Source organism: Salvelinus namaycush, chromosome 26, assembly GCF_016432855.1.
Source record: "Salvelinus namaycush isolate Seneca chromosome 26, SaNama_1.0, whole genome shotgun sequence".
In the NCBI taxonomy this organism is placed as follows: Eukaryota; Metazoa; Chordata; class Actinopteri; order Salmoniformes; family Salmonidae; genus Salvelinus; species Salvelinus namaycush.
The window spans coordinates 15014664-15086752 of NC_052332.1; the positions used below are offsets into that span (position 1 = coordinate 15014664).

The 72089-nt window shown below is 43.7% G+C and overlaps 2 protein-coding genes across 2 annotated transcripts in view; both read left to right on the top strand.

Moving 5' to 3' along the window:
- The first annotated feature begins 13991 nt into the window (after window positions 1-13991).
- Window positions 13992-52982, top strand: si:ch211-196i2.1 (collagen alpha-2(I) chain). The gene is made up of 44 exons (XM_038965728.1): window positions 13992-14054; window positions 15858-16556; window positions 20986-21030; window positions 21391-21510; window positions 22478-22516; window positions 22773-22826; window positions 27048-27155; window positions 30596-30649; window positions 32828-32881; window positions 32998-33042; window positions 33198-33251; window positions 34153-34206; window positions 36660-36713; window positions 36850-36957; window positions 37051-37104; window positions 37347-37400; window positions 38873-38917; window positions 40521-40574; window positions 41171-41224; window positions 41367-41420; window positions 42920-42964; window positions 43137-43244; window positions 43545-43598; window positions 43975-44028; window positions 44126-44233; window positions 44412-44465; window positions 44885-44992; window positions 45165-45218; window positions 45635-45688; window positions 45843-45896; window positions 46006-46059; window positions 46160-46267; window positions 46471-46524; window positions 46704-46757; window positions 47015-47068; window positions 47248-47301; window positions 47971-48024; window positions 48113-48166; window positions 50311-50364; window positions 50682-50744; window positions 50852-51017; window positions 51452-51561; window positions 52441-52623; window positions 52830-52982. The coding sequence occupies exons 1-44, from the start codon at window positions 13992-13994 to the stop codon at window positions 52980-52982; spliced, it is 3774 nt and encodes a 1257-aa protein (XP_038821656.1).
- A 12570-nt stretch (window positions 52983-65552) lies between these two features.
- Window positions 65553-72089, top strand: part of man1b1a (mannosidase, alpha, class 1B, member 1a) — a 10756-nt gene continuing 4219 nt past the window's right edge. The window contains exons 1-9 of the mRNA XM_038965584.1: window positions 65553-66049; window positions 66993-67136; window positions 68998-69106; window positions 69202-69437; window positions 69628-69809; window positions 69957-70078; window positions 70227-70418; window positions 70565-70713; window positions 71771-71959. Of these exons, the coding sequence (XP_038821512.1) occupies window positions 67035-67136; window positions 68998-69106; window positions 69202-69437; window positions 69628-69809; window positions 69957-70078; window positions 70227-70418; window positions 70565-70713; window positions 71771-71959 (1281 nt within the window). The 5' untranslated portion in view covers window positions 65553-66049; window positions 66993-67034. The remainder of the gene's footprint in view (window positions 66050-66992; window positions 67137-68997; window positions 69107-69201; window positions 69438-69627; window positions 69810-69956; window positions 70079-70226; window positions 70419-70564; window positions 70714-71770; window positions 71960-72089) is intronic.

The following is a 72089-nucleotide window of genomic DNA, read 5'->3' on the forward strand; positions in this document are numbered from 1 at the left end:
GTGTCGTGCCCACCTCCATGGGCTCAGTCTGGCTGGAGGTTCCTGGGAGAGACCCGAACCCCCAGGCGATGAGCTGGTCCAGTGTGAGGTCCTCATCACGACAGGCCAGCGCGCTCTGGACGTCTGCCTGTAGCCCGCTGCGGAAAACCGTCAACAGGGCCTGGTCATTCCAGCCAGTGGACGCAGCTACCGTCCGGAAATCCAGAGCGCACTCAAACGCTGTCCTTGACCACTAGCGTAGACGGAGGAGACGCTCACTTCCCTCTCGGCCCTCTGTAGGGTGGTCGAAAATGGCACAGAAGAGTTGGGTGAAGCGCTCATTGGACTGCACTTCTGGACCATCCCTCTCCGAGACGGCGTGCGCCCACTCCAGAGTCCGGCCTGTCAGCACCGAGAACATCAAGGCCACCTTGTCCCTATCGGAGGCCGTGCTGGCATGACGGGCAAGGTGGAGGTCACACTGCAGGAGAAATCCCCTTCAGTGAGCTGGGGTGCCGTCAAACCGCTCCGGGAGGGGCAGGTAGATGTTGCTGATTGCACCGGGTGATGTAAATGGTGGTGGGGTGGCTGGAACGACCGCAGGGAGCTGGGAAGGTGGTGGTGTAGCCTGCAGCTGGCGTACGGTCCGGAGCACCTCGTCCATGGCAGTCCGAGGTGCTCAAGGCGGAAAGGTCGGAATGTCCTGCTGCTTCCTGTTCTCTTGGGTTGGTCATTCTGTCAAGTGTAGAGAGGAGTAGGCAGGAGGCAGTCACAGCTTTAGAACTACTGAGTTTATTAAAGCATTATATAATTTATATAAATCAAATTTTATTTGTCACATACACATGGTTAGCAGATGTTAATGCGAGTGTAGTGAAATGCTTGTGCTTCTAGTTCCGACAATGCAGTAATAACCAACGAGTAATCTAACATAACAATTCCACAACTACTACCTTATACACACAAGTGTAAAGGGATAAAGAATATGTACATAAAGATATATGAATGAGTGATGGTACAGAACGGCATAGGCAAGATGCAGTAGATGGTATAGAGTACAGTATATACATATGAGATGAGTAATGTAGGGTATATAAACATAAAGTGGCATAGTTTAAAGTGGCTAGTGATACATGTATTACATAAAGATGGCAAGATGCAGTAGATGATATAGAGTACAGTATATACATATACATATGAGATGAGTAATGTAGGGTATGTAAACATTATATTAAGTGGCATTGTTTAAAGTGGCTAGTGATACATTTTTACATACATTTCCATCAATTCCCATTATTAAAGTGGCTGGAGTTGAGTCAGTATGTTGGCAGCAGCCACTAAATGTTAGTGGTGGCTGTTTAACAGTCTGATGGCCTTGAGATAGAAGCTGTTTTTCAGTCTCTCGGTCCCTGCTTTGATGCACCTGTACTGACCTCGCCTTCTGGATGATAGCGGGGTGGACAGGCAGTGGCTCGGGTGGTTGTTGTCCTTGTTGATCTTTATGGCCTTCCTGTGACATCGGGTGGACACCACACTCCGAGGGCCCTCACCTCCTCCCTGTAGGCCGTCTCGTCGTTGTTGGTAATCAAGCCTACCACTGTAGTATCGTCCGCAAACTTGATGATTGAGTTGGAGGCGTGCATGGCCACGCAGTCGTGGGTGAACAGGGAGTACAGGAGAGGGCTCAGAACGCACCCTTGTGGGGCCCCAGTGTTGAGGATCAGCGGGGTGGAGATGTTGTTACCTACCCTCACCACCTGGGGGCGGCCCGTCGGGAAGTCCAGTACCCAGTTGCAAAGGGCGGGGTCGAGACCCAGGGTCTCGAGCTTGATGACGAGTTTGGAGGGTACTATGGTGTTAAATGCTGAGCTGTAGTCGATGAACAGCATTCTCACATAGGTATTCCTCTTGTCCAGATGGGTTAGGGCAGTGTGGTTGCGATTGCGTCGTCTGTGGCTGCACCGACTCCGTTAGCGTCTCTCGAGTGAGCCATGTTTCCGTGAAGCAAAGAACGTTACAGTCTCTGATGTCTCTCTGGAATGCTACCCTTGCTCGGATTTCATCAACCTTGTTGTCAAGAGACTGGACATTGGCGAGTAGTATGCTAGGGAGTGGAGCGCGATGTGCCCGTCTCCGGAGCCTGACCAGAAGACCGCTTCGTTTGCCCCTTTTACAGCGTCGTTGTTTAGGGTCGCCGGCTGGGATCCGATCCATTGTCCTGGGTGGAAGGCAAAACACAGGATCCGCTTCGGGAGAGTCATATTCCTGGTTGTACTGATGGTGAGTTGACGTTCCTCTTATATTCAGTAGTTCCTCCCGACTGTATGTAATGAAACCTAAGATTACCTGGGGTACCAATGTAAGAAATAACACGTAAAAAAACAAAATACTGCATAGTTTCCTAGGAACACGAAGTGAGGCGGCCATCTCTGTCGGCGCCTCGCTTCGCGGGTCGAAACCGAAAGTGCAAAATAATAAGTACTGAGGAAATAGTAGGAGAGATTCCTCTCAAGAAAACAAGCAACATATACAATGACCGACAAAGACGAATGACAGAGTATTTATACAGTGATAGAGTGGGGATTGGAACCAGGTGTGTGTAATGGTGACGAGTGTAAGGGGTGCGTAACTGGTGGCAATTCCACACAAGGACATGGGGGGAACAGAGGGTTAAATATACAACAATTAATGAGGGAAATGAAAACCAGGTGTGTAGGAAAACAAGACAAAACAAATGGAAAATGAAAAGTTGATTGACGATGGCTAGAAATACCAGTGACGCCGACCGCCGAACGCCGCCCAAACAAGGAGAGGGACCGACTTCGGTGGAAGTCGTGACAGTACCCCCCCCCCCCTTGACGCACGGCTCCAGCAGCGCGCCAACACCGGCCTTGGGGACGACCCAGAGGGCGAGGTGCAAGGCGATCCGGACGATGACGGTGGAACTCCCGCAGCATTGAAGGGTCCAACACGTCCTCCCCCGGAACCCAGCATCTCTCCTCCGGACCGTACCCCTCCCAGTCCACGAGGTACTTAAGGCCCCTCGCCCAATGCCTCAAATCCAGTATGGATCGAACAGAGTACGCCGGAGCCCCCTCGATGTCGAGGGGGCGGATGAACCTCCTGCACCTCACACTCCTGGAGCAGGCCAGCCACCACCGGCCTGAGGAGAGACACATGGAACGAGGGGTTAATACGGTAATTGGGGGGAAGCTGTAACCTGTACCTCACCTCGATCACTCTCCTCAGGACTTTAAATGGCCCCAGAAACCGCGGACCCAGCTTCCGGCAGGGCAGACGGAGGGGCAGGTTTCGGGTCGAGAGCCGGTGCGAACACCGGGGCCTCACTGCGGTGACGGTCTGCGCTGGCTTTCTGGCGCAGCACGGCGCGCTGAAGGTGAACATGAGCAGCGTCCCATGTCTCCTCCGCGCGCCAGAACCAGTCGTCCACCGCAGAAGCCTCAGTCTGACTCTGATGCCAAGGAGCCAGAACCGGCTGATACCCTAGTACGCAGTGGAAGGGGGAGAGGTTAGTGGAGGAGTGGCGGAAGGAAGTTCTGGGCAATCTCTGCCCAGGGCACGAACGCCACCCACTCCCCCGGCCGGTCCTGGCAATAAAAATCCTTGAAATGGTCAGGCGTTGCATCTCCTTCTCCCCACACGGCGTTGGCCCACTCCAGGGCTTTCCCTGAGAGGCACGAGACGAGGGTGGACACCCTCTCATGGCCCGAAGGAGCCGGGTGGACGGTTGCCAGGTAGAGATCTAGCTGCAATAGGAAACCCTGGCAGCGTGCAGCCGTCCTGTCGTACTCCCGGGGAAGGGTGAGACAAAACCCACTGGGACCGGGTGAAGAGGAGGAGAGTAGTGGAGGCCCTGGTTGTGCTGGTGGAGGCGCTGGAGGAACTCCCTGTCTCTCCCAGCGGTCCATGGTTTGGACGACGCGCTCCATGGTGGCGCCGAGATGGTGGATCATCGCCGCTTGCTCCTGGACGCACTCCTCGACCCCTATACCAGCGGCACCTGCTCCTACTGACACCATATGTTTGGGTATGGAATTCTTTAAGGGGTGCGTAACTGGTGGCAGGGAAGTCAGACGCAGGAGAGCAGAACTAGGTAATAGCCGGAGCAGTTTAATTGCAAAACCAATGGCATAAAGAAATAACCAACATGGGTACAAAAACCCGACGCGCACCAGTAAACATGTGCACAAGCACTTACAACAAACAAAGACATGGGGGGAACAGAGGGTTAAATACACAACAATTAATGAGGGAAATGAAAACCAGATGTAAAGGAAATCAAGACAAAACAAATGGAAAATGAAAAGTGGATCGACGATGGCTAGAAGACCGGTGACGCCGACCGCCGAACGGCGCCCGAACAAGGAGAGGAACCGACTTCGGTGGAAGTCGTGACAACGACCCAAGGCCGGGATTGATGAGTGAAGTTTGCCAGCAGCAGGTTCGGCAGCAGCTAGAAGGCCGGCGACGCCGAATGCCTGAGCTGGACAGGAGGAGGAGGAGCCAAAGCGAAGGCTGGTGTGACAGTCGCTCTGACCTGTGTATGCTTTCATTCTCGTGTTACTTTTATTGTACTTTGTGTGTTTTTTTAAATTCAATTTTCTATTATTATCTGTATTATCGTCACTGCATTGTTGGGAAAAAGCTCTCAAGAAAGATTTCACTGTAGTCTTTTACACCTGTTGTATCCTGTGCACGTTGCTAGTAAACTTTGAAACTTGAAATATACATACACACACATCCAGCTCTTCTGTACTTTCCCCCAAGCCCAACACCCTCTCCTGGGCTAGATATGTGCACAGGAAGGGAGGGAAGCCAATGTAACTTCAGGTTGTTGTGGGCGTGTTCTGTTGTAGGAGTTTTCACTTTTACCTCGGAAGGCAGTTCGTTGCTAATGGTATTGTATGTGTTAAAATGGGAAGGGAAGTACACAGTTCTTAAGAGGTGATGTTTTTACTGAGGTTGTTGAATGCGAAAGGTGTAGAAAGATAGGAGAGTCAATGGGGCATGATGGTAGTCTACAGGTAGCACTGCAGTTCAGGATGCTGTCAACTCTAACTTTATGAATGTTTTACAGTTTGCTTGGTTCCCTGTTGATAAGGACCAAGACCAATTCAACCAGCATGATTGATAGATGGGTCAATGTTGTTTATTGTCTTGTGAGAAATATTTTGTGGTTTTGTAAAACCAAATTCCACAGTTCACCACAAGTTATGTATACACAACAAGAAATAAACAGATTTTACCCAAAAGACATACAAAACAATAAACAGACAAATAGCTTGTGTCTCTGAGAAATATGTTTGTCATCCAACTATAAGAATATTTTGAAGATAAATACACAATGCAGAGGATGAGAGGACAAGAGTACTAAACTAAATAGAGTACTAATGGTAGGGTTGCACATTTTGGGAAATATTCAGAGGTGGAAATTTCCCGTGGGAAAATATGGGAATTAACGGACATATATGCAAATTAATACCATTTAAATGTAGATGTTTTTTGCATTGGATATATTTACCATATCATATGGAGACAGAAACATAAATGTTTTACCTTATCATAAGTAGACATAATTGCAAATGATTAAATCCTTCCAATCAATATTTTTTTTAACGATTTAGTTACTAATTGAACTTTAATTAAATGAGTTGACTCTTCACATGGGATGATTTCACTGAACCACAAAAGAAAGGGAATTTTGACTGATCCATTGCATCTCCCAAAAACGTTTTCAACATACATCTGTAAAATGATAGTCTAGAATCTAAAGCTTTGGTTGTCTTCTGCTCAGGCTTCCATGTCCACCTCTTGAACATCACTGTCACTTTCCAACCTCGTTGAGGATGGCTCGTTGTCAGGCTCAAAAAACTCAAATTTGTCCGGATGGCCACCAATTTTTCAACCTTTGTATTGTTCAGCCTGTTGCGTGCTTTGGTGTGTGTGTTCCCAAACAAGGACCAGTTGCGCTCTGAGGCGGCTGATGTTGGTGGGATTTGGAGGATGATGGAGGCAATAGGGGAAAGAGCCTCAGATCCACAAAGTCCCTTCCACCAGGTGGCTGATTAGATATGTTGGCACGACTGCCATATTGCATCTCCATCCCAAAGCCCTTGCTTGGAAGTGTACTTCGCCAGACTGCCAAGAACCTTGCCCTCATCCAGGCCAAGGTGGCAAGACACAATAATGATTACACCATAGGCCTTGTTGATCTCTGCACCAGACAGAATGCTCTTGCCAGCATACTTGGGGTCCAACATGTACGCTGCTGTGTATATGGGCTTCAGGCAGAAGTCTGCGCTTTTTGATGTATTTCAGAACTGCAGTTTCCTCTGCTTGGAGCAACATTGAAGTGGGCAGGACAGTACAGATATCTTCTCTTACATCTGCAAGCAGAGTCCGAAAATCAGACAGGATGGCATTGTCTCCCTCAATCCGTGCAATGGCTACTGCTATAGGTTTCAGGAGTTTCAGGCTGCTTACCACTCTCTCCCAAAATACATCATCCAGGAGGATCCTCTTGATGGGGCTGTACTTATCGGCAGACTGTGGTATGGCCATTTCTTGGAGAGACTCCTTCCCCTCCAGGAGACTGTCAAACATGATAACAACACCACCCCAACGGGTGTTGCTGGGCAGCTTCAATGTGGTGCTCTTATTCTTCTCACTTTGCTTGGTGAGGTAGATTGCAGTTATAACTTGATGACCCTTCACATACCTAACCATTTCCTTGGCTCTCTTGTAGTGTATCCATTGTTTTCAGTGCCATGATGTCCTTGAGGAGCAGATTCAATGCATGAGCAGCACAGCCGATGGGTGTGTCGTGAGGGTAGGACCCCTCCACTTTAGACCAAGCAGCCTTCATGTTTGCAGCATTGTCTGTTACCAGTGCAAATACTTTCTATGGTCCAAGGTCATTGATGACTGCCTTCAGCTGATCTACTATGTAGAGACCGGTGTGTCTGTTGTCCCTTGTGTCTGTGCTCTTGTAGAATACTGATTGAGGGGTGGAGATGTAGTTAATTATTCCTTTCCCACAAACATTCGACCACCCATCAGAGATGATTGCAATACAGTCTGCTTTCTCTATGATTTGGTTGACCTTCACATGAACTCTGTTGAACTCTGCATCCAGCAAATCAATCAATCAATCAATCAAGTTTATTTTATATAGCCCTTCGTACATCAGCTAATATCTCGAAGTGCTGTACAGAAACCCAGCCTAAAACCCCAAACAGCAAGCAATGCAGGTGTAGAAGCACGGTGGCTAGGAAAAACTCCCTAGAAAGGCCAAAACCTAGGAAGAAACCGAGAGAGGAACCAGGCTATGAGGGGTGGCCAGTCCTCTTCTGGCTGTGCCGGGTGGAGATTATAACAGAACTATGCCAAGATGTTCAAAATGTTCATAAGTGACAAGCGTGGTCAAATAATAATCATGAATAATTTTCAGTTGGCTTTTCATAGCCGATCATTAAGAGTTGAAAACAGCAGGTCTGGGACAAGTGGCGGTTCCATAACCGCAGGCAGAACAGTTGAAACTGGAATAGCAGCAAGGCCAGGCGGACTGGGGACAGCAAGGAGTCATCATGCCCGGTAGTCCTGACGTATGGTCCTAGGGCTCAGGTCCTCCGAGAGAGAGAAAGAAAGAGAGAAGGAGAAAATTAGAGAGAGCCAAGATTTTCAAAATGTTCATAAATGACAAGCATGGTCAAATAATAATCAGGAATAAATGTCAGTTGGCTTTTCATAGCCGATCATTAAGAGTTGAAAACAGCAGGTCTGGGACAGGTAGGGGTTCCATAACCGCAGGCAGAGCAGTTGAAACTGGAACAGCAGCAAGGCCAGGTGGACTGGGGACAGCAAGGAGTCATCATGCCTGGTTTGCCGTGACGTATGGTCCTAGGGCTCAGGTTCTCAGAGAGAAAGAAAGAGAGAACGAGAGAATTAGAGAGAGCATACTTAAATTCACACAGGACACTGGATAAGACAGGAGAAGTACTCCAGGTGTAACCAACTGACCCTAGCCCCCCGACACATAAACTACTGTAGCATAAATACTGGAGGCTGAGACAGGAGCGGTCAGGAGACACTGTGGCCCCATCCGAAGATACCCCCGGACAGGGCCAAACAGGAAGGATATAACCCCACCCACTTTGCCAAAGCACAGCCCCCGCACCACTAGAGGGATATCTTCAACCACCAACTTACAATCCTGAGACAAGGCCGAGTATAGCCCATAAAGATCTCCACCACAGCACAAACCAAGGGGGGGCGCCAACCCAGACAGGAAGATCACATCAGTAACTCAACCCACTCAAGTGACGCACCCCTCCTAGGGACGGCATGAAAGAGCACCAGTAAGCCAGTGACTCAGCCCCTGTAATAGGGTTAGAGGCAGAGAATCCCAGAGAATGAGCAGAGAATGAGTAGATAAAGCATGTCTGGTTGGAGGGGGGTATACTGGGTGAAGAACATTCAGAAATCTCTTCCAATACACGTTTCCTGTGAGAATCAGAGGTGAACCAGTTGCATACACAGCTCAAGCAAGACATTCATCAGCATTTCTCTGACTACATTCCTCCATTGAGTTTAAAAAAACTTTGGATTCCAGGAGAACCATGAGCTGTCGATAAGGTGTCTGATTCATCATTTTCACCTCGAATAGAAGTAGAGGTACTTTTGTCAGAGGTTGCTTGCTGTGAGCGCTGAGGGAACGTTATGCACTTGGCCAGATGATTCTGCATCTTTGTTGCATTCTTCACATATGATTTGGCACAGTATTTGCAAATGTGCACAGCTTTTGCTTCTACATTAGCTGCAGTGAAATGTCTCCACACAGATAGTGCCCATGGCATTTTCCTGTAAAGATTAGAAAAAATGAGTAAACAAATTCCAAACACAATTCCATGTACAGATACATAGTTAAACAGTTAGATTAAACGACTCCTTTGTAAGATTTTTTTTTTTAAATGAGACATGTATGGAAACAGGTGAATTAACACTCCTCAGTTAGCAGGCTCAAGCAAGCTAAAACCCACATGGTAGCAAAAACTAACTAGCAGAAATGGTTAACAAGCTAGAAATGATTTAAACACTTTGCTGTAGGCTACTATTTACTTGTTAACAAAAAATCATGTATGTCATAAAATATATTCACCCCGCCCAGTATTGTAATCAAAACTTACCAGAAAGCATGTACTCCTTGGCTCAGACAGTGTAGTAGTGTAGGCTCAATAGCATCTCATTAGTGTGCAAGATCTTGAGAATCAGCTGTACATGTGATGGAATAGTGCACTGCACATGTGATGGAAGAATGCACTTTGCATGCAGAGGGTTGCAATTCCATTGAATTGGGGATAGTTTAACCAAAATATGCCACAATACCTAGAATTGCCTTGTGTATCCCACAAAAAAAAGGTTCACTGTTATAAGCGAACTTTTTTTAATGAATTTAAGCAAAATTCCCCAAATTCCCAGGCTTAACTTCCCATGAAAAGCTTCCGGGAAAATTACGGAAATTTACCAGAAAGTTTCCAACACTTTGCAACCCTAACTAATGGTCAATATGGAATTGTAAATAGGAGTTGGGTTTCAGTTCAACAGCTGTTTAGAATCTATGGAATGTCAGTCCTGAACTCAGAGCTACGTGTCCTACGTTCTGTACATTGAGTCGGGAGCAGGATACTTGTTATTTGGCCATTGGCCCAGTTGTACTGCAAGGACTTCTGATAGGTCAACCCCAGGCTATGGTGGGGGATTATAATTGGCATCTTGTTCCTTTGTTCGGTGGAGAAAAGCTGAGGACAGGGGAGACAGAACATCTACCTCCCAGCATAACATGTTACGTACGCCTCATGGAGGAGGGAACGCAATACCCTGCTACAACTCAACTCCCCGTGGAGTGAAAAGAGGTATGTGATTGTAGGTACGGGTAAGGATGACAGAGGCAGAGAATATTACCATTTACAGGGAATTTATTCTTCCTTCACACGGTAAGGTGGGGAAAAGGGGCTGGACGGAACCAAAACAAAGAAAGTTAAAGTTCCCCCTCTCCCACCTTACCTGCCTACCCATTGGTTACCTATTCTTAGCACCACCTGGCGCGCTAACCAAAATACACAGGGTGGTCCGCCCAGGTCTTACCTTGTGTGCATAGACAGAGTAAATACAACGGGTATATGTTTTGTTAACTCGAAATGACACAACGACAAGGTTCCAGCTTAACAAAGTTTACTATACTATATGAACACACTACAAGGTAGCCATTACACTCAAGGCTAGGTCCATCAACCAACCGACTCCCTGCGCAGGCGCACTCTTGACCGAGTGATAGCCCCTTAATAACAGAAGTATAGGGATACTTAAAACATGAACTTAACATGTATGCCTGCAGGCCTCTTGCCTAAACACTCCCAAGATGCCTTCCCCTTCCCCCCTGGGAACAAATTAAACAGAATTATTCAAACTTAGGGAACAATTTAAATAAACCAAAAACACTAGGTACTATGGTATACACTTACCTCTTCAGGAGCAGCTACAAAAACACTTTCAACAAATTTACCAGACCAACAATCAACACAGGACATACGAAGAAGCTCTCTCTCCTAACAAAGGAACACTGCCTTTTCAAGCTGCTGAAGGAGTCCGTAATTGCAGATAGCTATATCCGCTGACGAGAGGGCGGTGTCAGAGCTCCAACTAGTGATGGGCCGACCAATCAGCTGCTTTGGAATCCAGGAAGCCATCCTGAAATACACACACATACAAACACATACAAACCCACAACAACACAGAAACTGGGGTATGTAACAATCTATGATTTGTTCTTCTCGAATAAACATATTTTTCTCCTCCTGATTTGCTTTGGAGTTTGTGTTATTGAATAACATCAATTGCTAATACTTGGTGCCGTGACCCGGATGAATTGGTCTGAACAACAAGAACAAGAAAAACGTATTAACTGTGTGTTGATCCAGATTAAAGAGAGAAGGCTGTGCACAACCCACTTTGGGGAGTCAACTCTTAATCTCCTGATTGATGGCAGAATTGCTGGGTGAGTCTAGCCCAATATAATTTTAAAATAACCAAATCTGGTTAAAATAGTGCATGCAATGAGTGATATGTATCTGTGATGTATAAGTCCTTTGTTTTATTACAGAGTTTAGTCCTGTGTTACTCTATTAAAAGGTCGGAGTCCTTACTCTATTTAAAGGTTGGTGCCTTTAAACAGCTTGGAATATTCCAGAAAATTATGTCATGGCTTTAGAAGCTTCTGATAGGCTAATTGACATCATTTGAGTCAATTGGAGGTGTACCTGTGGATGTATTTCAAGGCCTACCTTCAAACTCAGTGCCTCTTTGCTTGACATCATGGGAAAATCCAAAGAAATCAGCCAAGACCTCAGAATTTTTTTTGTAGACCTCTACAAGTCTGTTTCATCCTTGGGAACAATTTCCAAATACCTGAAGGTACCACGTTCATCTGTACAAACAATAGTATGCAAGTATAAACACCATGGGACCACGCAGCCGTCACACCGCTCAGGAAGGAGACGCGTTCTGTCTCCTAGACATTAGCGTACTTTGGTGCGAAAAGTGCAAATCTATCCCGGAAAACAGCAAAGGACCTTGTGAAGATGCTGGAGGAAACAGGTACAAAAGTATCTATATCCACAGTAAAACGAGTCCTATATCAACATAACCCGAAAGGCCGCTCAGCAAGGAAGAAGCCACTGCCCAAAACCGCCATAAAAAAGCCAGACTATGGTTTGCAACTGCACATGGGGACAAAGATCGTACTGTCCTCTGGTCTGATGAAACAAAAATAGAACTGTTTGGCCATAATGACCATCGTTATGTTTGGAGGAAAAAGGAGGAGGCTTGCAAGCCGAAGAACACCATCCCAAACGTGAAGCACGGTGGTGGCAGCATCATGTTGTGGGGGTGCTTTGCTGCAGGAGGGACTGGTGCATTCACAAAATAGATGGCATCATGAGGGAGGAAAATGATGTGGATATATTGAAGCAACATCTCAAGATATCAGTCAGGAAGTTAAAGCTTGGTCACAAATGGGTCTTCCAAATGTACAATGACCCCAAGCATACTTCCAAAGTTGTGGCAAAATGGCTTAAGGACAACAAAGTCAAGGTATTGGAGTGGCCATCACAAAGCCCTGACCTCAATCTTATAGAAAAGTTGTGGGCAGAACTGAAAAAGCGTTTGCGAGCAAGGAGGCCTACAAACCTGACTCAGTTACAACAGCTCTGTCAGGAGGAGTGGGCCAAAATTCACCCAACTTATTGTGGGCAGCTTGTGGAAGGCTACCTGAAACCTTTGACCCAAGTTAAACAATTTAAAGGCAATGTCACCAAAGACAAATTGACTATATGTAAACTTCTGACCCACTGGGAATGTGATGAAAGAAATTAAAGCTGAATTAAATCATTCTCTCTACTATTATTCTGACATTTCACATTCTTAAAATGAAGTGGTGATCCTAACTGACCTAAGACAGGGAATTTTTACTAGGATTAAATGTCAGGAATTGTGAAAAACTGAGTTTAAATGTATTTGGCTAAGGTGTATGTAAACTTCCGAACGTCAACTGTATATATTGGGGATAAATAATAATATGATGACATTGCAGAGAGATAAGGATAGTTTGAAAGCCTTAAAAGGAGAAATTCTGTTCTCCAATCTATCTATTCTCACACTGAGTTGTGCAAGGCAGATCAGGTTTCAAGCATCTGGTCAGCACTGCCTGGCTTTGAGTCAACAGATTCTGACAGCAGTGACAAACGATGTCTTAGGCCAACCAGAACACAGGCTGTAAAAGGAAGTAAAGATAAACTTCTAGAGACCGTAATCACACATAAATCAGCATCTGGATGAATGGTCAAAAACGTTTAAGCATCCAACAGACGTGGGTATCAGAGTTGTGCCGGTTCCAAGTGAAACCAACAACATTATCGTTCAGTAAAAGAGAAACCTGGTGTATGTCATTATTGTGGAATTTCTGGTCACTGGCAATGAGAATGTCGGAAAAGAAAACGTGCTTTTATGAGAAGTGGCCAGGAGAAGAAGGGTCTGTCTAAGGGAAAATGGAATCAAGACAACAGCCCCAACGACACAATGCTTGGGCAGAAATTAAAAAGCTCTCTCCGACTCGGCAGCAGAGTTGGCTGGATGCTGTGGAGGTAAACTAACAGACTCCCTCTTACGTCCCATCTCAGCTGGTGTACATATGAATTCGGATGGAATATATGTAAACATTATGGTTAACAATTTTGCAGTAATGCCTCCCGGGTGGAGCAGTGGTCTAAGGCACTGCATCGCAGTGCTAGCTGTGCCACCAGAGATTCTGGGTTCGAGCCCAGGCTCTGTCGCAGCCGGCCGCGACCGGGAGGCCCATTGGGCTGCGCACAATTGGCCCAGCGTCGTCCGGGTTAGGGAGGGTTTGGCCGGCAGGGATATCCTTGTCTCATCGCGCACTAGCGACTCGGGCCGGGCGCAGTGCACGCTGACCAGGTTGCCAGGTGTACGGTGTTTCCTCTGACACATTGGTGCGGCTGGCTTCCGGGTTGGATGTGCATTGTGTCAAGAAGCAGTGCGGCTTGGTTGAGTTGTGTTTCGGAGGATGCATGGCTCTCGACCTTCGCCTCTCCCGAGTCCGTACGGGAGTTGCAGCGATGAGACAAGACTGTAACTACTACCAATTGGATACCACGAAATTGGGGAGAAAAAAGGGCAAAAAATGTTAAATTATTATTTAAAAAAAATATATGTATTTTGCAGTAGATTTTTTTTTACTAGATATGGGTGCTGAAGTCACTGTATTTCACATATCTTATGCAAAACATATATGTCCATCATTATTACGAACAACTTGACAGAATATCCCATCTACAAAGGACCAAGCAGACCGGGAGGTAATGGCATCCTGGTCTTTGGAGGAGATTAGGGAGAGAACATCCTGGACTTGGGACGACATAATGGCAGGAGAGAAGAGCCTGCCATGGAAGCAGGCGGAGCAGCGAAGGAGGGACAGCGACAAAGTTGGGGAGGAAGGCCACAGAAACCCCAATAAAAATAATTGCGGGGGGCACATGGAGCAGTCGGTGGAGCCGAGGAGTGAACCAGAGCCAGTCTGGGAGAAGAAGGAGAATTTGGAGGAGAGAGAAATGAGAGAGTTGTTAAGTTGGTGGAGGATGCACGGATTTTGCCTAAAGGAACGTGTTGTCAGTTTGGTGCCACCTGAGTCAGCTCCCCGTACTCGTCCTGAGAAGTGTGTTAAAGTTCCGGAATAATTGATGCCGGCTATACGCACCAGGTCTCCAGTGCACCTTCACAGCCCAGTACGTCCTGTGCCAGCTCACCTTCACAGCCCAGTACGTCCTGTGCCAGCTCCTCGCACTTGCCGTGCGAAGTGTGTTAAAGTTCCGGTACCATTGATGCCGGCTATATGCACCAGGTCTCCAGTACGTCTCCACAGCCCGGTACGTCCTGTGCCTGCTCCTCGCACTCTCCCTCAAGTGCGCTTTCCCAGTCAGGTGCGTCCTGATCCTGCTCCTCGCACTCTCCCTCAAGTGCGTGTCCCCAGTCCGGTACGTCCTGTGCCTGCTCCTCGCACTCTCCCTCAAGTGCGCTTTCCCAGTCAGGTGTGTCCTGTTCCTGCTCCTCGCACTCTCCCTCAAGTGCGTGTCCCCAGTCCGGTACGTCCTGTGCCTGCTCCTCGCACTCTCCCTCAAGTGCGCTTTCCCAGTCAGGTGCGTCCTGTTCCTGCTCCTCGCACTCGCCCTGAAGTGCGTGTCACTAGTCCGGTGCCACCTGTACCGGCCCCACGCATTAGGCCTCCAGTGCGCCTCCCCAGTCCAGTACATCATGTACCTGCTCCTCGCACTCGCCCTGAGGTGCGTGTCACCAGCCTGGTACCACCAGTGCCGGCCCCACGCACCAGGCTTCCTGCGACGATCCCCAGTACAGAGCTTCCGGCGACAGTTCCCAGTCCAGAGCTTCCGGCAACAGTTCCCAGTCCAGAGCTTCCAGCGACAGTTCCCAGTCCAGAGCTTCTGGCGACAGTTCCCAGTCCAGAGCTTCCGGCGACAGTTCCCAATCCAGAGCTTCCGGCGACGTTTCACAGTCCGGAACCTCCTGAGACGGTCTACAGTCCGGAACCTCCTGAGACGGTCCGCGGTCCGGAACCTCCTGAGACGGTCCACGGTCTGCTACTTAAGTAGCATTTTTTCCACTTTTGGGTTATGGGATATTGTTTATGTTTAGTTGCCTGTTAGCACTGCATTGTCGTCATGGTTAGTTTATTCTTTATTTGTTTTGTATTTGCTTAAGTTTCACTTCATTCATTAGAAGTATGTGGAACTCTACGTACGCTGCGCCTTGGTCCGACCATCATTATTACGAACAACGTGACAGATGTCACCTGCTAAATCCACTCCAATCAGTGTAGATGAAGGGGAGGAGACAGGTAAAAAAAAAACATTTTATGCCTTGATACAATTGAGGCATGGATTGTGTATGTGTGTCATTCAGAGGGTAAATGGACAAGAAAGACAAAATATTTAAGTGCCTTTGAACGGGGTATGGTAGTAGGTGCCAGTTGCACCGGTTTGAGTATGTCAAGATCTGCAATGCTGGTGGGCTTTTCACGGTCAACAGTTTCCCATGTGTATCAAGAATGGTCCACCAGCCAAAGGACACCAAGTGCAAAAGGGGGTCCAAAAGGGGGGCAAAAGTGGGTGCAACTCAATATTACGAAGGTGTACCTACTGTTTTGTACTCTCAGTGTATATTCCTATTCAGCACCAGAATTCATAAATTGTGTTTGTGTTGTGTCTCCATAGGATGTGTTTGGGCAGACTGGGAGTCAGCGTGGGGACGGGACATGGGGTCCCCACCAGAAAGGTATGGTGGGACGAGGAGACGTCTTTGTGGTGGATGAAGACACAGATCTGGCTGATCCAAATCTCCACGGGGGGCACCTTAATCCTCAGTGGAAACCCAGCAGGCAGGGCCCTAAGGGCAGCCATGAGGGCAAGCCTGAGCCCTCCTCCAAACTCCTGGACGAGAACATCACCATGGACAAGAAGACGGCAGACTCTGGAGGGAGGGGCATCGGCCTGTTTCCCGGGAAACCCTCGGATGACAGCATTATTGATTTGGATCCTGAGTTTTCCTCGAAGAAGCCTTCCATTGTTAAGACTCCAATAAAGACCCCCCTGGACCCGGAGCACCCAGACTTTAACCTGTTGAGGCAGGAGGTGGAGGGGCCCCAGACCCCCTTACGGACCGCCCTCGCCCCCACCTCAGTGCCCCCTGCCCCCCCTCTAGAAGCTGTGACTGAGGAGAGGAGACCCACCACACACATCCCCACCCAGCCTGACCCAAACCCTGACTGTGCTATCACTGTGGAACGAGGACCAGAACGCCCAGGCACTGTGACCATCGTATCCAGAGCAGGGGACCTGGTTCTGGGCTCTGATGGCCAGATGTATAGGGTCCAGAGAGGGCCCCCAGGCAGAATGGGGCCCCCAGGAAAGGAGGTAAGAGTCTTCTGATATTTTTCATATTCCTCTCTTCACATTAGCAACTCCACAGCTCCAAATGGCACCAAGTGTCAATGCCTTCATTACCGCATTAGTCACAGCAATCACATCAACAAGCCTCTTTAATTGGTGGAGGGGGCATGAAGCTCTGCTATCCGGCCCAATCAGAGGTTTGCCTGGTTTACAAGACCGGGCCGGACCACTTAGATCCTTCAGAACCAGACCCAGATGGAGCAACATCTGGCCCAGTCTGGCTTGGTCCTGGAGCTTCAGCCTGGCTATCTGTCTGTTATAAAGGCCTGGGATCACTCGACACCATTACTGTGATTAATCCCGGCTGTAGAGAACATGAATGAAGAGTAAAAGGCTCTGCAGTGGGGAAGACTACAGTAATGAAGCACCTTCTCCTGGAAAGCAAGAATACATTATGGTCTCATGGGCTCCTGGCCATGGTGATATAGAGTTTAGAGTTTGAACAATGATACGATAATACGAAATACAATTTTTTTGTACACATACACTCAAATTGAGTGGTCATCTATAATAGTACAGACATACAGTACCAGTCAAAAGTTTGGAAACACGTACTCATTCCAGGGGTTTTATTTATTTGTACTATTTTCTAAACTATGAAATAACACATATGGAATCATGTAGAAACCAAAAAAGTGTTAAACAAATCAAAAAATATTTTATATTTGAAATTTTTTCAAAGTAGCCACCCTTTGCCTTGTTGACAGCTTTGCACACTCTGCCTTGATGACAGCTAAAATATAATTAGATTTGTTAAAAAAAATGTTGGTTACTACATGGTTCCATATGTGTTATTTCATAGTTTTGATGTCTTCACTATTATTCTACAATATAGAAAATAGTACAAATTAAGAAAAACCCTGGAATGAGTAGATGTGTTCAAACTTTTGACTGGTACTGTAATCTATATACATGTATGCATAAACCCCCCAAAATACAGTGGATTAAAGGACAATAGCACTAATAATTAGGCACTAAAAATGTCTCCGTTGGAGGATAAGATGACAGGCTTTGGCACAGGCATTTACATTATAGTTACCTGATAACATTTCACATAGTTTATTATGTTCATCAAGACCGTTAAAATTTTAATTTTGGCTGGACAGCTGACAAAAAAGGTAATCCCTAATTTCATTGTATAACCCACAGTAAGGCATGAGCTTAAGTATCAATGGAACCAGAGTTACAAAAAGTACATACACATTTATCTATGAGAGTGTTTGTGTATCGCCCAGTCTCGATAGCGAGAGGGGCCATTTGACATCTAACGCCATTTGACATCAAACGCGCTTCTATATTGCTTGGATTAAACAGTACGTACATAAGGTTATATCCCAAAAGTGCATTTAAAAAGGCAGTAGTTGCACAGTTTTACTTTCAGGTTTGTTTATCCGTTAGTAACATTTTAGTTCATTGCTCTCTAAAAGTTCTGATTCAAAAGTACTACGTTCATTTCTAGAGGACACTTTGTCTGTATCGGTGTCGAGTCATATGGATGAAGTAATAAAAGGCTTTGAAATGGTATATGAACAAAAAATATTTGCAGTAGCAGCATCGCAAGCCGTAAAAAAAATACACTTTTACATAGATGTTCATTTGACGTTCATCTGCCAATTTAAAAATATATATATAGCGACTGGTGATGCCATATAGTTTTCCAGCCCATATCGCCTTGAATAGCAGCATTTGTCATGTATTTACCTACACCAAGTTCAAATCTGCAGGCATGGTTAAAACAGCATTAACACAAGTATAATTTCGGTGCCCCCATATTGTTGCAGCACAAGTACCGTAATAATAGGTAGCACCAATGAATGGAACAGTTTAATGAAACATTTAAATGGTAGGCCACCCATGGCTTTAGACTTTGCAATGATGGGGCCAAGGGCACGATTCATATGGTTAGCTATTTACTTAACAGACACATTGTAATAAAACAAACATTAGTAATCAACCCCAGATACTTGTACTCACTGACAACATGCTGTGTGTGTGTGTGTGTGTGTGTGTGTGTGTGTGCGTGCGTGCGTGCGTGCGTGCGTGCGTGCGTGCGTGCGTGCGTGCGTGCGTGCGTGCGTGTGACAATGATAGGTCTGGCTATAGCCCCTGACGTAGATGGCATTCCATGGAATTTTTATATCCTTGTTGCATGTAAATCTTATGTGTTATCTAAGCTTTACGGACTCATGCTGACATGACGTGACGTACAGTGCCTTCGGAAAGTATTCAGACCCCTTGACTTTTCCACATTTTGTTACATTACAGCCTTATTCTAAAATGAATTTAAAAAATAAAATAAAAATCTCTTCAATCTGAGCAGAATACACCATAATGACGAAGTTAAAACAGGTTTTTAGAAAGTTTAGCTAATTTATATAAAAATATATATTTCATATTTACATATTATTATTCAGACCCTTTACTCAGTACTTTGTTGAAGCAACTTTGGCATCAATTAAAGCCTTGAGTCTTCTTAGGTATGACACTACCAGCTTAGCACACCTGTATTTGGGGAGTTTCTCTCAATCTTCTCTGCAGATCCTCTCAAGCTCTGTCAGGTTGGATGGGGAGCGTTGCTGCACAACTATTTTCAGTCGAAGGTCCTGAGCACTCTGGAGCAGGTTTTCATCAATGATCTCTCTGTACTTTGCTCCATTCATCTTTGCCTCAATCCTGACTAGTCTCCCAGTCCTTGCCACTGAAAAACACCCCCACAGCATGATGCTGCCACCACCATGCTTCACCGTAGGGATGGTGCCAGGTTTCCTCCAGACGTGACGTTTGGCATTCAGGCCAAAGAGTTGAATCTTGGTTTCATCAGACCAGAGAATCTTGTTTTTCGTGATCTAACAGTCTTTAGGTGCCTTTTGGAAAAAGCAATGCGGGTTGTCATGCGCCTTTTACTGAGGAGTGGCTTCCGTCTGGCCACTTTACCATAAAGGCCTGATTGTTGGAGTGCTGCAGAGATGGGTGTCCTTCTGGAAGGTTCTCCCATCTCCACAGAGGAACTCTAGAGCTCTGTCAGAGTGACCATTGGGTTCTTGGTCACCTCCCCCGATTGCTCAGTTTGGCCGGGCGGCCAGCTCTAGGAAGAGTCTTGGTGGTTCCAAACTTCTTCCATTTAAGAATGATGGAGGCCACTGTGTTCTTGGGGACCTTCAATGCGGCAGAAATGTTTTGGTGCCCTTCCCCAGATCTGTGCCTCAACACAATCCTGTCTCGGATCTCTACGGACAATTCCTTCAACCTCATGGCTTGGTTTTTGCTCTGACATGCACATTCAACTGTGGGACCTTATATAGACAGGTGTGTGCCTTTCCAAATCATGTCCAATCAATTGAATTTACCATAGGTGGACTCCAATCAAGTTGTAGAAACATCTCAAGGATGATCATTGGAAACAGGATGCACCTAAGATGAATTTTCAAGTCTCATAGCAAAGGGTCTGAATGCTTATGTAAATAAGGTATTTCTGTATTTTATTTGTAATAAATTAGCAAAAATCTCGAAAACCCTTTTTTCACTTTGTCATTATGGGGTATTGTGTGTAGATTGCTGAGCATTTTTTTTTTTTAATTATCCCTTTTAGAAAAAAAATTGGAAAAAGTCAAGGGGTCTGAATACTTTCCGAGGGCACTGCATATGATAGCTGACTAAAAAGACCAGAAACATTAATCTCCTTTTTTTTGTGTTGAATGTACTGGACCATATTCCTTGTGGTTGATTGGTGATGGTTGATGTTGCTGGATTGTTATTTCTCCCCACTAAGAGGAAGCCATTTTGTTGGTTGCGGTGGTATGCTTTGCTGCTTCCACAGTTTCCACAGGGCAGCGGGGCCAAGGTTAAATGCATGGCCATATTGCTGTGCTCTTTAGGCTTCTGAAAGCTTGTCTTTTTAGCTGGCTTAATGAGTATCTAAACTGTGGGCAGGAAGAACTCTAAAAGGTACTGACTTTTGGCTTTCATAGGAGGCGGGCTGCAGTGGAAACCCTGGTAAAGGGAATGTTTACTGGGGTCAGCTGCTCTCCTCTGACTGGCAGCCTGTCTCAGTCTGTTAATAGTGGACAGGGCGGATGTTGTAACCTATTTGGTAGTTAATGTTTATTACAGTACTATTAAGCTGTAGATGGATATGATGCCTCGGGGGCTCTTTGTCGACACTCATTTGGATTTTAGGATTCATCTGTTAGTCAATGAGTTGTTTGTTGTTGTGCTTGAGCTTACTAGGGCATCGGTTACATCACATTTGATTGTATGATACAGGAGCTATATGAGAAGTTGAGAGGGCTGTCCCTCTGCACCCCACTGCATCCCTGAATTAACTTGAATGAATGTCTCACATGTTCTGTGATCTCTCTCTCTCTTTCTCTCTGTTGTTGTTTACGTTCTCCAGGGTTTTGCTGGTCACGCTGGCTTGCGTGGGTTCAAAGGTGACAAGGTAAGAGGAGTTGACGTTTTGGAATGGCTTGAGGTGGTTTTAATTGATGGCATCATGGCCTATGATTATATGTTGGGTTAGTCTGCTTGACCTACTCACATTTCAATGCACCTTTACTGTGTCCTACTAAATTATGGAATTGCAATAGGATCAGAGCGTGAGCAGATTTTGTTTTACGACTGAAGTACAGATAATAATGAATGTGTTTACAGTTGTAAACCCCTAGCCTCTGCAGCCTCTCTTTGACTCCAAGTCCTCCTGTACATTTGTTTTCTCTCACAGTCCAATAGGACTGACTGTATCATTTCAGTTTATTCTAGGTGTAGATATTGTAACTAATACCTATTATATTTCTTACAGGGCCAGCTGGGGTCTGAGGGGCGTGCAGGGCGACAGGGGGATCCAGGCCCCCCCGGCCCACCTGGCCTGCCCTCTTTCTACCTGTGGAAGAACACTGTTGAGGAGTGGGCTACTTTTCAGGTGAGTTGACAACCCTCATTTCACCCCGAATCCTACCCCAACGTCACCCTATCTCGCTTAACCTGAACCTGAACCTCACGCCAAACCCAACTGAAATCTGTTACACCTCAACTCCACCCCTAAATCCCAACCCCCAGCTGTAACACAACCTCTCCCCAACTCCCACCTTAGCCTTACCCCAACTCCAGGGGGACATTCAGTCTAATGCTATGAACCTATAGACTGCCTGTGTAGGTTTGCAAAATACGGGTAACTTTCCCTAAATTGACAGTTATTTCTGGAAAATGTTTTAGATTTCTGGAAATCCTGGGAATTTGGGGAACGTTACCTGAATTTTGCAACCCTATTTTCCCCCAGAGGTTTTCCCAGATTAGCTGTACAGTCTTTGACCCCACACTGTTGGTGCGTGTGAGCTCGTGCTCCAGCCATCCCTCATCAGTTTGATCTTCCTGCCTGCTCTGAGTCTGAACACAGCTGCAGGCTGTGTAATACGGCATGATGATCAGCGTGATGAAAAACTGCATGGACATTATTGAATAAAGATGCGGTGTAAGAGTAAAGTAGTGATGGGCGATTTGTTACACTGGGCTTTGAACTGATACTGTGCTGCAGTATCTATTGAGTGAGGATGATGAAAATATGTTTTATTTTAGCACCAGTGCTTTGTTTTGAGAGGATATGGCACTGAATAAAAGCAGGAAAACCAAGAAATTTGACATTTGGGATTGAGGCGTATAGCTGGATCTGCAGTTCACAACCAATGTTGTGAAAGCATCTGAAAACATAGGCACTTTAATTTATGAGTGAAATGTCCCTTTAAGATGGCAATGATATGAACGATGGAACATAGGCATTAATAAAATTGTTATGTAAATCCATATACATTTCCTTTATTTTTATTTTTTTTAAAGGAATTCTGACTTTGTGAAACTTGAAATAATCTGCCATGTCTCTATGTTTCTTCCAGAAAACCTCTTTCTACCAGTTGCTCAGCGCTGGCTGGCCTGTAAGTAATGGACATCGCTCCCATGACTGGGACTAGACTGGCTGGGAATGCATCCCAAATGGCCCCCTATTCCCTATATATAGTGCATTACTTTCGACCAGAGTCATATGGGTCCTGGCCAAAAATACTGCACTATAACATGAATAGGGTGCCATTTGGGACACAATTAGGGTCTTATAGAGTATACCGGTCATAGAATACAGCAGGGTGCATTATGGTTTTTCCTGACACTGTTCTGTTCTCTGTTTGCTTGCAGAGGGAGCAGGGACCCCCAGGACCAGCTGGGGAGATGGGGAAGCCAGGCCCACAGGTGAGTGAGACCCCTTCCCTGCATATTTGGTCCTACATTAGGTGTGGTGAAGAGTCTCATCATCTGGGTAGTATACCCAGATGATGAATACTGGTTTACATGACATGAATACTGGTTTACATGACATAATGTAGTTGAGATGAACGCCTGATAATTCTCTCTCTCTCTAGTCTACACACTCAGCAAAAGTGTTGATTTATACTGTTTGACCTCTTTGTTGTGAGTTACACGTTTGTCTGATCTGTTGCTAACTGTCTGTCTCTATCTCTCTATCTATTCATCTCTTCTGACATCTCACCCAGGGGCCAACAGGTGATCCTGGTCAACGAGGGCCTCCAGGAGTAATGGGAGAAATGGTAAGTACTAATGACAGGATACATAAAGGATACATGAAAAATACAGAAAAGTCTGCACACTGTATTTGGAACGAAGGTGACCTGACGAAAAACTTCTGGATCTAAACGTTGTCGTTAAAGTGGTAATTAGGATCATATTGAGTATGCGGGCCATTCTGTTATCAAATCAAGGCTGCATCCTACAGTGCATTCGGAAAGTATTCAGACCCCATTACTTTTTCCAAAAATGTTTACGTTACAGCCTTATTCTAAAAAATTAATAAATACGAAATGTTTTTCCCTCATCAATCTACAACAAATACCCCATAATGACAAAGCAAAACTAGTTTTTAGACATTTTGAAATATCACATTTATATAAGTATTCAGACCCTTTCCTCAGTACTTTGTTGATGCGTCTTTGGCAGTGATTACAGCCTTTAGTCTTCTTGGGTATGACGCTACAAGCTTGGCACACCTGTATTTGGAGAGTTTTTCCCATTCTTCTCTGCAGATCCTCTCGAGCTCTGTCAGGTTGGATGGGTTTTTCATCTGTACTTTGCTCCGTTCACCTTTGCCTCGATCCTAACTAGTCTCCCAGTCCCTGCCGCTGAAAAACACTCCCACAGCATGATGCTGTCACCACCATGCTTCACCGCAGGGATGGTGCCAGGTTTCCTCCAGATGTGACGCTTGGCATTCAGGCCAAAGAGTTCAAACTTGGTTTCATCAGACCAGATAATGTTGTTTCTCATGGTCTGAGAGTCCTTCAGGGGCCTTTTGGCAAACACCAAACTCCACTGAGGAGTGGCTTCAATCTGGCCACTCTACCAGAAAGCGAATGATTGGTGGAGTGCTGCAGAGATGGTTGTCCTTCTGGAAGGTTCTCCCATCTCCACAGAGGAACTCTGGAGCTTTGTCAGAGTGACCATCGGGTTCTTGGTCATGTCCCTGACCAAGGCCCTTCTCCCCCGATTGCTCAGTTTGGCCGGGTGGTTCAAAACTTCTTCCATTTAAGAATGATGCAGGCCACTGTGTTCTTGGGGACCTTCAATGCTGCAGAAATGTTTTGGTACCCTTCCACAGGTCTGTGCCTTGACACAAACCTGTCTCTTCAGATAATTCCTTTGACCTCATGGCTCTGACATGCACTTTCAATCATGTCCAATCAATTGAATGTACCACAGGTGGACTCCAATGAAGTTGTAGAAACATCTCAAGGATGATCAGTGGAAACAGGATACACCTGAACTACATTTTTGAGTCTCATAGCAAAGGGTCTGAATGGTTGAATATTTGTAAATAAGGTATTTCTGTTTTTATTTTTAATACATTTGCTAACATTTCTTAGAAACTGTTTTTGCTTTGTCATTATGGGGTATTGTGTGTAGACTGCTGATGGGTATTGCGTGTAGACTGCATTGTGTGTAGACTGTATTTATTTCATCAATTTTAGAATTAGATTGTAACGTAACAAAATGTGGCAAAAGTCAAGGGGTCTGAATACTTTCTGAAGGCACTGTAAAATGTAGTTCACTAAATAGGGAATAGGGTGCCATTTTGGGTGCAGAGAGTCTTTGCCGTGTTGCGTCTTAGCCTGTCAGAGACCTTAGCTGACTGAGCAATAAAGTAAAGCACAGACGCTATGGCCTAACAAGATGGCCCACATCAAAGACTGCTGAGGTTTTGGGTACAGCTGTAAACACTTCCTCTCCCTCCCCAATACAAGACAATACGGTGTCTGGACTGTGTGGCACACACGTGGCGTGGAGAATGGCTGTGTTGTGTGTGTGTGAATGACCATCGTGGCAAGTCTTTCTCACTATTACAATTAGAACATCAAGGAGTTAGAAATCTTGGGGATAATAACTAAAGTGTCAATGTATGCCGATGACTGAAGTTTTTTCATAAGTCCGCAATCTAGATCCCTGTACTGTCTCAGTGAAGATCTTGATCACTTTTCTAGCGTCTATGGACTAAAAACCTAATTATGACAAGTGTACCATATTAAGTATTGGATCGTTAAAAGACACAGTGTTTACACTACCTTGGAGTTTACCAATAAAATGGGCGGATGGTGAAGTAGACGTACTTGGTATTCACATCTCAAACAATATAAAGGAACTTACCACAATAAATTTCGATAGAAAGTTAGCAAAATAGATATGATTCTGCAACCATGGAGAGGTAAGTACCTGATTGCAACACTACCACAAAAAATGGAGGCAAGTGGAAAAAGCGAGAAAGTAGGGAACTTGTTCACCTGCTGTATATTAAAGATACAAATTGGCTGAAAGGAATTGGCATAAATAGAAATATATACCAGTTTCATTTGAGGACAAAAATGTTGATAGCTGCGCTATATAAATAACATAATAATACTCATAGGAAAGGTTTCATTATTAGCTCACAATCTGTGGATACTATACGATTAGAAAGGTTCAACATTTATGTAAAACATCACAGCACAATTGACAAATATATGGCACATGGAAACCAAACCAGGGTGGTCTATGGTGATAGGTGGGATGGGCTGAGAGTGGCTGAGCGGCGGGATTAAAGAGTTTATGTTTGGTAATGAATTATTGTTATGTAATTGCTTTATATGCGCCACCCGGCGCCACCCGGCCTCCCGGGTGGCGCAGTGGTCTAGGGCACTGCATCGCAGTGCTAGCTGCGCCACCAGAGTCTCTGGGTTCACGCCCAGGCTCTGTCGCAGCCGGCCGCAACCGGGAGGTCCGTGGGGCGACGCACAATTGGCATAGCGTCGTCCGGGTTAGGGAGGGTTTGGCCGGTAGGGATATCCTTGTCTCAGTATGTAAATGTAATAAAAATGTATGCACTCTACTGTAAGTCGCTCTGGATAAGAGCGTCTGCTAAATGACTAAAATGTAATGTAAAATGTATATAAAAGTACCATGTATGTAAAATGTGTATGCAAAATGTGTATGTAAAATGTATATGTAAAAATGCATTACGTTGGTGGCTTACCTCTGAAGCTAAGCTGGGTTGGTCCTGGATGGGAGACCTGATGCCGCTGGAAGTGGTGTTGGAGGGCCGGTAGGACGCACTCTTTCCTCTGGTTTAAAAAAAATATCCCAATACCTCATGGTAGTGATTGGGGACATTGACCTGTGTAGGGTGCCACCTTTCGGATGGGATATTAAACGGGTGTCCTGACTCTCTGTGGTCACTAAAGATTCCATACCACTTATAGTAAGAGTAGGGGTGTTAACCCCGGTGTCCTGGCTAAATTCCCAATCTGGCCCTCATACCATCATGGCTACCTAATCCTCCCCAGCTTCCAATTGGTTCTTTCCTCTCCCCTGTAACTATTCCCCAGGTTGTTGCTGTAAATGCGAATGTGTTCTCAGTCAACTTTCCTGGTAAAATAAGGGTTAAATACAATAAATAAATGTACAATATCAATCACTGTTCAGGCCCAGAAATATAACAGTTCACAGACTCCACACTGCTAACAGGTGTTTAAGCTTTCAGATTTGTACATGGTCTCCACCTGTTTGCAGAGCAGTGTTATTGATGACAAGGAGGTCTGAAGTCTAGCTTCTCATCCTCTTGATAAGCTCTCAGTGCCACCCTGTTGGGCAGGAATAGTGCCAGGGGGTTCGTCAAATGGCACCCTATTCCTTATATAGTGCACCACTTTTGACCAGTGCCCTATAGAAATAGGGTGCCATTTGGGATGCTTCTTCACTGTCACAGGTCCACACAGCCTCTGATTGGGTGGTGGTGTCTCTGTCACTGATCCACAGCCTCTGATTGGGTGATGTTGTCTCTTTCACAGATCCACAGCCTCTGATTGGGTGGTGGCGTTTCTGTCACAGTCCACAGCCTCTGATTGGGTGATGGTATCTATTGTATTGCAGGGTGAGCCGGGGCCAAATGGCGTGGCGGGCAGAGCAGGGCTCCATGGGAAAGATGGAGCGAATGGGCAGGACGGTCAGCCTGGGACGCTGGGTGATCCCGGGCGACAGGTGAGGGCACCACTCAGTGACTTATTACGTGATAACTTTCTGTTCTCAGAAACAACCATTCTAGCCTCCAACAGCACCATATTCCCTATTTAGTGCACTAATTTTAACCAGGGCCTAGGGCTGTTACTCGACCATATTACCGCCACACCGGTGGTCACGAGTCATGAAGGCAGTCAAACCGTTTAGTCACGGTAATTAGGCTTCTCCAAGCTCTGATGCTGCTGATGGTCATTTGTACAAACTTGCTAACTGCCTGGTATTCAGCACTCTATTGTCCCTCTAATCACTCTGACATCAATGCAAATGTAATTGAAAATCTAATCAAACACTTCATGAGAACCCATGACCTCATGTTGCGCAACATTTCTAAAACAGAGTGATGGCCTCTATTAAAAAGAGGAGGATCCCATCGTCTGTCTATAGGATAAGCCTACTATATACTGTATCTCAACTTTCCTACTATTAAGCACATTGCTTCTCTTTACAACAGGAGTAAAGCCTACCTGGCTGGCATGAAAATGAACCATGGGACAAGTGTCCTCCATTCACTATTTAAGTGCATAGATGACATCTATTTTCTCCCCTGTTTCGAGACAGGTGCATATTAATGGTCCATTCTAAATCAAAACAAATTTCACACATACAGTGCATTCGGGAAATATTCAGACCTTTGACTTTTTCCACATTTTGTTACGTTACAACCTAATTCTAAAATGTATTAAATCATTGTTTTTCCTCATCATTCTACACACAGTACCCCTTAATGACAAAGCGAAAACAGGTTTTAGAATTTTTTTCAAATGTATAAAAAAACAAAACTTAAATAACTTATTTACATAAGTATTCAGACCCAGGTGCTATGAGACTCAAAATTGAGCTCAGGTGCATACTGTTTCCATTGATCCTCCTTGAGATTTTTCTACAACTTGATTGGAGTTCACCTGTAGTACATTCAATTGATTGGACATGATTTGGAAAAACACACACCTGTCTATATAAGGTCCCACAGTTGACAGTGCATGTCAGAGCAAAAACCAAGCCATGAGGTCGAAATAATCATTCGTAGAGCTCCGAGAGAAGATTGTGTCGAGGCATAGATCTGGCAAAGGGTACCAAAAAATGTATGCAGCATTGAAGGTCCCCAAGAACACAATGGCCTCCATTATTCTCAAATGGAATACGTTTGGAACCACCAATACTTTTTCTAGAGCTTTTCCTAAGCATCTTTGGAGAGACCATCCAACCTGACAGAGCTTGAGATGATCTGCAGAGAAGAATGGGATAAACTCCCCAAATACAGGTGTGCCAAGCTGATAGCGTCATACCCAAGAAGACTCGAGGCTGTAATCGCTGCCAGTGGTGCTTCAACAAAGTACTGAGTAAAGGGTCTGAATACTTATGTACATTTGATATTTTCGATTTTTGCAAAAATTTCGGAAAACTTGTTTTTGCTTTGTTTGCTTTTTTTATGTGTAGATTGATGATGAAAATATTTGATTTAATCCATTTTGGAATAAGGCTGTAATCTAAGACAATGTGGGAAGAGTCAAGGGGTCTGAATACTTTCCGAATGCACTGTATATTATTTAGTATATGTAAAGACAAGGTTAAATTAACAATAGTCTGATAGGTGACAATATTAGCCTATCACTTGTGAAGTATATATTATCACTTGTGAATGATGCCCAGCGTAAGGCAAGAAACAATGCCTTTTTTGTTGTTGACCTTTTCTAATCATAGTCACACACCTCATGTAGCCTAGCCCATAGGCCTATATGTTTTGATAAGGTTTGTAAAGTGGCAAAATAACTTCTTAAATTTAAGCACATGAATCTGCTTTACAAGGGGTGTAGAGAATAACTGGCATTCATAAGCAGCGCGTAAGTTTAACGTTTGGGGAAGATAATTTTCACCATAACAATGCAACTTTATAATCAAAGTATTACATGCGTAATTACATTTGCGGTCACTTTTGATAATGGTGTTTTCCCGCTAATGGAACATTCACGCTTATAGCCTACTGCCGTGTGCACATTGCTGTGCTTATAATGTGAAGAAATATCCTGATAGTTTATCAACATTTTAAGCTAAACGTTCTGATCTGTTGTTTCAGCCTCAATGCTTAAAAAAGTTTTTGGATGCTAGTGGTTGTATTATTCCAAACATTGTCCCACACTATGTTTGGAATATTTATTTCTCGCACAGAATAGAATAGGTAAACTTTTGTACTATCGGGGATAGTAGATTGACGTAGGCTAGTGCTTTCGCTGTTCGTAATGCCTACTAATCTTGTTGGCTGACAAAAAGTAAATGTGGACAGTTCTTCCAATATCTTCAATATGTACCACGGAATTGGGTAAGGACCCGCGCAGTTGTGTCCCCAATGTTTCTGTCTTCCCTTGTAGCCTGTGAGAAAGACGCGATCACGTGATGGAGAGCCATGTGAGTGAGAGGTGCTTCGGAGCACACAGCACTCTGGGAGAAGGGAATTATAATTATTATATTCAACTCAAGGTCACAATGGCCACTGGCCGCAAAAGACATGGAGTTTTTTAGGGGGCATTACAGACACACAAAGGAGATTTCACCAGGAAATTCGAGGCATTAACAAGTACTGGTCAAATTGTGAATGAGAGACTGATGAAGTGTGTACAGCCTGCGCAAAAAAACAAAGCAGAGCTTAAGCCTTTCATGCAACTTTTTTCAAATCATCATTAGAGTCATATCATGCAGCCTTACAATGTATTAAAAATCTAAACATATAGCCCAACGTTTGTAGAACAACTAAAGTTACATTAAGAACTCTAAATGAAGCATATAGGAGTACCTATTTCTTTGTTAACCGCTCAACACAGAATAGCGCAGTCCCTCAAATCCTTTGGAGAAAATATCCTTTCTATTTTATTCAGCTTTTTTCAATTGTATTCTTCATACTATAAAATTATATAAAATAATGGCACGGAATTCTATGCAAATCTTGTCTGCTAAATGAGCTATTGTAGCCCACAGCTGTATGACATAGCCAGGTGAGGACCTAATTTCCGGACAACTCAGAGTATACTATTCTGTCCTTCTGAAGTAGACTACATTTTCTTCATATCATGTTTCTTTAGACCTGTCTAAAATAAATAATGGATTTATTGTGACGGTGTAGGCTATATTACATGGATTTATTCGACTTTTTTAAATGTAGTTGTTCCAAAGGTCTGCATCAGTGGCTTGTAGGCTATGTGTTGAAGCTAGGAGATGCTAAATGTGTTTATGTTAATTAACAGTCAATTGCCGTAAGACCAGTAGTTATTTGCTTCACCGCCTGACAAAATGTTGTGACGGCTACAGCCCTACCAGGGTCTTAAGTAGTGCACTATATATGTAATAGGGTGTCATTTCGGATGCTATATCTCTGATTATATCAATGACTGCTGTCTCGTTTTGCTTAGGGACCCTTCGGGTACAGGGGAGACGGCGGTTCCAAAGGAGAAAAGGGGGAGGAGGTAAGGGGGTTGGACAGTGAAACATTGGCATTATGAATTCTGAAACATGGGTCTAATGGAGAGTACTAATCAAGAGCATAAGTCGTTAACACTTTCTATGAAGTACGTATAGCACCAGTCAAAAGTTTGGACACACCAACTCATTCCAGGGTTTTTCTTTATTTTTACTATTTTTTACATTGTAGAATAATAGTGAAGACATCAAAACTATGAAATAACACATATGGACTCATGTAGTAACCAAAAAAGGGTTAAACAAATCAAAATATATTTTAGATTATTCAAAGTAGCCACCCTTTGCCTTGATGACAGCTTTTCACACTCTTGGCATTCTCTCAACCAGCGTCACCTAGAATGCATTACCAACAGTCTTGAAGGAGATCCCACGTATACTGAGCACTTGTTATCTGCTTTTCCTTCACTCTGTGGTCCAACTCATCCCAAACCATCTCAATTGGCTTCAGGTTGGGTGATTGTGGAGGTCAGGTCGTCTGATGCAGCACTCCATCACTCTCCTTCTTGGTCAAATAGCCCTTACACAGCCTGGATGTGTATTGCGTCATTGTCCTGTTGAAAAACAATTATAGTCCCACTAAGCGCAAACCAGATGGGATGGCGTATCACTGCAGGATGCTGTGGTAGCAATGCTGGTTAAGTGTTCCTTGAATTCTAAATAAATAACTGATACTGTCACCAGCAAAACACCATCACACCTCCTCCCCCATGCTTCACGTGGCAACCACACATGCAGAGATCATCCGTTCACCTACTTTGCGTTGCACAAAGACACGGCGGTTGGATCCAAAAACCAATTTCCAAGATTTCCACTGGTCTAATGTCCATTGCGCGTGTGTCTTGGCCCAAGCAAGTCTCTTCTTATTATTGGTGTCCTTTAGAAGTGGCTTCTTTGCAGCAATTTGTCCATTAAGGCCTGATTCACACAGTATCCTCTGAACAATTGATGTTGAGATGTGTCTGTTACTTGAACTCTGTGAAGCATTTATTTGGGCTGCAATCTGAGGTGCAGTTAACTCTAAAGAACTTATCCTCTGCAGCAGAGTGAACTCTGGGTCTTCCTTTCCTGTGGTGGTCCTCATGAGAGCCAGTTTCATCTTAGCGCTTGATGGTTTTTGCAACTGCACTTAAAGAAACTTTCGAAGTTCTTGAAATTTTCCTGATTAACTGACCTTCATGTCTTAAAGTAATGATGGACTGTCGTTTCACTTTGCTGTTTGACCTGTTCTTGCCATAATATGGACTTGGTTTTTTACCAAATAGGGCTATCTTCTGTATACAACCCCTACCTTGTCACAACACATCTGATTGGCTGAAATGCATTAAGAAGGAAAGAAAGCACACCTGTTAATTGAAATGCATTCCAGGTGACTACCTCATGAAGCTGGTTGAGAAAATGTCAAGAGTTTGCAAAGCTGTTATCAAGGCAAAGGTTGGCTACTTTGAAGAACCCCAAATATAAAATATATTTTGATTTGTTTAACACTTTTTTGGTTACTACATGATTCCATATGTGTTATTTCATAGTTTTGATGTCTTCACTATTATTCTACAATATAGAAAATAACAAAGAAACCCCCTGGAATGAGTAGGTGTGTCCAAACTTTTGACTTGTACTGTATGTATAATGCTTTTTAACATTCTTTATAATGCCTTATAGGGCCTTATTGGAGCAAAGGGTCGAAGAGGCCGTATGGGAGAACCGGGCGAGAAGGTAATTTTGACTGAAGTATGATTGTTTCGTAATTACTAGAGTACCAGACTGACTTATATCGATCTCCAGTCTTTACCAGTCAATGTTATTACTTTGAATATGCTGCCTCTTAGTGGTAAGAGTAAGTACTATGAGATCTGACTGTTCTGGTACCGTTCACATCAGTTTACATTACATTTATCTTGATTTTCTTTTCTCATATCCCTGTAATGCTCAGTATGTATGTTGCTGATGACTTTTGTGTGAATAGTCCTCTCAATTGAAAGCTTAGGATCTGATCTTTGTTTGTCCTGTAGGGCTCCATTGGTTTACCAGGCCGTCACGGTTTTGTTGGTCCACGTGTAAGTGTTTCTCTCACCGTATGCGTACCAAATAGCACCCTATTCCTTTTATAGTGCACTATTTTTGACCAGAACCCTAAAGGTTTACTGTGTCTGTGTTCTCTTCAGGGACCTCAGGGAGTCAGAGGGGCCACTGGCCCAGAGGGGCCCCCCGGCCCTGATGTGAGTGAACCACAGTAACAATACTACAAACAAATAAACTGGTACTTACTGGCCATTGTTTATCACTAAAGTTGAGTGTGTCATTAACTTGTGTCCATGTGTTTGTGACTCTCCAGGGGGAGGCTGGGTTTGATGGGTCTCCAGGGCCTCCTGGGTCAATGGTGAGTAGACAGGCAACAGGAGTCTGGACTTTCCCTACTATGTATTCCAACGTACAGTAAAACACAGTATTCTAATGGGCCCTAATTCCAAATGCTACTGTATGTCAGTCATCCCACATCATATCACTCAGTGTGTGTATTTTTGTTTTGCGCAGGGAGCCGCTGGTTTCACAGGCTCTGTCGGCGCTCAGGGAGTTAACGGCTCAAAGGTGAGATTACATTTTGATCCCAGGAGACGACGGTCCTCCCATTATTTTAGATCATGTATAAACTTAGCACCTACGGTATTTTATTGGTTGCTCTTTCTGAGTACACTCGTAGAAAAAAATGTGCTATCTAGAACTTTAAAAGGTTCTTCCTCTGTCCCCATAGAAGAACACTTTTTGGTTCCAGGAAGAACTCTTTTGGGTTCCATGTAGGACCCTTTCCACAGAGAGTTCGACCTGGAAACCAAAAGGGTTCTACGTGGACTCAAAAAGGGTTCTCCCTGGAAACAAAAAGGGTTCTCTTATGGGGACAGCCGATAAAAAAAAATAACTAAGTGCATGTCAGTTTTTGCCAAAGGTAACCTGCATTTATCTTCTAGGGAGAGTTGGGCCTTGTTGGAGTTGTTGGCCCCAGAGGCCCGCAGGTAAGAGGAGACGTTTGTCTTGTTGTGTTTTCTTGCCTGAAGTTGGGTCACATTCAACAGAACTCCATGCTCTATGCTTGTTAGACTATAAAGGAAATATTTCTGTTTATTTCACCAGGGGCCCCAGGGTTTAGATGGTGAGAGTGGGCCTCCAGGTCTCAGAGGAATTCAGGTCAGTCTCAATCAGCTGCACAACTTTCCCTAACAGAGACTTGGGACCAGATGATGGTCTTTGGAAACGTGTTTTTCGTAGGGATTTCTCACCACAGTAACGTCTAATATCTGGGGTTAAAGGTCATCTGTACGGTTTTATATTTTCACAGGGACAGCTTGGGATGAGTGGTGCCGCTGGTCCGAAAGGTGACCCTGTAAGTCGCTCCTCTCTTCACTGGTAAAGTTCATTCTACACTAGTAAAACAAACTACTATACCTGTCTCTCTCCAACCCCCTTGCTTCCGTCCTTTCTCTGTCTTCCTCAGGGACCAATGGGGATGATGGGTATCCGGGGTGAGCTAGGGTTCGAGGGGCCCATGGTGAGTAGCATAGTACCCAATGGACTGACCACCTTCACCCCACTTTTCCTGCCAGAGACACACACTCACACAGCAACCTCACAGTGCGCCCATGTGGCAGAACTCATGTGTTAGGCTACAGATTATAATACGCGTTGTGTATCCCATGTCCTACATCTTCTAGCTTTGATGGGTTGTGGTAGAGCTGGTCTAAGCTAATGGATGAAAGGCTCTAACTTAAGAAAGTAAACACACTTTAAAATGGGCAAGTCAAGGTCACTTTTATGTCTGGATGATGGCCACACTGTATCTTCATATGATATCAAATGACTCATTTGGAGAGGTTGTAAACTGCTAGAATGCCATAGATCCCATCCCCAGGCGGTTTGCATGTGAGTTTTACTCTGGCTGTTATCCAGACATCTTCTAGGCGATGTTTAGGTTGACAGCTCCTCCAGTTTTCACTAAATTCTACACAGACTACGGTGCCTTCGGAAAGTATTCAGACCCCTTGACTTTTTCCAAATGTTGTTAATGTAGGTTACATCCTTATTCTAAAGGTTACAGTCCTTATCCATCTACAATCAATACCCCATAATGACAAAGCAAAAACTGATTTTTCATTTTTTTTTGCTAATAATATTACAAATTTAAAAAACGGCAATAACATTCACATAAGTATTCAGACCCTTTACTCAGTACTTTGTTGAAGCACCTTTGGCAGCGATTACAGCCTTGAGTCTTCTACTGTATGACGCTACAAGCTTGGCACACATGTATTTGGGGAGTTTCTCCCATTCTTCTCTGAAGATCCTATCAAGCTCTGTCAGGTTGGAGGTGGAGCGTAGCTGCACCGCTATTTTCAGGTCTCTCCAGTGATGTTAGATCGGGTTCAAGTCTGGGCTCTAGCTGAGCCACTCAAGGACATTCAGAGACTTGTTCCGAAGCCACTCCTGTGTTGTCTTGGCTGTGTGCTTAGGGTTGTTGTCCTGTTGGAAGATGAACCGTCGTCCCAGTCTGAGGTCCTGAGCGCTCTGGAGCAGGTTTTCATCAAGAATCTCTCTGTACTTTGCTCCATTCATCTTTGCCTCGCTCCTGACTAGTCACCCAGTCCCTGCTGGTGAAAAACATCCCCACAGCATGATGCTGCCAACACCATGCTTCACCGTAGGGATGGTGCCAGGTTTCCTCCAGATGTGACTCTTGGCATTCAGGCCAAAGAGTTTAATCTTGGTTTCATCAGACCAGAGAATCTTGTTTCTCGTGGTCTGAGTCCTTTAGGTGCCTTTTGGCAAACTCCAAGCAGGCTGTCATGTGCCTTTTACTGAGGAGTGACTTCTGTCCGGACACTCTACAATAAAGGCCTGATTGGTGGAGTGCTGCAGATATGGTTGTCCTTCTGGAAGGTTCTCCCATCTCCACAGAGGAACTATAGAGCTCTGGTCAGAGTGACCATCGGGTTCTTGGTCACCTCCCTGACCAAGGCCCTTCTCCCCAGATTGCTCAGTTTGGCCGGGCGGCCAGCGCTAGAAAGAATCTTGGTGGTTCCAAACTTCTTCCATTTAAGAATGATGGAGACCAGAGTGTTCTTGGGGACCTTCAATGCTGCAGAAATGTTTTGTACCCTTCCCCAGATCTGTGCCTCGACACAATCCTGTCTCGGAGCTCTACCGACAATTCCTTCGACCTCATGGCATGGTTTTTGCTCTGACATGCACTGTCAACTGTGGGACCTTATATAGACAGGTGTGCATTTCCAAATCACGTCCAATCAATTGAATGTACCACAGGTGGACTCCAATCAAGTTGTGGAAACGTCTCAAGGATGATCAATGGAAACAGGATGCACATGAGCTCAATTTCTAGAAACCTGTTTTCGCTTTGTCATTATGGGGTATTGTGTGTAGATTGCTGCGGATTAGTAATTATTTTTTTATTTCAGATATTTTAGATAGGCTGTAACATTACAAAATATGGAAAAAGTCAAGGGGTCTGAATACTTTCCGAAAGCACTGTATATCTCTTATATTATGCTGTTATCAGATGGTGTATCATAAAAAATGTGTCAGTCAGTTTACGTTGTCAGTCAGTGTGGCCGAAGTGTGGCTATAGATCAGACAAAAGATCATCATGGAAGGGAAGATTTGTTGGAGCCATGATTTCTCTCCATCCTCTACTTGAAGTGAGAAAAATGAACTAAAAGGAACGAACGCTTCAATCCATTCTCTGTCACTCTTTGATTGAAGGGCCCACTGGGAACACAAGGTCCAATGGGTTTCCCTGGTATTACTGTAAGTATTAGTACTGCATTTACTGACATTTATTTTGAATTAGATGGAATCCATTTTTGTGCTGTCCTTGGAGTGATTCAAAACACTATGAAGGACCAGGTTGCATGCTTTTCAGCTACTTACTTTACTTGCCCTCGTCTGACCCCTCTCTGACAACTGACCCCTCACCTCTGACCTCCACAGGGCAAAAGAGGACCAGACGGGGATAAGGGAGACCCTGGACCAAAGGGGGAGAGAGTAAGAACCCGGTCTCTGGAGACCTGTACACATTCCGCAAAACTAAAGCTGTTGATTCATAGTTTTTACGTCTATTGTGAGTTACCCTGTTATCTGTTTCTGTCTCTCTCTCTCTCTCTCTTGTTCTATCTCTCAGGGTGTTCAGGGTGCTTTGGGTATCCAAGGGCCTCAGGGAGAGAGGGGTCCCAGTGGCCCCCCTGGCTTTACAGGGCTCAAAGGTCAACCTGGCACTAAAGGCATTGAGGTAGGCAGCCTCTCTGCCTTATCACTTTATCTAAAGTTATAGACTGACACTTTACCAGTGGAAGACTGATGGATTTTGGATCTTGTCTTTCAGGGGGAGAATGGAGAAACTGGCCCTCAGGGAAAACTGGGCAGAGAGGGGCTGAAGGTCAGAGAATACTTCAGAAAGGAATGCATCATAATGAATGTAACATTTTGTAACATCAGTAACATCAGTCTGCCTGTTAGGATTAGTCAAAATGATGATTAAACTGTGGATTTCATGTCCTGAAATAGTGTTTCCCAAATGGCAACCTATTCCCGGCCTGTGTAGTGCACTACTTTTGACCAGTCCTATGGGGTGCCATTTGGGACATGTAGTGTATTAAATATCTCTGTGTTTCTTTGAAGGGGAATAGAGGAACAGATGGGCGCAACGGCAAGCCTGGACACAGAGGAACCAAGGTAGGGCACTCTCCCATTGAATGTGTTTATGAAGGTTGCTAAATTCCAGTAAAATTTCCAAAATTTCCAGGTTATCCAGCATTTCTAGGATTTGTAATTTCTGGGAATTATGGGAAAGTTTCTGGAACTTTGCAACCCTAGTATTAAGTAAAGCGTGATTTAAGTTCTGCTCTTGATATTTGAATGGTGTCCTGATTGGCACTGCCCTCTTTTACCCAGGGTCGCATGGGTCAGAGAGGGAATGTTGGCCAGCCTGGTCAACAGGTAAGCACAGAACATTCACAGACAAACACTAGTGGAGCCATCTACTTGAACAATTTGCATTGCAAATACTTCATTATACTTGACAAATCAGAAATAAAGTGTACGCCTCAATTGGCAATATCTATGTTGGCAGAACAGCAGATCAGTGGAGGCTGCTGAGGGGAGGACGGCTCATAGTAATAGCTGGAATGGAGTGAATGGAATGGTATCAACCACATGGAAACCATATATTTGATAAAATTCCATGGACTCCTCCCCTCAGCAGCCTCCACTGGTGTGTGTGGAGGGAAAGATCTGTCTTCTCAGTAATATATATATATCAGTGTTAAAACTCCAGATGCTAACACTTGCTTGGTGATAAAGGGTATCCAAGGTTGTACGGGCTTATCTGATGGAGCTGACTAAAAACAAATATGAAAGACGGAATCACAGTACACTTATTATTGTGTGTGTGTGTGTTTCCACTTGTTTCCAACAGGGCTTGCCAGGCCCTCCCGGGACAGAGGGACCAGAAGGAAAGCCTGGTACACAGGTTCCCATTCTATATCATATTTCAATACAGTGATCACACCCCTGAAAACACTGCGCTTGTATATACTGCATACACTGAGCCATGTACACAAAATAGACTGCCAATTTTTCTTTTGTCTGATTTTTTCCTGTCTGCACTGCATATATTGGCAGATATTTGAAAGTATTGCTGAAGAAAAGTATAGGTGCAATCAGAAAGGATTATAGTAAAATGTCTCCTGAGTAGGGTTGTCCTGTGTTTCCAGAATTCAGATGGAAAATTCCTGGAAGTTACCGAATTTTGCAACCCTACTCCTGAGGGTTTCTGTAGAATCAGATAATGAGTTGTGAACAACTGTAGTCATTCTGGTTCTGAACAGCAGATGGCAGTCTTCACAACCCTGCTTCGTGTGACATATTCACAAGTGATTGTCATTGCATGTGGGGCAGACAAACCGGAATATGCATTCTCAACTTTAATTTTTCCCTCCTCAATTTCAACCTCATCTCATTACATTCTAACATGAATATAACAAGATGAATGTCATTTGTGTCCTTGTTTATAATGTGTAGTTATGGAGTTACTGTATTTGCTAATGGTCAGCGCTATGTCTCTTATTCACATTAATGCTTGTATACACAGTGCATGACCTCTGTTGGTGTCTATTGAGTTGACACTCGTTTCTCACGTGTTGCAGGGTCTATCTGGTTCAGTGGCAATAGCTGGCAGTAAAGGCCTGAAGGTAAATCAAGAAAATACTTTAACAGTATACATAGGCTTATCGTAGAGACTCATACTCAATACATGTGGTTCAAGTAAAGGTCACCATGAGACTTAGTAACTCTAAGAACTTCTTATAGTCAGTCTCATTATGTTTAAATTCATTGGTTGGTCAATGATATACTGTAATTCTCCCAGCTCAGCTATTTTTGACCGGGCAGTGCGAGGTGCTGAAGGAAAGCAAATAAAAACACCTTGTCACATTTTATAGGACACCCCTGAAATATATGATGGGTTTTATATGATTTTGTGACCAGGCAATCACAACAAACGCAGACTAGGCCCAAAAAATGTAATAGGGCAGAAAAGTACTTGCTACCGAGCTAGTTAACGATATCAGGTGTCTCTCCATGCTTGTAAACGGGAGCTGTAAAAGGTTCAGGAGTGTGAGGGCGTAGGTCAGTGATATTGTATCACCGCCACACACACTGATGGTTTCCCACGCACGAGCGCACACACACACACCTGTGCATTCACACACGCACTCTCACATAAACATATGAGTGTGTGGGGTGTGGATAATACAATATGAGGAGGCGTGAAAGTGGTTTCTAGCCCAGTCAGTCACCTCCAGAGGGTCTGTGATCTGGCCAGTGTATTGTACTTCAACCTCAGCTATATACTGTATTATAAACTGGGTGGTTTGAGCCCTGAATGCTGATTGGTTGAAAGCCGTGGTGTATCAGACCGTATACCACAGGTATGACAAACATTTTATTTTTACTTTTCTAATTATGTTGGTAACCAATTAATAAAAGCAATAAGGCACCTCAGGGGTTTGTGTATGGCCAATATACCACTGCTAAGAACTGTATCCAGGCACTCTGTGTTGCGTCTTGCATAACAGCCCTTGGCCGTGGTATATTGGTCATATACCAATATAAGCCTTATTGCTTAAATATAGACTCCTCACCAGGCAGAGAGAACACTGAGGGGAGACAGGAGAAGGAAGCAGAGGAAGAGGGATGGCTAAGATAAATGATTTGGCATGTGGGCATTATCACCAATTGATTATCCATTTGATAAAGTTATGTGCCACTGCCATCATTGACATATCCATAAAAACCACAAAATAAAAATGTTAGATTTCCAATTTAGATAGCTGAAAGTTGTTCTTTGATTTAATGTTCCTTGCAGGAACATAAACATTGCTCCATTGTTGATGTTTATATTATTAGGTGGTATTATTGGTAACAAAGATGGACGAGGTAGCCCATTAAATTGGGTACAGTTAACCTCTGTACATAACCAGAGGCATAATTACTGAATAGCCTGCATATAGTTGGTCCAATTAACTCATGATTACAAAGTCATTAAGCGGTAGATTAAACAGCTGAATAGCAAAACATTTATAAACTCTGAATCGACTCACAGCATTGTGCAAACATTTTAATTGTATTATATGTAATCAATTCCAATTCGTTTTTTATTTGCATTTTAATGTTCTAATCGAGTACACCCATGCGATAAGCTCTCTTCTTTCTTCCTCTCTCCATCATTCTCTCATTCTCCTCTCTCCTCTTACTCTTTCCATCACTCTTTCGCCTTCCTTGTCCTTGCTCAAGGGATTCCAGGGCATTGCTGGAGAGCCAGGTCCAGATGGCCCCTCAGGACCTCCGGTGAGTCTAGAAGGCCTCAAAGTTTATTCCAATCAGACACTTTAAGTTATTGTGTTCCACCAACAATCATAGGACATTGATTGTGGATATTACTATCATAAACATGCACAATGATCTGGCAGACATGCCTAAATAATCAATTACTAGCTGCAATGATGAGCCATGAACAGAGTTAGTGTTGGGGGCTGAGGCCATCTGCACACAGCGTGCAGTGTGAGTGACTACTGTCTCATTGACAGGGCCCACCTGGACGGATAGGACCAACAGGTATCCCTGGGCCTCTGGGAGAGAGGGTCAGTGACACATTTAACAAGAAAGTGATTCATGTGATTCTCAATAGGACAACTTTGAACCGTGTGTGTGTGTGTGTGTGTGTGTGACGCTGTCTCTCTCCATCAGGGCTTCACTGGGAAGGAAGGTGTGGAGGGACCACAGGGCTCAGTAGGCACGTATGTAAGTGATGCTTCTGTAGGGCGTATAGGGCAAAGGGTTTGATCAGCACACTGAGAATGTCTCTGTTTTGTCCTCGTGTGTGTGTGTGCGTGTGTGTGTGCAACGTCCTTATATTACCACTCCCGTGTCTCTCTTGCCCCCAGGGTTTCCCGGGTAACGTGGGAATGCGTGGTACAACAGCTCACATGGGAGAGAGGGTAAGGACACTCATATGAGTTATGTAGTCAGTGATTATTCCAAACGGCCATACCAGACCTGCACCAGAATCACGTGTTTCTATGTGTAGCTCCTTTGAAATGTTTAGTCGTTATTGCGACTGACTGTGTATTTGTGTCTCAGGGAGAGACCGGCATGAGAGGCCTGCCTGGTCCTTCTGGGAAGCCTGGACCTCCAGTAAGTAACTGTGCTGTCATTGACAAGTCCACATACTGTATGTGACAAGTCCTTGTAGACAACTTCATTGAGTCTGGCGTTAGTTTGGGTGCTGGGTTTATTGAGTCTGTGCTGACTGGGCTGTATTTTATAGGGTTTATCAGGACCTCCTGGGGAGAGAGGCCCTCCAGGACCTCAGGTGAGATCAACCTCAATCACATTGGTCAATCAATTTTTTTTTTTTTTTTTTTCACCTTTATTTAACCAGGTAGGCTAGTTGAGAACAAGTTCTCATTTACAACTGCGATCTGGCCAAGATAAAGCAAAGCAGTTCGACACATACAACAACACAGAGTTACACATGGAATAAACAAACATACAGTCAATAATACAGTAGAAAAAGTCTATATACAGTGTGCAAATGAGGTAGGATAAGGAAGGTAAGGGAATAAATAGGCCATAGTGGCGGAATAATTACAATATACCAATTAAACACTGGAGTGATTGATGTGCAGAAGATGAATGTGCAAGTAGAGATACTGGGGTGTAAAGGAGCAAGATAAATACAGTATGGGGATGAGGTAGTTGGATGGGCTATTTACAGATGGGCTATGTACAGGTGCAGTGATCTGTGAGCTGCTCTAATAGCTGGTGCTTAAAGCTAGTGAGAGAGATGAGTCTCCAGCTTCAGTGATTTTTGCAGTTCGTTCCAATCATTGGCAGCAGAGAACTGGAAGGAAAGGCGGCCAAAGGAGGAATTGGCTTTGGGGGTGACCAGTGAGATATACCTGCTGGAGCGCGTGCTACGGGTGGGTGCTGCTATGGTGACCAGTGAGCTGAGATAAGGCGGGGCTTTACCTAGCAAAGACTTGTAGATGACCTGGAACCAGTGGATTTGGCGACGAGTATGAAGTGAGGGCCAGCCAACGAGAGCGTACAGGTTGCAATGGTGGGTAGTATATTGGGCTTTGGTGACAAAACGGATGGCACTGTGAGTGTTGGAGGCTATTATTTAAATGACATCGCCGAAGTCGAGGATCGGTAGGATGGTCAGTTTTACGAGGGTATGTTTGGCAGCATGAGTGAAGGATGCTTTTTTGCGAAATAGGAAGCCGATACTAGATTTAATTTTGGATTGGAGATGCTTAATGTGAGTCTAGAAGGAGAGTTTACAGTCTAGCCAGACACCTAGGTATTTGTAGTTGTCCACGTATTCTAAGTCAGGACCGTCCAGAGTAGTGATGCTGGACGGCGGGCAGGTGCGGGCAGCGATCGGTTGAAGAGCATGCATTTAGTTTTACTTGCATTTAAGAGCAGTTGGAGGCCACGGAAGGAGAGATGTATGGCATTGAAGCTCGTCTGGAGGTTAGTTAACACAGTGTCCAAAGAAGTGTCCAATACCAGAACTACATTTCCCAAATATCTCCTTTGAAAAATCAATCCGCAATGTGATGGTCATTGGCTGTATTTTGTAGTCCATGCTTTTCCTCCTTAATGATCTCTCTTGGTTTTCTCGTCAGGGTCGGCTGGGGGATCTGGGACCCACAGGGTCAGAGGGCCTACAGGTGAGTTAAAGCAGAACAGGCCTTATCACCACTCCATCAACAGTCCAAATGTTCTTACAGATCCATGCTCTATAATACACTGTCAATGTATAGTTAGTCTTGCTTGGCCAGACCAAAAGTTTAGACACAATATACAATGGGAACAAGACCAATCCTCACCTGTGTGTTCCAGGGACCCCCGGGTCTGCAGGGTTCAGATGGAGGGACAGGGAAGCCGGGGCCCAGGGGAAGCAGAGGGCCTCCGGGTACACAAGGTCCTGACGGACCAGCAGGAACCTCAGTGAGTGGGTACTTTCCAGCCGCTGCTCTCTTCTCCTCTAAACAACCTCTGAGGACTGTAACCTCTAGAACCTCTGTATAATCTCGTATGGGACATTGATGCCTGTTGGATGGATTTCTTGTCAGGGTTCAGTAGGTGAAATCAATCAATGTATTAGTAATTTATTAGATGGCTTACGGTTCGTCACCCATCGGATGCTTATTTGGCATGGTTTGGGATACCAAGCACAGCCCTTTAGCCATGTTTCAGTGTGATGCTGTGTTGTCCACCATTTTAAACTCTATGTGGTCCAATTCCCAGGGAATTTCAGGTGCTGGTGGACTCATAGGACCAACAGGGGAAAGAGGAGAAATGGTAAGTACAGCAAATATAATGACATGATGACAATATTATGTCTAGGGATGCAAAATTCCGGTAACTTTCCCCAAAATGTTCCGGTTTTCAAGATATCCTGGTTGGAGAATTCCGGATTTCCTGCTTATTCCCTACTGATTTGGAAAAGTTGCCGGAATTCTGCAACCCTAAATATGTATGATCTAGCAATGTTTGATGTGCTGTGTGTTTAACCACATTGTTTTTGGAACATGTCAGGGTATGCTGGGACCTCATGGGGATCTTGGTCCTCCTGGACTGGATGGGGAACAGGTTGGTAGAACACACTTCGAATAGGAAGTCTAATGTTTCGGGCAGGTGCGTTTTGTGATAGTTCTCTTCCGTTTCCTGTTTCCAGGGTACTCCTGGCCAATCAGGGTTGGAGGGGCCACCAGGAACGAAAGGGGAACAGGTCAGTGATACTGACACAATGATGCCTCTACAAACACATGGTTTAAATATATTTTTCACTTCTCAATACTTCATCTTCTACTTCGCATGTATTCTAGGGGGACCTAGGGCCTTGTGGGAAGTTTGGTCCTCCAGGGCAGCCTGGAGATCGAGGCCTACAGGGGCTCAAAGGGTTGCAAGGCTCTCGTGGACAAATGGGAAAAGAGGTGAGCGTGCCTTTGTCAGTTGATGTATACTCTACCTACCTGAACCATCACCTGTAGATTCTCACATGTGCACTTACTGTATGTAGTACATATCCCTTTACCCAAGCATCATACACACAACCAGACCATACAATATACTCTGCAGTGTAACTCTTGAGATGTCTCATTTGGTTCTTAGGGTGATGTTGGACCTACTGGCGATGCTGGTGGTCCAGGTTTCAAAGGGGAGAAGGTAAACACTGACTTTTCGGCACACAGCATCAATGTGAATGTGCTGTACGTATACTACATATCTATTCTATTCATATCTATTGCATTGGACACAAATTATTGACAGGGCCATAGAGGGGGTGGGTAGTGGTTACAAACAGGTTGAAAATTGGTTAAAATTACATCATTACAAACAGGTTGAAGATTTGTTGAATTTTTTTTTTTTAATTTAACCTTTATTTAACTAGGCAAGTCAGTTAAGAACAAATTATTATTTACAATGACGGCCTACCCATAATTACAAACAGGTTGAAATCTGGTTGAAAGAACGTAATTACAAACAGGTTGAAATCTGGTTGAAAGAACGTCATTACAAACAGGTTGAAATCTGGTTGAAATTACATCATGGTGATGTCTGACTGACATGGCTGTTATTTGCAGGGTGATGTGGGGCCTCTGGGGCCAACAGGGCGGAATGGTCCATGGGGGGCGCTGGGGGAGAATGGGGAGAAGGGACCAAAAGGAGAAAAGGCCCACATCGGACTTATGGTGAGTGCTCAGATGACAATACATAGTGAGCTGCACATTCTAGCTTATGTTCAACACACATTGAAACCATCAAATGGAATCAACTGAAGTGATTTTCAATATGATTTTTGAGATGTGGCTTTGGGTGGTCAATTTGATGACTGGTGCTCCACCTCTGTGCTGTGTCCACCAGGGTCAGCCAGGATTTATGGGAGGACTAGGACCTGCAGGCTTGTCAGGGCTACAGGTGAGGCAGGAAGCGGTATTTATGTCAATGAAATGTACGTGTTTATCTCTGACAAGTATTGACCACTACCAGATACTACTACAGTATATGTCACTCGAAGTTCTACATTTCTTGTTGACATTAACTCAAATTGATCCATGTCCAATGAGCATATATATTTCCCAATAGATTAGACTTCTCTGCTCTGTTAGGCTCTTTCTCAATTTATCTTTCCTTGATTCCTCACATCCTCTTTTTTTGCTTCTTTCTCAAAACCGATTGGAGAAGAAGACCTGAAGGGAGGGACCTTGAATCTAGTCCTCCAATATGGTTGAGAAGGAGGCGAGGAGATAGGATGGGAGGAATTGAGGAAAGACGGTTGGACATAGTGTTGTCAGGGTAACGGTGATTCATTGGTCTCTTCTGCTTCTTCTCAGGGTATCATGGGCCCCAGGGGGCCTCCAGGGCCAGATGGACCTGAAGGAGAGAAGGTAATGACTTGATTCCCTGGCCTGCACATCAAATGGAGGAGCAATTTAGGACAGGGAAATGCTAAACGCTTCCACTACCCCAAAAAATCCAAGCAATTACTTCAGAGCAGACCTGTAATTCCCATCTGCTTTCTCTGTCTCTCTCCTTCTCTAGGGCCAGTCTGGGTCTGGCGGAGCCATCGGACGTCCTGGCAGAACAGGGCCTCCGGTAACAGTCGCTTCATGACCTAATTACTACAGTACTGATATTGTATGCAGGGTGAATGGCATTTGTCCTTTTGGTATAATTTCATGTTGTCTTGTTGTTGTATTCTCAGGGGGTGGCTGGAGTCTCAGGGGTCAGAGGTGACCCAGGGATGCCAAGAGCACAGGTCTGTGTCTTTTAGACCACCGTCTAGTCAAGTCAGCCATATTCCCAGTGATTCCCCTACAAATAGCATTATCCATGTGCTGGTGTGGTGTACATTGCAGGGTCCAGTTGGGAAGGTTGGGCCTGAGGGAGACTTGGGCCATAAAGGTGAGCCAGGGCCAGACGGGGGAAAAGGGGAGCCAGGGGGATCAGGCGAGCCAGGAGAACAGGTGAGCACATTGTGTTGCTGCCAGTTTGGCCCTTAGGCCCCTAAAGCAACACATCAGTTCAGGTGAAATAGACAGTGCCCCATTTAACCCCAATTCAATGTCTGGTTTTATTATAAATATAATTTTCATAATATACTCTACCGTGCAATAAATCAGAAATAGATAAGTCTTCAAGCTATTTGATTTTGTATTGGTCTCTCTAGGGGCTCGACGGTCTGCCAGGCATCAGAGGGCCACCAGCACTTCCTGGTTTAGAGGTAAAGAGCAGCGACATCTTAGTCTGGTCCCAGATCTGTTTGTGCACTTGCCAACTCTGTTGCTCATTGTCAAGTCAAACATGTCTGGCACTCAGGCTAGAAAAATCTTTCCTCAAAGACATACTATTTGCTTCGGCTTCATTCTTCCTTGTTTGTTATTGTTTCCTCTCCCACCACAGGGGCTACAGGGTGAGGTGGGAGCCCAGGGGCCAGAAGGTCCCGTTGGGGTGCTGGTGAGTACACAGACACAAGGGTGGGGCACAGGGATGCCATGGATGATGTAACTGCATTAGGCTCCTACAGCAGCGGGTTTCCTTCTGGGTTTGTTGTCTAGCCGATAATGATGACCTCAAGCAGTATCAAATGGTCATCTTCAGTATGTAAAACTAACAGCACTACCAGAAGGTCACCTATATTTTTTCAACCTGATAAGCTTTCTCTGACATCGTGGATGTTTCTTAAAGTCATTCTATTGTGTTGAATGTTGCAGGGTGTCAGGGGAAGCCAAGGACCTGAGGGACAACAGGGACTGAAAGGAGAGAAGGTGAGATCAAGATGCTCCATCTCTCTATTATCCTTTTCTCATTCCTTCTCCTCTTTGTACTGTGAAACCCAATCTCAAGTCTGGCACTGGCCTGCATTCAGCTCACCTCTCTGGGGCACTTGTGCACACAGAGGCTAGATTATATCCTCCTGTTTGTTGATGCTGTGTTTGCTCAACAGGGAGATGACGGCAGAGATGGATCACCTGGAAAGACAGGTCACATCGGAAGGAGGGTGAGGGCTCCCTCCTTCAATCCATTCAATTTCACAGTGTGAATAAAAGGGGTTGTATTCTAGGAAAATAGATTATCCAGGTTCATGAATGAAAGATGAGGGATGCACTCAAAAGTAGCTCACTACAAAGGGAATAGGGTGTCATTTGGGACACGACCAAGATCTGTCAGTGTGTTTTACCCTTGCCTCATTCACCAACATTGTAAACATTCACAGGGGAAAAGAGGCAAGGCTGGAATCAGGGGCACAAGAGGAGAGAGAGGACCAAAGGTCAGAGGTCGGGTGATGTGAAGGGTCACACACGCACATGCACACACACACACACCCACACTCCAATCTCTTAACCATGTTGTATATTATACATATCATGGTGTGCACGAACGTTGTGTCCTGTCATTCCTACAGGGGAAAAGGGGAAATGTGGGATTGATTGGTCCTCCAGGATGGGCAGGGTCTATAGTAAGTCCAACAGATTGATACTGTATCATCAATTAGGACTGTCATCATCCACGCTCTGTTTCACCACTTCTTCATTCAATCCCAGGCAGAGATAGTATCTGATGTACTTCACTGTGAGCAGTATTGTTTCATTAGAGTAAAGCATTGTTACGTGATAATGCTTTAGGTCGACTGATGATTGATATACAGCTGACGTCTTTTCTCTCTCAGGGAATCCCAGGCTTGCGAGGAGACGGAGGGGATCAGGGTGATAAAGGGAGCAAGGTTGGAATATAATTGAATTATTGATACTAGTGAATCAGAGAGAGTTGCATTGTGAAGCCTTATTTACCATATATGTTCCCCTATACAGGGAGAGAAAGGGGACATAGGGCCGCTCGGTCCACCAGGGGGTGATGGCCTAAAGGTACGTTTTGATTGAAAAACGTCTGGTATTCATAAAACGTCTCAGAGTAGGAGTGCTGATCTAGGATCAGGTCCCCACCTGTCCATTGTCAGGATTCACCTAGCGGTCATGATTTGGGGCTGTACAAATGTTTGATGTATCAGAATAATTGATTATGCTTATGTTTTATTAATAGAAGGGGAGGGGTTATAAGACCCCTCCCTCCTTACATTTATAGGGTTTTAGGGATTAACAATATATATATTCATTGTAGAAGTTTAGTATTGTTCTACAGTTGTATTTTAGTTCTCTCTCTTTCTGCCTCATTATAAAGAGGCCCCTCTTAGAAATGTGTGACTTAGACAGAACTCTTCAGCGGAGTGAAGGAGATAAGACTAGGCAAACATTCCACAATAAATCAACTTTGGGGGGAGGGGACATTTACTGCTAAGTGTTTAGCTAACAATAAAGGCCCTGTTTATACAGCTTTGTAGGCATGGTTCTGGTCCCAGGAGTAGAGGATGATGACGTAGGCAGTGATATCACCAGGGCGCGACTTAGGGTTTAATGAAACCACTGGAGACCTTTTGTTGGATGCAGAACTTACTCAGAAACATGCGTGCTATGTTCCTGTTTGTCAACTTCTGTCTGCAATTGCATTAATAAAGGTTTTTGAATGATTTTAATTAAAGATATTGTAATAATGCTAATTTCACCAATGAACCAATGATTGACAAAGAAGGACGTAAGGAACACCATCAACTTCAATCTAGAATGCAAAACGTATCCTAGGTCAACACTCCTACTCTGAGACACTACAAACAAGCCTTGGTGTCAGTTTTAACACCATAGAAAAATGACATACAGACAGGTTTGGCAACATTCCAGAAATAGGACGTTGCCTAAAATACTATGCTGTAAGTAGGAGATGGGCCGTGACAAACAGACTGGCTAACTGTATGTTTTACAGGGTAGTCAGGGTCCTGTTGGGGTGCCAGGACAGACAGGTCCAAAGGGAGATCAGGTGAAGCAACATTATCTCAACACACTCTTCCTTTCAAACCATCTATAGCAAGAACTCTCAATGATAGCACCATAGCCATTAGTGACAGTTACCAAAAGCCATGAGGCTCATTGAACCAATAGTGATTTATCCGAGTTTTTTTTGCTTTCTTTTTCTTTCTGAAAAGATTAGTTGATAACTGTTTATCAACGTTTCATGATCTATTATTTCCCACCAGGGGAATATTGGACCTTCTGGGCCAAGAGGAACACCTGGGATGCCAGGACTACCTGTAAGTAACCCTTCCTGGATCATCTCAGAAATATCTTCCCAAGCCCTTTCAATCCTCCCAAATGGCTCCCTATTACTTAAGTAGTGCACTACGGACCCTGGTCAAAAGTAGTGCACTATATATGGAATCTATGTTCCATTTGGGTGCGCAGGGAATGTAAAATCATAGTTCTTTTGCAAGGACAAACGAGCGCTAGAACACTAAGTCCATCATTCAGCCACATAGCTTGACAACCCCCATGTCTATTAACCATCAAGACGAAGACTCTGTGAATGCCTAAAAGTAAGTTATTATGATGATTATGATAATGTCTAGAATTCCTTTTAAATTGCAGACTGTCTTATATAAGTTCATTTCTTTGTTATCACCAGACTGTCCTGCCATTCTGCCGTTCTCTCTGAGTTTAGCTGTAGATTATTACTCTGTTCAACTCGCCATTGCCTCGGCTCTTAAAAGCATTGAAGCTGTAGCTAATGTGATCATAATGCAGTGAGTCAAGGCATCGCAAGGTTGCAACAGCTGTTAGTGCAGAGCGGTGTGCTTCCGACCTGAGAGTCAAACTCATCTCCTTTTTCTTCTCTCGATCTGTAGGGTTTGTTTGGAGAAAAGGTATGATATAACAAATGGGTTTCTTGTTTTCTCAACATTTCAAAACCAAACCCCATGTAGAGCTGCGTGTTAGCTTTTTCTCACAGTAAAAGCAAACCTTCACAATCACATATGTCATCACAATGGAAAACACAGAGGGGAAAGTAGTGGGATAGTACTACAGTGTGCATTTCCTTATCTAACTACATTTGAATATGGCGTAGTAAATATGGAATGGTAGAAATCCACTCTCGTCTCACTATATGGCCTGTATGTCCATAGGGTTTGAAAGGATTTGAGGGATATCCTGGGCAACCTGGTAAGAGGGGCCTGCCGGTAAGTGACACTGATTTCATACGCAATGGTCAATAGTACATTTCGTCAAATGCTGAAGATTGACCACAGAGACAAAAAAAAAGATTGCATCCATCACACAGTAACCTCCCACTTAGGGTAACACAATTCTGATTATGTTCCCGAAAATTCCCAGATTTTCTAGAAATACTTGTTGGAGGATTCCCGGATTTCCTGCTTATTCCCACCTGATTTGAGGAATATTCCAACTGGGATTTCTGGAAAACCTGGGTATTTTGAGAAAGTTACTGGAATTTTACAACCCTAGTCCCACTCTTTTTTTGTTGCGTTTTTTTCAGGGGGCACCTGGACTCCCAGGACTTCCAGGTCCTTCAGTGAATATGACCCTCACTCAACTCAAGGCAAGTCATTCATCTTCGGCAAGTAGGACTGTGTCCCAAAAGCCACTAGATGAAGTGGTGAAAGGAATAACTCCATAATGATCATATCGTTCTCATCACCATTGTAGGACCTGATGTACCTGTCAGACAAGCCCAACTACCCCCTGATCCAGACCCTGCTGGACTCTCTGCACCAGGACCTGAGGCTGCTGCTGGACCCACCTGACGGCAGCAAGGAGCACCCTGCCACCACCTGCCTGGAGCTGTGGCTCTGCCACCCTGATTACACTAGTGGTCAGAAACCCTATCTATACCTGTATTGTATATCTATGAGCCAAAGCCCTTTGTGCTGCTTGAAAATACTCATTAGAGTGGCCACAGCATCCTAATCCCATGGCTCCCATACTCATTAGAGTGGCCACAGCATCCTAATCCCATGGCTCCCATACTCATTAGAGTGGCCACAGCATCCTAATCCCATGGCTCCCATACTCATTAGAGTGGCCACAGCATCCTAATCCCATGGCTCCCAAGTTGTCAAAGCAAATTAGAAGCACGGTAGAGAAAGACAATGTTATCCATTGTATGGCTTGTTCTCAGAGGAAGATCTCATAGCTCTTTAGGAGTGTCGTTGCACATCATAGCGTATGGCGACTAGTGAATATACCTGAATGTTACAGGTCAGGATGAGGATACACTGAGATGATGGTTGCTGTTTGTCTGTACAGGGATGTATTACATTGATCCTAACCAGGGCAGCCCTGCTGATGCTCTCCTGGCCTACTGCAACTTCTCTGGCACAGCCGCACACACCTGCCTTCACCCCAGAGACGCCCAGGTAGACAATAACATCATCAGTATCCCACACATCTCACCTCTCACCCTCACACCTCTCTATCAAACCAACAGTGGGAATAATCCTGCAACAAATGGCTACAGAATAATGAGATGCTGTCTGGACAAGCAGAGAATAAATCAATTTTTAACGGGAATCCAATTTATTTGTTTGTTTTTTTTGCCTTTGAGCTAAATGCTAATATCAAGAACAGAGACTGTCAACATACACATTTTTAAATATGCCTCCAGATATCAGTGTAAACTTTTTTAGAATTCATGCCATCGACCAGTGTGTATCTGACAATTGAGCAGGTCCTGCAAGCTAATATCCACAATCATATTTATACTTAATACCATACACATAATACATAATCCTATTCATACTTAATACCATACTCATAATACATAATCCTATTCATACTTAATACCATACTCATAATATATAATCATATTTTAATACCATACTCATAATGCATAATCATATTCATACGTAATAACATACTCATAATACATAATCATAGTTTAATACCATACTCATAATACATAATCATATTCATACTTAATACCATACTGATAGTACATAATAATATTGGTTTCTACATAAAGATGCCCACGAAGGCCTGGCTTATGGATTCAGAGACAGACAGCTCATTCCAATGGCTCAGCAAGCAGGAACAAGGATTTCAGGTTGTCTGTTCTCTCTACTTCTCCTCTGAAATATACTCTCTTTCTCTAGTGTCAACTATTCCATTTATAGTAACGGAAAGCTAATTCAATAGTAACTGCATCAATTGAGTGTATTATATTTGTACTGATGTCTCACAGTCTCTCATAGCTGAGTTCTAAAGCATAATGTCTGCCTTTCTGCCACCACTGGCAGTTCTATTATCCAGGGGCCAATGTGGTCCAGATGCGTTTCCTGAGGTTGCAGAGTTGGAGAGCCTTGCAGAAGATCACCTACACCTGCCACCCGGGACACAGACTGGGCCACACAGACAGAGAGGTCAAGTTCCTGACAGACACAAGGAGACAGAGTTACTTAGGAGCTCTTAACGACTGCATTGTAAGTTTTTTATTATTTTTTCATTTGACTAAGTATTTCACTTACAAATACTTTAGAGTTATGCACTCCTTGCTAAGAGTGACAATGGGATGTCACAAAAGATCAAGTAGGAGAAATAGGATTGAAAAATATGTTTTTTTTCATGATCGCTGATGTATATTATTGGCCAACTGCGTAATTGTTTTTCTGTCTTTGTGCTGTGGCAGCCGGGAGAAGAGGTGGACTCGCTGGAGCCGTGGGAGTCTGTGTTTGAATTTGAGGACCTCAACCTGCTTCCTGTGAGAGATGTGGCTGTGTTCGGGGGCGGAAATGTCACACGCGAGTTTGGCTTCACCATCGGGCCCGTGTGTTTCAGCTAGAGAGGGAGACATGGGGCCTATAGGCTCATTTCCCACCCCCTTGGACTCACCGAGGGAGGATAAGAGACTGTGTGCAGGACCCCAAGACAGCTAGAGAACAAGAAGACAGGGAATCAATCCCTCTGGCATTTTGTGATCACTCCTCTTTCCATTTGATATTTTTGGTGGAGATCAATCAATTCTCTAATTGACTGTCTCCACATAAATTTCTCTTTGAGCGTGCATCAATTTCCAAAGTTCTTTCGGACAATTGTGTTTTCGTTTACAGAGACGTTTATCATGTAATGAATATATAATATAATGTTTTGATTTCTATATAAAATGGTTATTTTGAATCTTTTTCCATTTGTTTTCACAGCAACAGTTTATTATGCTGTAAAGCTTTCCATAATAGCCAACGACCTATTTTGTATATGAACAGTCCTATGCCCTAATGGTCTGTTTTATATCCGATGCAGTGGATTCAACCTCTCAACAATGTGTTCCATTTGGACACAGCTCACGTTGTCCTATAGGTCATCCCTGACCTTCCCAAAGGTGCTCACTGACAAACCACTGCTTGTACTTCAGGAGCCAAGGAACTCGCTTTTGCGTTGTTGAACTTGTTTCTTTAGATTAGATAATGACCAACCTGTTCTAAAACCCGGATCTCTTGCAATTAACTGATTCCCTCCCTGTTGGCAGTGATGGAAGCAACAAAAAATAATATTTCAGCCATCCTTGACATTTGTACAGTTACTGGCCTATTTTTTATTTGTAAAAAAACATTCTTGTGGTACAGTCTCAGGTGCAGTCTTGATATTCAACATGGCACTGAAGCTGCTGTGCACACTACGTGATGTATATTACGTGCATTCAAAACATAACTCAATTGAAGTGCTATAGATCTATTTCAGGTGTTCTAATAAAGAGGCATTATGTTGGACTGCTGGCTCTCCCGCCCAAGCACTTTAGCACTGAGCAATTGCTTTCCAAGTCATCATTTCATTCAATCAATTAGCCTAAGTGAAGAAGCAGCATACTCTGTCCCTGCAGCTGCTCAGCAATGCCAGGATTGCTCAAGAGGTGGGGGTTCATTATTGGCCTGTGTTCACAAAGTGTTTCAGACTATGAGTGCTGATCTCAGATCAGTTTTGCCTTTTAATCATAATTATATGGACCAGGAGACCTGATCCTAGATCAGCACTCCTACTCAGACTCTTTGTGAATATGGGCCATTGAGAGCAGTGCATTTAATTTTTTTTCCATCATATTTTTCATCATAAAGCAATTCACTATTGTAGTCGTCTGTCTCTACAGATGTAGGATCTTAATTTGAACACTCTTTTGTTGCTGAAAATTTGCAAACCTATAGTGTATTAATGTCCATTAATTATAATCCACATAACAATTCACATTTCATGTTGCTGCAGGATTATTTTCCTCCTGTAGCTAACTGGCTCAAATTAAGATCCTACATATGTACACTATATAGACAAAAGTATGTGGACACCCCTTCAAATGAGTGGATTTCAACCACACCTGTTGCTGACAGGTTTGGCGGATGCCAGGAAAACGCTACCTGCCCCAATGCATATTGCCAACTGTAAAGTTTGGTGGAGGAGAAATAATTGCCTGGGTCTGATTGTTATGGTTTGGGCTAGGCCCCTTATTCCAGTGAAGGGAAATCTTAACGCTACAGCATACAATGACATTCTAGACGATTCTGTGCTTCCAACTTTGTGGCAACAGTTTTGGGGAGGTACTTTTCTGTTTCAGCATGACAATGCCCCCGTGCGCAATGCGAGGTCCATACAGAAATGGTTTGTCGAGATTGGTGTGGAAGAACTTGACTGGCCTGCACATAGCCCTGACCTAAACCCCATCGAACACATTTGGGATGAATTAGAACGCCAACTGTGAGCCAGGCCTAATCGCCTAACATCAGTACCCGACCTCACTAATGTTATTGTGGCTGAATGGAAGCACGTCCCCGCAGCAATGTTCCAACATCTAGTGTAAAGGCTGTTTTAGCAGCAAAGGGGGGACCAACACCACATTAATGCTCATGATGTTGGAATGAGATGTTCGACGAGCAGGTGTCCATATACTTTTGGTCATGTAGTGTATGTGTAATGGCCAACCAACGAACAGGGAATTCAGGAAGGTCTCAGGGAACATACAGTATCTTTGCATGCAGTAGCTTGCATTAAGGACTATGTATAATGTTCTGTCTTATAAGTACTCAACTTCCAATCAGTAGCCACCTCCCATACCAAACTCCAGGAAGAACATTCCAAGCATGGCAGATAGAAATGTTTCATAGAAGGGTGGACATCACTATGTGGAGTACAAGAAGACAACAGTGTCCTTTCTAGTATACTGTAGGGCTTATTCTTTATCAGCTAAATATTTTATTTTTCACCGTACACACTTGGATCACTGATAGGTAATGACATTTCTTAGGCTCCTACAGCTGTTGGTATTTTTGTAAACAATGTATAGGGGTTCATCCAACCCTAAACACATGCAATTAGTAGCCTAACATCAACATTGAACATGATTGCCTTAGCTGGCTGAGACTGATCATTGGTGCTTTTTAGTTCTTGTTTTGTACAAATCCTCATCATTTGAGATTTTGTTATTACTGTCTTGAAATGATATGCTGGACATTTTTATACCTGTGTATAATGCAGCAGCTCATTCAAAGAAATGTATCAGCTGAATAAAATAAAAATCACATATCAGTATTCTGTACTTTGCTTTGTTTCAAATTTGATCAACTATAGCCCGAAAGTCTATAGGTTTCTTGAAAAGAAAAGGTTTCTTGTAGTAAAGCAGTTTATTATGGAACCAAGTGCTTAGTCTCCCTAGGCAGACATGTTGCCTCCCACAATGTAAACAATGTTTCAGTTGCCATAGAGATGTAGAATCTTAATTTGAACCAGGTTGCTACAGAAGGAAAATAATCCTGCAGCAACAGGAAATGTGAATTATTATGTGGAGTATAATTAATGGGTATTTTTGTAGGATTGATTAAAAAAATGTATGGTAAAATCGAGTCTAAAAATGACAAACATCAGAAGCATTTTTAAACCTCTGTCACGCCCTGACCATAGAGAGCTTTTATTCTCTATGTTGGTTAGGTCGGGGTGTGATTAAGGGTGGGTCCTCTAGGTGTATTATATTTATATGTTGGCCTAGTATGGTTCCCAATCAGAGGCAGCTGTTTATCGTTGTCTCTGATTGGGGATCATATTTAGGTAGCCATTTTTCCTATTGTGCTTTGTGGGATCTTGTATATGTATAGTTGCCTGTGGGCATTATTTATAGCGTCACGTTTTGTTTGTTTATTTTGTTGTTTTGTTCTTTGAAGTTTTAATTTCCAATATTAAAGGATGGAAACATACCACGCTGCATCTTGGTCCACTCCTTGTAACGATCATGACAATCTCAAATACACTACAAGTTTTACATTTCCTGCCTTGCATGAAAGTTCTCATAAAAGTGTAACAGGGTGATCAAATGAAGATCCTGTCTGTAAGCCTAGGATTTTCGAGTGTGAAACTGGATTTTCGAAACTGGTTTCTTAGAAATTCTAGGGGTAATAAGGAGGCTTGCGTCTTGTGACCATTGGCAATTATAGCATTTAAATTTTGGTGGGGGAAAAAAATAAATAATGGGGGATGCATGCCAGCAAAGCCACTACACAACACAACACTAAACAATACATGAATTGCACTATAATGGTGACAAACGGTGCCCACAAACTGTTAGGGCCTACATAAAGAGTCCCAACAGCAGTCCCAACACCTTAACACTGCTACACCTGGCTATCAGCGGAGCCTTGTCTGGCAGCAAACAGTTCATTAAGCCTCATTTACTGCCTTTCAAAAAAACATTGCTGTTATGGCTTACTTGATTAGCCAAATGTGGTTTCTACTGACAATTGAGACGTACAAACTATGGCTTAAGGGAGCAACGAGCGGATAAGAGGCAATCCCTAATTTCGATTAAGACATTAATGAGAGAGCTAGTACAGACATAGTCAATATAACTATTTGTTCAGCACTTTTGAAATGTACAGCAACAGAATTCAGAACATGGGCTGTTCTTACAGTGTTCTCCCTGTACACCAAGTCAGAACCGTAGGATAAATAAAGGGGGCGTATTCGATGATTACATTTCTCAAAAACAGGTTATACGCTATATGTGCACCACCAAGTCAGAACAGTAGGCGAAATTAAGAGGTGAAAATAGACCAAATTACTAGGGTGAGGCACATGAGCTACTAACAGCTTACTACACAACATACACTTAGTATTACTTTCTTAGCTACCGTATACATATCTCCCTGGCATATTACACAACTTGTTGTGCTGTGCTCACTTGAACAGGAAGGTGGCTTCAGGTCATAGCCTTAGAAAGAAGCCCGAGTTCTGGATTTACAATTCCGAGTTGGATGAAAGTTCAAAGCTTATTTTCCCAGATGTAGCTCATTTTTCCAAGTTCCCAGTTGTCTTGAACTCACTAAAGTCAGATTTTGCAGTTCTGAGTTAACAGTTGTTTTGAGTGCGGCACAAATCATGCTTCATTGACAGCATGGCCAATGTTGAATGTTTATCGTACAATTGACTTGTCAGAGGACAAACCATCCACTGATATCATTCCTACAGATAAGATCTGAACCAGGCCAGAACTTGTCCGTGTAGACCAGGCCTGGGCAAAGGTTGGCCCGCAACCTGATTCAATACGGCCCAAGGAATCATGCTCAGATCACATAAAGAATTTGCGATAGTAAAGTTTTGAAAAACGTATTTGTTATTCAAATGAAAAGCCCAATGAATACTCTCCTTTGTGTAATGATTTAACTCCCACCGCTTGTGGGACATTTATTTATAAAAATTACTTTTTCAAAGATTTCAAAGAAAAGGAAAGTAGACAATGAATGTAGGGTGTTTCAGCAAGAGGTATCAGGGAAAGCTGTGTGCCTTTTTGCACATCAGATGTACAGCCTTGTCAAAGCTTTCAAGGGAAAATTACTCCTCCTGACCCGCCAAGTAGAAGCCAACAATCTCACCCACCTTCCGACACTACTAGTCTGTTCCCTATCAGATGACCAGCGGGAGAGGTATACATCGCTGCTGCGTGCTTTGAACGGTGAGTTTTCTCATCGTTTTGAGGATTTCAAAGTGTTGGAAAATTGCATGCTGTTGGTTTCCTCTCCTTTCACCTTCAATGTGGATAACGCTCCCACTGACCTGTAACTTGAGCTTATCAATCTTCAGTCTGATGCAGTGATTGGAGAACTATTCAAAACAATGTCACTGACGAGGTTCTATGCATCTCTCGGTGAACAAAACATTCTAAAGATTAGGAGTCATGCTCAGAAGATGTTCGTACTGTTCGGGTCAACAAGTCAAGACACAGATCATCTCTTACTGACTCTCACCTCTCAGCAAGCCTGTGCATAGCAAAGTCAGAAACTATATCTGACTTCACTGCTCCAGTCAATGCGTATCAGAGACTTCACTCCTCACACTGATTGAGTTGTTTAAATGTAATGTTGAGCTCTCTCTCTTGTGATTTTATGCATACCCGTTAACAAGAGTTCTGGCCGTGGTGCTGAATGCACAGTGTACTTTTCCCTCCATGTAGTTCATTGCATGTTTAATAATGAAAATACCTACCAAAAGGAGAACATGGATGTGGTTTATTTCTGTGCATGTTAAAAAAGTAAAATAAGTAGCATATCTGGATGTGATTTACAGTAGATATATCTGTCAACACAGTCATACACATGATGTATAATCCTGTAATATGATTCTGGCCCGCGATGGCAAAAATATATTCTATATATTTAAAAGGCCATTTACCACCTTCACGAGTGCAGTCTCAGTGCTATGATGGGGTGAAAATCAGACGGCAGTGTTTTGTATACATTATTTGTCTTCAGGAAGGCAGCTTTTTCTAATGTTTTTGAGAGGAATGGGAGATTCAATATAGGCCAATAGATTTTTACATTTTCCGGGTCACGTTTTGGCTTTTTCAGGAGAGGCTTTATTTCTGCCACTTTTAGTGAGTTTGGCACACATCCGGAGGATAGGTGTCACGGCCGTCATAATGAGGAGACCAAGGCGCAGCGTGGTAAGCGAACATAACTCTTAATAAAAGAGAGAACACTGAACAGAACTAAACAAAACAACAAAACAAACCGTGAAGCAATATGGCTAGTGCAGAACAGGCAACTAAACATAGAATAACAACCCACAAAATACCCAAGGAATATAGCTACCTGAGCAGATATTTTTTTGCAATTGCAAACGTATTAAAATGGTGGTCCGATAGTCCAGGATTATGAGGAATGTAACGAGTTGGGAAGCAAGTTCAAGGAGTGAGTGTTTAATAAATAAAAGAAACAATGAACACGAAACACAAACAACGCACTGACATGAAACAGAGTCAATAACACCTGAGGAAAGAACCAAGGGGAGTGACAGATATAGGGAAGATAATCGAGGAGGTGATGGAGTCCAGGTGAGTGTCATGAGGCGCTGGTGCACGAGACGATGGTGACAGGTGTGCGGGATAAACAGCAGCCTGATGACCTAGAGGCCGGAGAGGGAGTATACAGTGACAAGGAATAACATTTAGATACACAATATTTATTCCAAGGAACAAAACTAGATCCAGGGTATGACAGTGGCAATGCATAGGTCCGGAGACATGTTGGGCAAAACCTACTGAGTTGATGATCGCTTCGAAAGCCTTTTCGATTGGGTCTGTGGACTTTTCCATGTGAATAATGAAGTCACCAAAAATGTGAATGTTATCTACCGTGACTACAAGGTCAGATACAAATTCAGGGAACTCAGTGAGGAACGCTGTATACTGCCCAGGAGGCCTGTAAACAGTAGCTATAAAAAGTGATTGAGTAGTCTGCATAGATTTCATGACCAGAAGCTCAAAAGATGAAAATGCTGTCATTTTTGGGGGGGGGTAAATTGAAATTTGCTGTCTAAATGTTAGCAACCCTTCCGCCTTTGCAGGATGCGAGGGGGATATGGTCACTCCAGAGAACGCGTTTCCACTGCTCCAGAGTCCAATGGCGGCAAGCTTTACACCACTCCAGCCGACGCTTGGCATTGTGAAAGGTGATCTTGGCTTATGTGCGGTGGCTCGGCCATAGAAACCCATATCATTAAGCTAAACGACAAACAGTTCTTGTGCTGACGTTGCTTTCAAAGGCAGTTTGGAACTCTGTAGTGGGTGTTACAACCGAGAACAGACAAGTTTTACACGCTAAGCGTTTCAGCACTTGACGGTCCCGTTCTGTGAGCTTGTGCGGCCTACCACTTCGTGGCTTAGCCGTTGTTGCTCCTAGACGTTTCCACGTCACAATAACAGCACCTACAGTTGACCCGGGGCAGCTGTATTTGACAAACGTACTTTTTGGAAAGGTGGCATCCTATGAATGTGCCACTTTGCAAGTCACTGAACTCTACAGTAAGGCCATTCTACTGCCAATGTTTGTCTATGGAGATTACATGGCTGTCTGCTCGATTTTATACACCTGTTGTGGCTGAAATTGACAACTAATTTGAAGGGGTGTCCACATACTTTTGTATGTACAGTATAGTGTATGTTCGTCAAAATAGAGATCAGGGTCCAGAGTATTACAACGCTTTTAAAACAATGACCTGCACACAAGATCGGCAAATTAGACAATAGATGGTATGGGCATACTTGTCTAGAACAAATCCATCCGTTTATATTGTCATGACAAAGTATATTTGTCTTTGTCTCTGCCTAGGCAGCAGCTACTCTTCCTGGGTTCCAAACACATTATGGCACTTACATCACACATAAAACAAAAGATAAAACAGTACATCATATAACATTATTACACCACTACATATCTACAATGCAAAATGTATAATACCACCATACAACAATATTACAATGTACATGTGTGTGAGCCTGTGTGCTAGCGTGTGTGTGCATATGCTTGTCTGCACCTGTGTGTGTGTGTGTGTGTGTGTGTGTCTCTTCACAGTCCCCGCTGCTCCATAAAGTGTATTTGTATCTGTTTTTAAAATCTGATTCTGCTGCTTGTATCAGTCACCTGATGTGGAAAAGAGTTCCATGTAGTCATGGCTCTATGTAGTACTTTGTGCCTCCCATAGTCTGTTCTGGACTAAGGGATTGTGAAGAGACGACAAAGTCAATCTCTCCTCCACTCTCTGTGTACATTTAAGGACCAGCCATGCTGCCCTGTTCTGAGCCAATTGTAATTTTCCTAAGTCCTTCTTTGTGGCACCTGACCAAACAACTGAACAGTAGACCAGGTGCGACAACACTAGGGCCTGTAGGACCTGCCTTGTTGATAGTGTTCTTAAGAAGTCAGAGCAGCGCTATATTATGAACAGACTTCTCCCCATTTTAGCTATTGTTGTATCAACATGTTTTGACCATGACAGTTTATAATCCAGTGTCACTCTAAGCAGTTTAGTCACCTCAACTTGCTCAATTTCCAAATTATTCATTACACAATTTAGTTTAGCTTTAGGGTTGAGTGAAGGATTTGTCCCAAATACAATGCTTTTAGTTTTTGAAATATTTATGACTAACTTATTCCTTGCCACCCATTCTGAAGCTGACTGCAGCTCTTTGTTAAGAGTTGCAGTGATTTCAGTTGCTGTGGTAGCTGACATGTGTAGTGTTGAGTCATCTGCATACACAGACACACTGGCTTTATTCAAAGCCAGTGGCATGTCATCAGTAAAGATTTTAAAAAGTAAGGGGACTAGACAGCTGCCCTGGGGAATTCCTGAGTCTAGCTGGATTATGTTGGAGAGGCTTTCATTAAAGAACACCCTCTGCGTTCTGTTAGACAGGTAACTCTTTATCCACACTATAGCAGGGGACATAAAGCCATAACACATACGTTTTTCCAGCAGCAGACTATGATCGATAATGTCAAAAGCTGCACTGGTCTAACAAAATAGCTCCCACAATCTTTTTATCATCATTTTCTCTCAGCCAATCATTAATGTGTAAGTGCCGTGCTTGTTGAATAAAATCAAAATAAAATAAAATCGTATTTGTCACATGCACCGAATTCAACAGGTGAAAATGCTTACTTACAAGCCCTTAACCAACAATGCAGTTTTAAGAAAATAAGAGTTAAGAAAATGTCCTCTTAGGGATCGCAGACCGCTAGCGGTTGACCTGCGACAACATCTGGTGAAATTGCAGAGCGCCAAATTCAAAATAAGAAAATCTAAATATTAAACATTCAAGTGTCTTACATCATGTAAAAGCTTAACTTCTTGTTAATCCAACCGTGTTGTCAGATTTCAAAAAGGCTTTACGGCGAAAGCATACCATGCGATTATCTAAGGACAGCGCCCTACATCAAAATACTTTTTCAACCAGCACCGGCCTCACAAAAATCACAAATAGCGATAAAATGAATCACTTACCTTTGAAGATCTTCATCTGTTTGCAATTCCAAAGGTCCCAGCTACACAATGAATGTACGTTTTGTTCGATAAAGTCCTTCTTTATATTCAAAAAAGTCTGTTTAGTTGGCGCCATTGATTTCAGTAATCCACTCCTTCAACATGCATACAAAGGAATCCAAAAAGCTACCGGTAAACTTCATCCAAACAAGTCAAACAATGTTTCTAAACAATCCTCAGGTACCCTAATATGTAAATAAACGATAATATTTCAGACGGAAAGAACGGTGTTCAATAGAAAAGGAAAATAACGAAGAGCGCGCCCTCGTTCACACGCGCCAAAAGTTTACCTGTCCTGATGAGAACACCTTGGATAAACTACAACTACTTGTTCGTTTTTCAAGAAACAAGCCTGAAACCCTTTCTAAAGACTGTTGACATCTAGTGGAAGCCATGGGAACTGCAATCTGGGTCCTATGTATTTGTATATCCCATAGGCTAGTATTGAAAAGGCCTGTGACCTCAAAAACAAAACAAATCCGAATGGATTTTCCTCGGGTTTTTGCCTGCCATATCGGTTCTGTTATACTCACATACATTATTTTAACAGTTTTAGAAACGTCAGAGTGTTTTCTATCTAATTCTACCAATATATGCATATCCTAGCTTTTGGGCCTGAGTAACAGGCAGTTTACTTTGGGCACGTCAGTCAGCCAGAAATTCAGGATACTGCCCCCTTGCCTTACTAAATAAACGAAAGTAAAAAAGTAACACAATAAAATAACAATATACAGGGGGTACCAGCATTGAGTCAATGTGCGGGCGTACAGGTTAGTCCAGGTAATTGAGGTAATATGTACATACATGTAGGTACGGATAAATTGATTATGCAGCGAGTAGCAGCAGTGTATAAAAAAGGGGGGTCAATGCAAATTGTCCGGGTAGCCATTTCATTAATTGTTCAGCAGTTTTATGGCTTGGGGTTAGAAGCTGTTAAGGAGCCTTTTTTTCGACCTCAAATTGGCGCTCCTGTACCGCTTGCCGTGCGCTAGCAGAAAGAACTGTCTATGACTTGGGTGGCTGGACTCTTTTTGGGGCCTTCCTCTGACACCGCCTAGTATAGAGGGCCTGGATGGCAGGAAGCTTTGCCCCAGTGATGTACTGGGCCGTACGCACTACCCTCTGTAGCGCCTTACTGTCGGATGCTGCAACACTGTGCCTTTTTTGTATATTTTATAACCATGTATTGTTACCACTTTATCATCAAAGGTATTATCTAAGTGAGTTCCTGACATAGTCAAAATATGAATGTCATCTGTTACTGGCAAGTTATTGATTTCATGAACCTTGTTTCTTAGACTACATATATTAATGTGGGCTATTTTTTAGCACAATTCTGGGAAGCGTATCAGAAGTAGACATGCTCATGTTATTTTTGGTTGAGCTGATAGTGCAGGGTGAGCTGCACACAGTGGACTTCCTACTAGGGCACACCACCTCAGTTCTAACTGTATAACTCTGGTTCATAGGCACATTATTACTGCATACAATAGCTGTAGGATAAACAGAGGCATTCAGGGCATTTAGAGTGACAGAAATTAGGTTACTTACATTGTGTCTGTCAATGCCCCTGGGATAATGTACATTTGCTGCAGCATTATCACAACTCAGCGACACAAAGATATGGATTAACTGAGCTGGTCTTGGGACATATATATTTCGCTTAGATATGCTCAATCTAAATAGTGTACCAAATGATTCAACTCAGTTTCTCCTTCAAGTACCATCTGGCAATCCGCCTTGTGTGTCTGGGAAACGTGGGAAAGGGCTGTTGTTGCCATAGCAACGTACTCTGCACTTGCTCTGTGCAGAGGCCAACTGCAAGTTGAAACCGGTGAGATAGACTCCTAAATTGATAGTTCCTTTTTTTAGGCGATTTTACAGCTATCTACTTCACATGCAGATACTGACTTTGCTATTAATGTGTGTAGATTGCTTGCTAACTAGCAAGCCTAGAGAGAGAACATTGCATTGTGGATTTTGTAGTCGACTTGAGCTGCAACAGATTTCCACAACAATTTTCACATGTTGCCACCAACCTTGTTATAACGAGAAATTACAAAACATATTGTTTTCACCAGTGGAGGCTTCTCAGAGGTGGACGCGGAGGACCATCCTCCTCAGTAAATGTAATTTTATTTTTATAGTGAAACATTGTGCTAGCTACGTGTGTGGAAAACATTTAAATCACAAGTAAGACATTGTAACTCCATTCACTACTTGTAGCTGTATAGTCCGTTTGGTTGTGTTGTTGGTCTTGGCTAGCTTAATGTTCCGGTCGGGTAACTACAGTAGCTAGCACTCACTCACTCAATTTCAATTTAAGGGGCTTTATTGGCATGGGAAACATATGTTTACATTGCCAAAGCAAGTGAAATAGATAATAAACAAAAGTGAAATAAACAATAAAAAAATTACAGAAAAAGTTCCAAAATAGTAAAGACATTTCAAATGTCATAATATGTCTATATACAGTGTTGTAATAATGTGCAAATACTTCAAGTACAAAAGGGAAAATAAATAAACATAAATATAGGTTCTATTTTCAATGGTGATTGTTCTTCACTGGTTGACCTTTTCTTGTGGCAACAGGTCACAAATCTTGCTGCTGTGATTGCACACTGTGGTATTTCACCCAATAGATATGGGAGTTTATCACTCACTAACTCACTCAAGTGTCTGCTAACACCTTCATGAAAACAAGCATGAGGGAAGCCCTAAAATATTACGTTTTTCTGAGTAGTGAGCGGGCATTGTTGAAAAGTAATCTTTAGACATATTGTACTTTTCTTAAATGTAGTTTTGTAATTGACTAAAACAAGAAGACAACAACAAAATTGAGTTTGAAAAGGTCACGTTTTTACTGTGAGCCAATGGGGTAATAACCACAGGGTTATTTTCCCCACAGACGGGCAATAACCACAGGGTTATTTTCCCCACGGGCGGGCAGGGCCGCGATGTCTCGCAGCCAATGATGACGCGGCCTCGAGTCATGTGACCCACACTGAACTGTCCGGGGTTGGGGGAGTTTCCAAAATAACAATCTCCGACAACCGGGGCACCGGACCATGCAAAACGAATACGCCCATTGGTGAGCTGTCAATTTTTGAGGATGCAAGCTGCAATCAGCTAACCTCAATTTTCACCAGTGGAGGTTAGTAAAATTTACCACATAGGGCACCCGAACCTAGATAAACGTTGGTCTTTACAAAACCGTCCACTGTTTGGAGGCGAAAAAAAGTAAGATAGCAAACTAGAGGCAGCTATGGAAAGGCTAGCTATCGTAAGCTAACAATATATAGTAGCTAGCTTGCCATGTTGTTGTTACTGGGGAAATTAAAGCGATTCTCTCTTCACTTGCGAGAAATGCAGATCAATTGTCAACAGTACAAGTCAACACTATGATAGCTAGCTTTCCAATGTTGTAGGTTATAGGATAGGTAGCTAGCGAGAGCTAGCTCATCATGACTCGCTCTTCCTAACGCGCCCGGAGAGTCAGTGTGACAACAGTCAGTGTGACAACAACGGAGGCTAACGTTCCCTACCTGGGTACAACGGGAAAAGGTAAGCGTATGGGGGACTTTTGAGTGACATAGCTAGCCAGAGAACTAAAAGGTTCCTACTTTTGTCTGTGACATAGCTGTAGCTAGTTAGTGACAAATTGTCAGCCAACTAGCTAGGTATGATTCATAACTCCTAGCTAACTATATGTATAGTTTTTTAACTCCAAAGACAAGACAGATTGTAAAAAGCCTTGTCTTTTGGAGTTATGAATCATAGCTAACTAGCTAGCTAGCCAGCCAACTAGCTAGAATGTAATTTTATTTATTTTGGTGAACAGACATATACAACAAAATGTACAATGTGGACCCAGAGGATATCACTTGAAAGTATTAATTAAAACGCTTGTTTACAAAGTGGTCCTCGATGGTAAAAACAATAACACATATAATGGTTAAAAGGCAGGACAAAATTACAAACAACCATAAATACATACATTTATGTTGACATCCTAAAAAGTGGCACTATTCACTGCACTTTCCCCAACCTTAAAAATCAACCATATTCATTTAACAATTAAACGATCTCTTCATTGCACATCATACCTATCATTAAAATAAATACACCTGGCCAGCGGGTGCGGGCACAAAGGGCAGGGGAGTGGTTTCTCTTACGTAGACAACCTTGTCCAAATTAAAACCTTTGCCTGCTTTTTAAAGCTATTTCTACTTTTTCTTTTTTTGATCTCCAGGTAGAGGCTATTCCACAGACAACTAGTTCAGATGCTATCTAGCTGGCCTTGATGCCTTAATTACTACTCTTAGTTCAAGTAATGTTAGCTAGCTAGCTGACAATAAAAAGCCAACTTGTGGACATTGAAACAAACTAAATGAAATAATGAGTCAAATGGACCCTTAACATAAAGGAAGAGTTGAGACACTCCTGTTATTTTACCTCTACAGGTCAATTAATCCTAAACTATTCCCTTCTCTTCCCCATCCCACAGTCCAGTGTCTTTGACATATGACGGTACCACTCAGCTGGAGAGATGTACCCCCCATCTAGAAAGGACTTCATCGCGCTGACCCTCAGTGACCAACACAGCCGCAGCTACAACAACGGAAAGCACCGCCGCCAGTCCTGCTGGAGGGTGAGTATTATTTATTTCAAGCCCTTGTCCTGCAGCCACTTTCTCACAACAGTACTGTGAACTGGGGCCATATGTATCAAGCAACTCTGAGTAGGAGGGCTTATCTAGGATCAGCTCCCCCCTGTCCATTTAATCTTATTCAGTGTGATCTAAAAGGCTAAACTGTACCTAAATCAGCACTCCTACTCGGAGAAGCCTTATACATACGGCCCACCAGGCTTTCTCCCACTCTTTTCTCAATACGGTTCTGTCATGCCAAAATCAGCATGTCCTTGTGTTTGCTGTCCTTCTTTCAAACTGGTTTCATGTTTCACTCTCAAAGGAAACCCCCCTGACAAAAGGTAGTGTAGCCTACCTCCTCCAGTCAAGCATTGCGATGCTTCCAGATAGTTCCTTTCTTGTTGATTGAAAGATAACTGATTGAGAGGTCAACATGGACTAGAGCTGTTGTAAAATGTTTATTAAACAGAAGCAAACGGAATGAAACGAGAAGGGACCTACCTGAATTTATCCAATAAACTTTTGTTTTGCTAAGTTTGCTTACATTTGGTTCTTAAATGGCAAACTGTTTCTGTAATGAATACGCCCCTGGTTTTCAGGTGCTTAACAGAACCAGCAGAGATGTGCTTTTTAAACCTGCCATTAGTTTGTGTTGTATATGCTGGTGCAATATGCAAAAATAATAGCAATCATGAATGTAAGGAGTATGGCTTCTAGTAGTTTTCATTGGTATCGGGCAGACTAGGCTATGTCTTCTTGTGTATTGTCTTACTTAGATGGATTCCAGTGACAGTCTCTTCTGAGACAGTGATGCATTGTTTTCCATCATGGCTCACAGATAATTGCTCAGATAGGTATTTGTGGCTCAACACAAGTGTTGATTAGGCTAAGTAGCCAGCCTACAGTACTTGCGTGTAGCCTGTTGTGCCTCTAGCTATTTTTTGTTCTCTCCCATGAGAGAGCATCCCTCTGTCCTCACTGCTTGCTCTCACATATCAGTCTGTGTAAGCTACTGGAAAAACAACCATCTAGAGATGTTGGAGTTGTACCGGGCAAGTAACACAATAGCTTACACAGTGTTTGTCAAAAGCTTTTATCCCTCATAAATGGTGATTTGGTATGGGGAAATGAGCTACGGTCCTACTGTCATTTGAATTAACCCTTCGCTAAGCCCTGCCCCCTTGGCTACTGTTGCAAGCTCAGGCAACATTTTCTCAGGAAACACTGGCGAAATCCCCTTTTTAATACAATTGTTTTTCCACTAGCTTACACAATGAAATTAAGCACGGACTACCCCTTGCTAATCAGGAATCTCTTGGGTATGTTGTGGTGGACTGTCATTACAATTGCTTCAAGGGAAGCTGGTAAAATTATGTTTGTAGTGTAGCGAGCCACTGGAGGGCTCTTGGAGCTAATAAGTGCTCTCAAATCGTTTGCTGTTGTCGACAGCAGATTAGTTATATTCATGATATAGACAAGTTCTATTAAGTGGCTAGCTAGCATTAGCAACATTTGGTGGTCAACGAGACTGAAAGCTAGCTAACAGACAATGTAACAGAAGTATAATTTAGGATTTAAAAAAATACGCCAACACGCTCTGCAATTCAGGAATCACAGTGGCAAGTACCCCTGGTATACTTTTCAATTATTTAGCCATTTAAACAATACATTTTTTCCCCCACTGGCTTGCGTCATGCGTTTCTAACGTGAGCTTGTCCGAGGTGTCAGACTCGTCAACAGTTGCTATCCACATTGGAGCGCTGCAATTGGTTGCCCAAAATTCCGGGGCCAGGCTTAGCGAAGGATCAATTGATAGATGTTAAATTGCTTTTGAGTGCTTATTTTCCTCTCTCCTCTGTAGAAGTGGAAGCAGCTGTCTCGGCTGCAGCGCAGTCTCATCCTCTTCCTGCTGGCTCTGCTGCTGATATGTGGACTGCTGTCCTACCCAAGCTTCTCAGAGCAATGGAGAGGTAGGCCTCTTGCCCACTCTCACTCGCTGTTAGTCTTTTGTATTTGTATGCTGCTATTGATGTTTGTGTGTGTTTGTGTGTGTGTGTGCGCTCAGGCATGTCGGACAGGGCGGTAAGGGAGGACTGGGATGAAGACTGGGAAAGGGGCCTGAAACCCGTCCCTCCAGGGGTAAACCCTGTGGCTGGCCCAGCTGGAGGTCCGGTTGTGGGCCTGGCTGGTGTAGCGGTCGGCCCAGAGTTGGGTCTAGCTGTGGGTCCAGGACTCATACCAGAGGTCATTCCAGAACCCCGGAGGCCAAAGGTCCCCTCTATACTCAAACCTCCAGCCAAGGTCAGGACCAGTTTGGCTATTGGACTATACTTAACTACTTTGATAGGTTTTATGAAACATAAAACTAAACAACCATTCAAGTGATTCTGGGTCCAAGAACAGACAGTGAAGCAACTGTTTTGGCTGTCCTTCAGTGCCTTTGTCAGAACTTGCTGTAATGTATTCTAATTAACTCTGTTTACCTATGTAGAAGAGACCATTCCCCAACAAGAGAGGACCTCCAAGCCTGCAGAAGGAGCGGAATGTATCAGATTCACTGGTAAAACCAGCTGAGAAAGTGCCAGTGGAGAAAGTGCCAGTGGAGAAAGTGCCAGTGGAGAAAGTGCCAGTGGAGAAAGCTGAAGAGGAGGAGGGAGAGAAGCCTCTTGTCAGGTAAAAACCTATTGTCAACCGTAACGACACTTGATATCGAATTCAACTCTTTTGCCCAATCAGGATCATTCTGCGGTAATACTGTTATTACAATTTTTTTACAGCTCCATGTCCTTTATATGTGTTATATGTGTTTCATACATGTAGCTGGCGAGGAGCCATGATCGAGGCAGACGAGGCTACAGAACCCCCACCCTCTGCCCATGAGAAGGATGCCGCTGTGCCTCCTGTGCCAGTCAACCCTGAGGACACAGCCCCACTGGCACCAGGTAAGTCTCTGCCACACGCACCATCTCACACCCTCAACCATACCGCACACCCTCACCCACTCCAGAGCTTGACCAGTTGTGGTGTCTTTGGCTTCCGAAATATACATGTTTGTGTGTGTGCTTGAGAGAATGTGCTTACTGTGTGTAGTTTCAGTGAAGCCTGTGGACAGGCTGGAGATGGTGCGAGAGGCCTTTAGGCATGCGTGGAAGGGCTATAAGGAGTTTGCCTGGGGTCATGATGAGCTCAAGCCTGTGTCTAAGTCCTACGGGGAGTGGTTTGGCCTGGGCCTGACTCTCATTGATGCTCTGGACACAATGTGGATCCTGGGACTGAAAGAAGGTAGCTAGGCCTCCTGACACAAAAACAGACACACCCCCCTCTCTCTTTACTAATTGCTTCTCTCTATTTGCTGCTGTGAAACAGAACCCAAGGCTGAATTTCTCTCTGTCTCCCTGTCTCTCGCTTGCTTGCGTGCTCGCTCACAGAGTTTGAGGAGGCGAGGAAGTGGGTGGAGACTGAGTTGTCATTCTCTAAGAATGTGGACGTGAACCTGTTTGAGAGCACCATCCGGATCCTGGGAGGCCTGCTAAGCACCTACCACCTGACTGGTGACGAGATGTTCCTGGAGAAGGCTGTGAGTGACATGGGAAGGAAGGCTAGGACAGATTGGGAGACTAGAATATGGTCTAAAACTTTTTTCTCTACCTCCATCTCTCCTTTCACCCTTTCAATCCCACTATTCACTGATCCTTGGGGCTTCTGGCTGACACATACCCTGAGTGTACAAAACATTAGGAACACTGACCAGGTGAAAGCTCTGATCTCTTATTGATGTAACTTGTTAAATCCACTTCAGTCAGTGTAGATGAAGGGGAGGGGACAGGTTAAAAAAATATTTTTAAGCCTTGAGACATGGATTGTGTATGTGCGCCATTGAGGGTGAATGGGCAAGACAAAAGATTTAATTGACTTTATACGGGGTATGGTAGTAGGTGCCAGGCGCACCAGTTTGAGTGTGTCAAGAACTGCAACGCAACGCTGGCTCAACTGTCTCCCGTGTGTATCAAGAATGGTCCACCACCCAAAGGAATCCAGCCAACTTGACACAACTATGGGAAGCATTGGAGTCAACATGGGCCTGCATCTCTGTGGAACGCTTTCAACACCTTTAGAGTCCATGCCCTGACGAATTGAGACTGTTCTGAGGGTAAAAGGGGGTACAACTCAATATTAGGAAGATGTTTTGTATACTCAGTGTACATCAGAGCAGGAAAAATGCTATTTTCTTCCCACATGGGAATACCACGAGCAAACCGTTTTTAATTTAAACCGGTCATAAAAGCTCTATGCAAAGTTGTTTACTAACTGGTGATGCGCAAGTTAGATAAATATGAGATCAACCTTTTTTTTATCACCCACCTAAATTCAAACATGCACCTTCTCAACCAATGTTCAAATTCTTCTTTCTAAATAAATCACTGAAAACCTCAAATTGTATCTACTAACTTAGTACTTTTCATTGCCTAAGGTTATGATAAATTAATGGAAAGTATTTTGATTCGGAGCCAATTTTGGAAAAAAATCTGAAGAATTAATGAGTCAGACAGGTGCTTAATTCAATTAGCTAATTTACTAATGAGTGCTAATGAGGATTGATAGCTATGTTCTCATCTTTCCTTCCGCTCTTGTAGAAAGATATTGGCTTAAGGTTGATGCCTGCTTTCAAAACCCCCTCCAAGATCCCCTTCTCTGATGTGAACATTGGGAAGGGCACGGCCCACCCCCCTCGCTGGACGTCCGACAGCACCCTGGCCGAGGTCACCAGTGTCCAGCTGGAGTTCAGAGAGCTCAGCCGCCTCACCCAGGACCCGCAGTACCAGGTGAGGCCAGAGGCGGGCTTTATGTATCGTGTCATGTGTAGACTACATTTTTTTATTTATTACAAATTAATATTTTTTTTTCAGACAGTGATCTCTGTTATCTGTCGACAGATGACTCTCATTGAAAAGC

What these genes read in the sequence shown, in the direction of transcription:
- si:ch211-196i2.1 (XM_038965728.1), top strand. Translation starts at nt 13,992, where the DNA reads ATGGCAGGAGAGAAGAGCCTGCCATGGAAGCAGGCGGAGCAGCGAAGG. An exon ending in CTGGCAGTAAAGGCCTGAAG is followed by an intron (nt 38,918 to 40,520) that starts GTAAATCAAGAA and finishes TCCTTGCTCAAG; the next exon opens with GGATTCCAGGGCATTGCTGG. An exon ending in AGGGACTGAAAGGAGAGAAG is followed by an intron (nt 47,069 to 47,247) that starts GTGAGATCAAGA and finishes TTTGCTCAACAG; the next exon opens with GGAGATGACGGCAGAGATGG.